Source organism: Halichoeres trimaculatus, unplaced genomic scaffold, assembly GCF_033239565.1.
Source record: "Halichoeres trimaculatus isolate MK-OKI-2021-1 unplaced genomic scaffold, fHalTri1.1 fHalTri1_scaffold_12, whole genome shotgun sequence".
Taxonomy (NCBI): Eukaryota; Metazoa; Chordata; class Actinopteri; order Labriformes; family Labridae; genus Halichoeres; species Halichoeres trimaculatus.
The window spans coordinates 31,544,008-31,604,617 of record NW_027437190.1 but is presented as its reverse complement, the minus strand read 5'-3'; the positions used below and the strand labels follow the sequence as shown (position 1 = coordinate 31,604,617).

The window sequence follows — 60,610 nt, the reverse complement described above, 5'->3', positions numbered from 1 at the left end:
AGGTAAAGTTAACTTGGATGTTTATTAATTTGAAACCGTTTTCAGCAGATATTCAGTGAAAGAGTTGGACAGAAGTTGAAGTGAGGCTGAGAGCAGAGAGAAAAGAAGCTTGAGATGAGCAGAAAGACTGTAGCAGCGCTGTCTTTGGGAAACAGAGCCGTGGTATGTGTGGCAGAGAACGGCTAAGGTCAACAACAGAGCCCTGCATTGATTCCACATATGTGCTGAGGTCAAAAACTATCATGGGACCTTTGCCCCTGGGCAGTTTCCAATCATCCTGTTTCTCATAATCTGTGGAAAACTTGTCTGCTTTTCACAGTTCAATGGCCACTCATCTCTGCAGCAATTACAGTGCCCTCTTTGCACCCTGACCGTTCAATGCCATGTACAAGTGATCTAATGTCATTCTGTTTTCCCACTGCTCTTAGCACACAGAGCCCAGTCCCTGCCTGTGTGCAGCGGCAGCAGCACGCCTGGCCTAAGCTGACCCCTGCTAATTCTGACAAGCACAGAGTTGTTTTTACTTCAGTAACAAAGGAGACTTTGATATGACGGCTCAGAAACCATCAGTGACTTTGGTTTGTTTAAGCCATGGACTGAATCCTGAAGCTGAAGCTCTCTCATGGCTTCCTCTGGTGATGCACAGAAGTGATCTGGCTGCTGGAGCTGCAGGATTAATGTCCCTCCTCCTCCATTAACTAAAGCACACGTTTCACTTAGTGATGAAAAGTCAAAGATCCCTCAGGTCGCTACAGTCTACCGCAGAACGGATCCTTGGATACATAAAGTATGAAGACTCTTGAGCCTGAGGTTACTAGGTTTGCTCTCATCTCCATTTCCTCCAATCCAATACAGACGTGTCTCTTACCAACGTAACCTCACTCTTCATTTAATTGATTGACTCTCAAGTTAGAACAGACCACTGCAGAATAACTGCTGCACATCATCTTGCTTCTCAATGCTAAACTTTGTTGGCCAACGCTGTGTCCGGTGCTGCTAACTTAGCGGCTTTGCTACTGCATTTAGCGAGTTTTCAGACCCCTTCAGCGACTTTTTTTCAAAAAAGCGACTGGCAACAAATCTCTCAACTTTTTTCAGGAGTTTCAAGTTTGCGAAATGAAAACGCATATCCATCTTAGTCTTCTAAAGAAGCAGCTGTTGCTGCTGTGGGTGAGTCTTCACTCACACAGCTCCCAGCTGCAGCCAGAGCAGACAACCGCATGCAAATGAATAGTGCACCCTTTGGGTCACTTTCTGGGGGTTTTGGGTCACAAAAAAAGGAAGAACATACAGAAAATGTTCATCTGTAGCTCTTAACATATTTATTGTGTTATATATTCACTTTTTGTCTCTCTCGATGTTCTTCCTCTTTCCTACAGCCTCCATGACAAATAGCAGAATAACCAAATTAGGTGATGATGTCATTTAGTGACTTTTAACAATTTCTAGGACAGCAAGTAGCTTCTTCCCTTACAGAGGAGTTTGCGGCACTGGTCATGCCATCTAAGGGACTTCCGACTGTTCTGTAAACTGATTTATGTCCCCCTTAGAAAAGTCGAACTTGACAACAGATATTGAGAAATAGTATTTGGAAACAACACATTTGTTGCTGATAATCCGATTGTAAAACATGGATTATGAGCAGGCAAATATATAAAAAAAAGACTATTTTAAGACCACTTAAAAAAGTCCTCGCAAGGCCTCTAATAAGGTAAGGTGTGTTTTCGATAGTTGCAAGGACATCAATCCTGCATCTCCACCAGCCAGATTGCCTCTACAACACTATGCATTTACTCCAAAATACGTCACTTATTAAAAATTCCAACTTCCATTATTTCACATTTTGGCTTCACCTTTTACAACCCAGAGAGGGAAGCGTGTCATCCATATTTATATAGAGTTCATTATGTTACCCTTTCTGTTGGAGCACTGTTTCTTTATCTTTCATGTCTTGTTTATACTTTTTCATAGCTTTGAAGGAAGCTGATTTTCCACTGTAAACTAAAACCTGTTTAGCCCCGTTTACATGACGTTTCATCTGAAAAGGTTAAAGTGCAGTTAAAAATATCAGCATTTACTTGGAAACGCTGAGGAATTGAAAACGCCAGGCCTGTAGTTGGCGCTATAACTGTCTTGTCAAGAAGCTGCTATTAGGAGATCTCCACTGAAGTAGAGTTGAGCCGATCATCTGGTGTACTGGTGACTACTAAGAGCAGAAGCGGATCAACAGATGCTCATTTTGTTAAAGACAGTCAACAGATTCAGCAGCACAAGCTCAACACGTTAGACCACGATGATCGTAACAACGGTACTGTTGTCCTGTTGTATGCACTCGCAGAAAGCGGAGTGGGACGTCAGAGTTTCCACTGAAAACGCCGGCAATGGTGTCGGCAGTGTTTCAGAAAAATCCCACTCTGGAGGCGGTTTTCAAAAGTTTGTGTTTAAGGTCGGCTGAAACGCAGTTTCCGTGTAAACTTTTGCATCTCACCCCAAAATCATTGTCGTGTATATGGCCCCTAAAGCCCCGTTTCCACCAAGTGTTGCAGTTTGGATCAGTACAGTTTGGTGCCGGTGGGATCAGTAAATCCTGATCCTGTTTGTGTTTCCACAGTCAACTGTGTCCCCTCTTGGAAGGCGGCATGTACCTGGATGCCGATAGCAGCATCATTTACATACTAGCATGACGGCATAGCAGCGTGACACAGTGTAACCCGCTAATAAATCCAACAAAGAAGAAAAACGTGACACAGTCAACAAAGAGCAATGATGGAAAACATCCAGCAGTTCATCTTCTTTTTGATTTCCATGTGTCTCTTTGTTAAAAAGCTTTGTTTCAGAGAAGAGTGTGTGCCACAAGAAGGTAAGTGACGATTTCACCAACTCCACCTTCTAGGGTCAGATCGGTTTAGTCTGGCCCCCCAACAGAGGTTACCCAAAAGTGGGGATCTGTCTCGAGATTAGTCAGTGGAAACACCACAAAATGCGTGTTGTACCAAGGCGAACCAAACTACAACAGGGCTTTATTCTATTCATACAGCTATAGTGACCTAGCCTAGCCTTGCTTTCTTATTTTCTGATTTAACTGATAGATTATCCAGATTTGACATCAATAGAGTGTAAATAAAGTAGTGTCAGTGTAGAGCAAACCGTACACATCCTGCATGTTTTTATTTTCAGTGTTAACAGTCAGTTGGCGTCTAATTATGATGGCCCCCTTCTGCACAACATTCAATTGATAAACCCCGGGGGGCTGTGAGGAGGACTTAGTGGGTCAAATGCAGCCTGCAGATAGAGAGAGATGCTGTACCATTGGCACACACACACACACACTCACACACACACTGTGCAGAGCATTCACAAAGTGGAAACAGACGGCTCTAAAAATAAACCCTCTGAAATATTTAACTTACTGACCCAGAAAACAGCCTCAGCGTAATGTGTTTGCACAAACAGAGGGCACCACCGCGGCACAGCCATGATATCATTAAGGCTGACGCTAACGCCCAACAAAATGCAAGATTCATACTCGGCTGTCTGCCCCAGGTTAATTTAGCAAAGTCACATGTAAAAGTAGACGTGTGTCAAAGCTGTTTAAGTCATTTACTTGATGCTGAGAAAATCATTGTCGGAGTGATTAAATCAGGTCATTTACCATCAAATGTTCTTAAAGCAGGACTCACACAGAGCAGCAGAGACCTCCACGGTGTTGGAGGGTAAAAGGAGAGATTCAAACATTAAAATGACTCCAGTACTTAAAGCTGAGGTGGATTTATTCAAACACTCTGAGTCCTGCATTTTCTGACAGCACCAGGACGGAGACGTTTCATATAGACTGAGTGTTTCAGAGGATATAGATCCATGGTATGCTGACATCCGGTTACACATTTCATCACACAGAGGATTCATCGCTTTAAGGCAGGAATCCTTACATAAGTCACCCTCCCTTTATACACTGTAAAAAAGGATCTTATCAAGTGTGTTTTTCTTATTTTAAGTAGAAAAAGTCTTTTTAGGCTCAATATGAGCCACATTTACATTACTAGTCCAGAAGAATGTCTTATTTCAAGTTATATAAAGACAAAAATGACAACAACAACTACAAAGTCCCATATTCTGCTCCTTTTCTGCAGTTTAATATGGATCATTGATGTCTTCATGAACATGTTTTGGTCCAAAAAGTCAATAAATCAAGCACAGCAGCATTGTTTCCAGGCTCTCATAGCCCCTCTGTTCAGAACGCTCTGATTCAGTGGGCGTGGCCTTCATATGTAAATGAGCCACCGCTGATACCGCCCCGCTCTTCAACGTCACTGAGAGCGGCGCCACGAGCTCCGAGTGCACAATGATTAGAAAACAGCGAAGATCGTTAACCGTAACATTACAGACTATAACAACAGGCTAACTGCAGCTAAAGTTAGCATCCTGAAGCTAACACAGAGACAGGGGGGGACACTGAGGAAAAGCTCTTCCATCTGCTCCACAGCACACAGCATTTAAAATACTCACATTTCCAGGGTCCCAGGTTTGTTGGTGGATGGTTGGTAATGCGCCTGGATTCAGGACCAGTCTATTGGCTAGCCCTCTGTTGGACTGTCCAAAGTTGGAAAAGCAGTCGGCCGTGAAGTGCGCAGCTCAGATTAAATGAGCTACGGCAGAGCAAGACGCTAACTGTGTCCTTGTCTCTCCTTAATCCACAGCTACGTTTAAAACTGGGTTTTCCAATACAAATTGTGTTTGATAACTATTGTAAAGTTGTAACATGAGGTTTTCTGACATTTTGGCATGTGTAGTGAGAAGTAGAGCGTTGTTGTATTAGCTTTGTGAGTGGGTAGACAGCACTGAGAAAAGTTATTTCTTTTTCAGTAACTTTTGCTGGAAGTGTGTTTGTGTTACTTATGTTCTATTTGGATGTTTTTGAGTCTTTTATAGTTTATATGGAATATGAGAAGGTTCTATAAAGTTATTAAGACGCTAACTGTGTCCTCATCTCTCCTTAACCCACAATGTTTTAACTATTATTTTGGGTTATACGGTGCATCCTTGCCTGTGCTAACCCCTTTGCTATAGGCCCAGATTCCCCTAGACCTGGTGCCGGTAACACATAGTTTTGGAAGTTCTCATCATAGCTATGGATTAGCTGGCTTAATGAAAGAAATAGTTGTCCCAGGATTGATCCCTGGGGAACCCCACAGTATTGTTTTCCCCCAAATGCAGTCCTGAGAGTGACCTGTCTTGGTTGTATTTCAACCTGTATCTCTGGAACTTGTTATTCCTGAGTTTTTCTGTCAGTTTCCCACACCATCTGGCAGCAAATATTTTAGATAAAAGCCCAAAGATAAACACAAAGGAACCATTTGCATATTGTAATCTGTGACTCATCAAAAAGCCAACAGAAGAATGTTGTTGAAATTATTCCTAAACCAATCTCAATCCAGTCAGATTTCTCCTTTTTAATCTCACTCATGCCGTCCTTGGATAAGTTCGTTAGAAACTCAAAATGAAGTGAGAGTCAAAGTTCCTCCGTGTTTGCAGACATGCCCTTCTTAGGCCGCTCAGGTTGAAGAGGACACCATGATTGGCATGGCCCCCTGTCCTGCATGCAGCTAAACAGCCATGTCCATATTCAGCGATGATATTGGCCTCTAACCCCCGGTCCGGATGCCATTACCATTTCGGAGTCACACCAAGCGTCGGGGCTGGTGCACAACACTATCAATATTAATGTTCTGTGGCTGAGGCGGCTTTGGAGGAACTTTCTCCCACATCAATATTGATGGTGTTGCCATACATTGGAGTCGGGGCCCTCTTTAAGGATTTATAAGAGGAGCGTTTGTGGGGGGTGCCGTTTTTTGGTCTGCACCTCAATGATGTGCATTTTCCTGCCGTTCAGAGCAATTTCCATGGGAGAGGGGCGACTCCAGCCCACACTTGATGAGATCTGAGTGGAGAGGGGTTGTGCAGGGACGGATCCAATTCCCCTGCAATGCTTTGCCGGAGATGATAGTTATGGAAAAAATGAACGTTTCATTTCAGGGGATCTGGGAATGCTAAATGAGGGTGTGTTGATTCTGGAGATGGGGGTATTGCTTTTGGGACATCTTCACAAATAGCCGGCTGTTGGGCCACACACGTAGACACAGATCCAATTCATTATAATATTAGCTTTGGAGATGCATTGCTCTATATATCAAGTGTCAGGAGGGCGTGCTGGGTAAAGAGTTGCAGGCTCGGCGCCTTTGTCACGCGTGCAGAAATAAATCAAACAGAGTGAAAAAACAAGCATTAACAAGAATTAATGAAAGTCAGAATGAACTCTGGCTTTGTCTCGATGTTTGCAAAACACACACTGGATGTTTAGATTTTAGCCACTTTGTCAGTTAACTAAATATTTCAGGATATAAACCCTTCTAATGTTAGAGGAATGACTGTTTTTTCAAGCTTTGAAAAAGAGAAACATGTCATCACATCAGGACTTTTATCATCTCCAAATAACAGGGCGTCTTGCTCACCCCGATCCACGTAATCACCTGCTCACCTCACATTATCTTTTCTCTTTTTGTGAGACAGTGAACATCATTACAGGTTATTCAACGTCATGTTTTTAGTCACCTGACATTTATAAATCTGGGTTTTTTCGTCTCCTTTGACCTCCTCTCTGATCTCGATCTCCAACACCTCTCAGTAGCTGCCGAACACGCCTGTATGGTCACCAGATGTGTGTTAGCTGTGTTCGTCAGTCATGTAGCTCTGACAGGTAGTGTTAAGGTGATTTTTCTTACAGGGATTTTTGTTTTTTTGTGTAAGACTAAAAAACAGGATGTATGATGTGCATGTCAACAGTTAGAGGATTACCTACAGAGGTTAAAGCAGAAAAATGTCAGTATACTTACAATGAAGTTTAAATATTTGATGTTTCACTGCAAAAAACTGAAATCTTCTCGAGCATTTTTGTCTTATTTTAAGTAAAAATGTTCTTATTGTGCTTGATATGAGCCATATTCAACCGATCAGTACAGAAAAATGTCTTGTTTTAAGTCATTCAAAGACAAAGATGAGGCCTGAATGGATTGTAAAAAGTGAAAAAATCTGCCAATAGAACAAGAAAAGAAATCTCAAAAATTTACTAGAAATTAGAACAATTTGGCAGATTTTTTTAAAAACTTGTTAGAAGCAATTCAGACCTCATTTTTGTCTTTAAATAACTTGAAGCAAGACATTTTTCTGGACCTGTCGAGTGAATGTAGCTCATATTAAGTCCGAAAAGCCATTTCTACTGAAAATAAGAAAAAAACACTTGATAACATTTCAGGTTTTTGTATTATTTTGAAATCAGTCTTGTTAAATACACACATCCTGACTGAATGTTTGTAACACAAGGCTTTTCCTTCCTCGTATCAATATTATGGACTCTGCACGTTCAGTCCAGTCTTGGACTTGCTGTTTTCCCCTATAAGTAATGTTTGTTGTGTATGTTTTTGTTTTGTTTTTTTGTTCCTTTCTGTTTCTTGTTCTATGTGTGTTATAAAATAAAAAGTGATATATAGATTAAAATAATCTAAGTGAGGTGAAGGGAAATCATTGAACAATTCAAACTCAACAATGTAAAAGATGAAAAAAGTATAGAAACAAACATAGGGTAATAGAAAGTCATACTATAGGTCATTATAAACGTTTTAAAGTTCATCAAAACCAAAATCAGTGAATGTAAAGAAAGCCAAGAGCTGAAATGTGTCTGTTTCTTCAAGCTGCTGCTTATTTTTAACTGCTTTAATATTTTTTGGAGTCAGCATCAACAGTTTTGGGATATTTTTTTTTAGTCCCAGCACGTCAGCTCAGAGAAACAACACAGAAGCTGGTTTTTGAACAGGAAGTTTGGTTATTTCTGTTATGAGTTTCTCTATAAGTTGTTTGTTATTAGAGTTATTGTACTTAAATATGTTTCTTTTTTTCACTTAAATGGGTGTAATGTTGTGATTTCAAAATATGATGTGGGCAGTGTCCCTAAAGGTGGCTAATCAGTCAAAGTTTTACTAAATGAAGGATCATGGGTCTGAGAGGCAGAAATGTAATGTCCACAAATGTGGATGCTGGGTCTGAAGAGGTAGAGAAATATGTACTGTACATGTTGCAAAAAGCGCTTAAACAAATTAAAGGCTCATTAAAACTCTTGTTTTTTAATTAATTAATTAATTTTTTTAATAAAGCAAACACACCTGAAGTTAATTTTGAGGGGACCTCAGGAGCCATTGATGTTAAACTTATGAAAAACACCTGAAATAATTTTATAATAAATTACTGTAATTTGCTAAGCAAGGGTTTGATGGTGACTAAACTTTATTTATTTTACCTTAAACTCCAAAAAAAAAAAAAAAAAATCAGAAAGGTTTTATTTTCATCAAAAAGTTGAAACGTTTTGACTTTCAAATAAATAAAAAAATAAATATATATATTACGAATAAATGAATAAATAAAATGGATATAAATAAAATTAATATAAATGCAATATAAATAAAATGGATATAAATAAAATTAATATAAATGTAATATAAATAAATAAATAACGATACGTAAAAAAAAAAAAATCAGACATTAAAAAAAAACCCATGAAAAGTCTCCTTTATAAATGGTCTGTGGCATTCCATGCTTCAATAGGTCAGAAAACAAAATAAATACAGGAGAGTCAGACGCTACCAAAATGGCCAAAGTCTTAAAATTAAACCAAAACAATTTACTTTCTAACAAAACTTTATCTTTTTACCTTTAGTTAACATCATTTGAATGATCAAAATCTAATAAATAAACATTATAAATAAGAGGTTTGAGGAAACTGGGAAATGGATCAAACTTCTTTCTTTCTTATACGTTCATACAGATGTGTCTCCTCAAAGCGACTCCATCAGGAGTGTGTTTAACATTTAGATAGATTCAAACAACAATAGTCTGATCACTTCCCAGCAGGTTATTGATCCCTCACTGACTGTCAGCGTCTCAGGACGACTGACTGAACATGTTTCAGATCAGAAAGTATCTTTGCTGAAGACACTCAGGGGTCACACACACACATCTGTCCAGCCTCCTCCCCCTCCTCCTCTCCCAATCCTCGGCTACATTTTGATGGTGAGCCGGTAAGTGGGACCTCTTTGGGGAGACAAAGAGTGACCTCAATTCAATCTGACATCCCACCTATCGATCTGAGCCGCCGTATCCCCCAGAGACGGACGTCTAGCTCGTCCTTGTAGCGCCGGCGTGCACGTTCGGCAACAAGACAAAACACGCCTTTTTATTAAACAAAACCTCTGCTCACGTCTCGCCTCCTCTGGTCTAAATTACAAACAGTGACCTGCTTTCACAGGCCCTCCTCCTCCTCCTCCCACACAGGGCACTGTTCATCTTCACCGGGGCCCTTTTGCTAAATTGAAAGAGTGTCATAACAAATAGAGGAGGTGTCTGGCTTAAACGCATGTGACTGCCGCAGATGTCATCTCTGTCAGAGCAGCATCCCGTGTATTTTTAACAGGGCAGACTGTGACACGGACCCAGGACAATTACTGTCAGAGCACACGGGGTGATGAATCTGCTGCCTTATTGTGTTTGTCATCTCGACCTCTGCCTGGGACCTGATTGGTACGGTGGCCTACCTGCAGACGCTTCAGATGGATGCTTTGTGTCTGTCCTGCATGTGTAAATGTGAACATCACGACACGTACGCTGAGGCCTCATGAAGCTCACTAAGTCAGGTGAAGGTTGATGGTTCCTAAGATTACTTGGCCAGATTTTCTCGTGGTGTGATGTGTGTTAGGAAGGATTCGCTTTAAAACCATTAATATTAAATACGTTAAATATTTACTATCAGATATTCTGTCATGGGGGAACAGCTGAGCTCACACTCGGTGGATTTTCATTGGGACTAAATGGAAGTGGAGTAAGATGGAAATGAAGACAACAAAAATATAAAAAACATTAGCTGGGACAGACTTTAAAAGTGGAACTTGAAACTTTAGGAAAAGCTAGGTCGCCAGCAACATTTAGCTTGATTTTCAGTTTTGAGAGTCTGGGTTCTCCTTGTTGTTGAAAGGAATCCATTGGGGCAGAGTTTCCTAAACTTTTCAACTTGAAAACCCCAAAATAGTGGTGCTGGAGACCAGTGACGCCCTGCTGGGAACACAGTCCAAAAACAGGCAAAAAATGGAGCAAAACAGCCCCAAATTGGCTGAACAATGGGATATCAAACTATCTTTAGTCGCGTGTGCCTCAAGCGTTTGCTGTTGTGGCTCCAAAACTCAAGAATGCGTTACCACAACATGTTTAACAAGACTCTTCTCTGTCTGATTTTAAATCTCTTCTAAAAACCATCTCTTTCCCCTGGCCTTTGACACACAAGCATTGTCCATTTTATTTATTTTTTAAAGTATTTATCTAATTGCTCTTTTTCTTGCCTTTAAATTGTATTTTATGTTTTTAAGTTTTTATTTATTTATTATTTTGGTATTTAACACGTAGTGTTCTTTTGTCTTGTGCAAGCTGCTTTATATTTTATTTTATTTTATTCATATATTTATTTGATTATTTATTTGATTGCCTTTTTTACCTTTTAATTATATTTTATGTTTTTAAGTTGTTTTTATTTTTTTTTGTATTTTACACATAGTGTTCTTTGGTCTTGTGTTAGCTGCTATATATTTTATTTTATTTATGTATTTATTTAATTATTTATTTGATTGCATTTTTTTTGCCTTTCAATTGTATTTTTTATTTTTAAGTCGTTTTTATTTATTTTTTTGGATTGTTTTTGTGTACACCTAGCGTTCTTTGGTCTTGTGGAAGCTGCTTTATATTTTATTTTAATTATTTATTTTCCTGTACAGCACTTTAGTCAAAAGTGTCTGTTTTGAAAGTGCTTAAAAAATTCACTTGGATTAGATTGGGTATTTAAATTAATCCACCTCCACTGCTACCACCATTACTTTGGTGCGGTCACCTGAGCCTTTAACACGGAAATGTGGAAACACATTATTATCTTTATTTATTCATTTATTTATTTTTTGCAATAATAAATTAAAAGACTGTTTTTGCTGCTTTTACCGACTATAATAGCAGTGCAAACTGATTTCCTCAAAATTTTGTGTGTAAAAAATTAAAATATGCAGTGTGCCAGTGGATAAAATGAATAAATAAAATGGAAAAAATAAATAAATAAATTTGCAAAAAATTCACAATATTTTGCTAGCCACAAAATGTTTCTCAAAATGCATGATGTTTTATTTTAGAGGCATTACAGTTCATTTGTTTTCCATATAGATTTTTTTTTTACTTTATCACCCTTCATCCACAATATTATAGCCCTCAGCTGTGATTGACTTGGTTTAGTACCTCCTAACCAATGGTCTCCTTTGAGCCTGATAGTGTGAATGTGTCTCTGTCAGGTCCTGATGTTACAGCTTAGAGAGTGACCCTGTAAACTGGAGACCTTCAGCTGAACGTGTCAGTGGAGATCCAGTTCACAACAGCTGTTCAAACACAGGGGAAGTCCTCCTAGTTTAGTTTTAAATAAATGTCAAAATCTCCTCATCAGATAAGTATTTAATGATAATTCTAAGACGTGAGAGAAGGAAAGTCACCGATCAACTGGCTCGTTTTTTTAAGCTGAAACATTGGTCGATCTCTTAGTTTGGTGTTTTGCTGTTCGATGCTTTTTCAGACTCGATATACTTTTGATTCCACAAGTGCTCTTCCCTTTTCAGGTGTCAACAAATCCATCTGCAGTGAAATAATTGGTAGTTGTGGTGCTACACATAAAGATGCCAGCCTGTCTACTCCTTTTAAAGCATCATATTTTGCTAAATGTCCTTCATGGTCATCTTACAGCCCCCTACTGGTCTGGCCATGTATTGCAACTACTTTTATTTTCTTAATATAGGGCACTGGTCTGATTTGGATGATCTACCTGGGTTTTTGGCCAGTGGTGGAAACACACACGAACAATAGTCCACAGGAGCTGGACCCCAAACAGACAAAGAACTGAAAACAGCTCCTGACTGTGCCGGTAATCGTGGATCTTCACTTAAAGCTTTAAACTACCTCATAATACAGCACAATAAAGACCTACAGCCATAATGGAAGTGTAATATGCAAATAATTCACCCACAAACACATAACCTGTAAGTCCAGCACCTGGTTTGGATATTTACTGGCTGTGATTCGTATCTTGAAGCAGAGTATTTTGCTTTTATGGTTTATGCTGAGCGCGGTGTTTGCAATAAATGGCAGGTGTGCAAAATTGAAGTGCAAAAGTAATTCAGCTCCTGCCATTCAAAAGAGCTATGTCAGTTTGATTTACCTGTACACATAAACATGCACACACACACACATCCACATGCACACACACACACACACACACACACACACACACACACACCTTTGGGCCACATGTGTTTTTTATATTCATATGGTGAGGGGGAGAAAAAAATGTGCGCCTCCAAAATGGAGGTTGAGGGGTCATGGTGTTTGGCCAGGAGTGACAGCTCCGAAATGAAGGCATAAGTCAATCGGCTACTCTTCACACACACACACACACACACACACACACACACACACACACACACACACACACACACGAATGCATGAGTTGGGACAGGAGGAGGGATGGCGGTGGGCGGTCAGGAGAGGGGATTGAGGAGTTGGGGGAGGTGGATGGAAGAGGGGGAGGTTAGGTGTAAGGGGCACAAGGTTACCATGTGGGGGATTTGAATGTGTGTGTGTGTGTGTTTGTGCAAGTGTGTGTGTGTGCGTGTAGGAAACTGTTAATCGTTAATTTCTTTGCCAAGTTTCTGAGTACCACTGAGAGTCGACGTATATTCACCATATTTAAACACACACACACTCGTACACACTCTTTGTGGCACACCTTGAACTCAAAGGTCAAAGACCATGTGTGTTTTTTCTCTTTCCCTCTGTCTCCACTCCACACACACACACACACACACACACACACACACACACTGAGTCATGCTGTTTGTTTGCTCTGTGTCACGCACCGAGCGGGCCTGTATCAACATTTGGGCTGCATCCCAGCGTGAGCTCAGGAAAACCCCCACTTTGTTTAAAATCATTGATTGGTCCGGGGGATCGATCGACACATGGGCCTCTCTGCCTCACTGAGTCAAAGTGCTCCGTGCAAAGAGAAATATCTGGGAGCGGCTTCTGAAATTGTTTATACTTAATGATTTGTGGGTGAAGTGTTTTATTGGCGTGAGTCGACTCGATATAAAAAAAAAATACTGAACTGTTGTGGATGGATGGGCAAATATACTCTAAAGATTGCATCACAAACTTCAACACCAACAGTTTGTTGGATTTACTCTGTGGCTGTTATTCTCTAAAGTCTGGGTCGGCATGGTCGGTTAAAACATTTACATTCTGTACAGTTCAACGCTCAATTAAGTCGAGTTACAGTTAAAGCTCAATGAAGTAAATTAACCAGACCTCTGTCCTTGCTTCCCTTGCTACAACATAACTCAAAAACTAACAAACAGATCTTGATGAAATGTTCAGGAAATGTCCGAAATGGGATAAGGAAGAAGTGATTGAATTTTGGAGGTGATCTGGATCACCGTCTGGATCCAGGACTTTTTTTAAAAAGGATTCTTTATCATTGTGAGATAGGGCCGTTTTTCACCATATGTGTATATAACTCCACCATAAATGGTCGGATTGCTTTGCAAAACAATACAAGACAAGGTCACCGTAATTTCTGACTGATGTTAAAGTACGATCCAGATCCTGGAAATATTCTGGATACTAAGATCCAGGATATGAAATATGAACTGGGTCATCATAATTTTCAACACTGTCAGGTAACAAATTATCGTACAAACCTGCAACTAACACCAAATTGTAGCAGACAGTCTGCTGAAAGGGAGTATAACATTAAAGTAGGACTAATCACAATATGCTTGGAGGAGGTCTGTGCTCTCTAAGTTTTTTTTTATTATTAATTTTTATATATTTCTTATCCTCTAAAATGGCACATGGCTGTAAATACTTTTTAGGCTTGACTTATTATATGATTCTATTTTGTTGATTTTGTTTTTGTAAAATCATCATAGTTTGCGCTGTTAACTTGCTGCTGTAATTCTATAATTTTCCCCACTATGGGATGAACTTATCTTATTTCCTGTTGAGGTTTTGTTCACTACCAAGCTTCCTTAGCTACACCTTCTGCCCGCCTATCTTCAACGGGGTGCTGCCCCCCATCTCTGGAGTTCTCTACTTCAAACCATCCAGGACGTTACCTGTTTCTCCACTTTCAAATCCCAGCTTAAAACTCATTTGTTTTGTCTAGCTTTTTCTGTTTGACCTTGCCATCCTTGTTTCTGTTTTTTTTTTTTTTTTTTTAATTGATCGTGTTTTCGTTTTTACACTTTGTTTTGTAAGGTGACCTTGAGTGTCATGAAGTCGCCCACAAAGGATGTATTATTATTATTATTATTATTATTATTATTATTATTAAAGACAAAGGAAGTCAGAAGCCGACTTGCTAAAAAACTGCAGTTCCATGAGCATCCACTAGAGGCTGGCTGCAGGAACGCTACAAACCCCATAAACACCCATTCAAAAAAGGAGATCTTTACAGTATTGATAAACACACTTACAACCTCATTCAGAAAATATTTTTGTTCTGAATATATTATTTCTTTATCAGCAAACACTGTATGAGGCTGACTTTTTTTTTTTTTACAACACATTATCTAAGTTACTATACTTACAAGTTTTGTCCATATAAGGCCATAAGGGAAAGAAGTCAATCTCTCTCTTCTTTCCTTTACAAAAACTAGATTTATACATAAGAACAATATCATTTACTGTTTTAAACAATATAACTACCACTCTCTACATACTTTACTTTAAACAATTATTCCACTTGAGCCTCTCAGAGTCAGAAGTTACACCAGAGTTAAATGTTAAATTGCTAGGCGCCGCTCTGTTGGTTGTGGCTGCCCGTTGCAGCAGTTCTCTGTTCTCCTTCTGTTTCTAGATTTTTACTCTTTTTCATCATCTTTGTATTTGGAGTGGATCATTACTTTGTATGGTTCATTTTTTGGTCGTGGACACCAAACTTTTTTTGTCTACAGTGATATTTTTACTACTTTTTCTCCTGTGTTTGTCTGGAGATCATACATGTAACCATGGCTGCATTGTTTACATGTGAAATCAGCTGTTAGCAGCCTGTAGCATGTCAATGCTAACTGGTGCTAGGCCGGATGTTTCCCCACAAGGTGAGGAGAAGGAGGTGAGGACGACGTGCTGGTTCCCAGGTGTGAGCTAAGAAGTGAGGACATCGACCTGTCCTTCCATCCATCGTTATTGGGAACGTAAGATCTATCTCCAGTAAGATGGACGAGCTAGCCATGTATCCACTGAAGTCATTTGTCCTTGTGCATAACATCATGTGTTAATTACACACAAACCCTCTCAGAAAGTTCCCTCATTTGGCCAAACACTTTTCTTCCTGCTGTTTTCATATTCTTATTTCGTGTGCAGTAACAGGCGGTGGAACACGTTCTGTGAACAACAAAATTTTATTTCATTTAATGGATAATCCATATTGCCAAACAAAAGAAGAGAGGATAAAAACAAACTTGTAGAAACTTTCTGTGAATTCATTATCAACAGACTTATTTCCAAGGTCCCAGATGGCTTTACCGATATCAAAACTTGATACAAACGAGCCATGACGGAAATGTGACACAGGTCGTCAAAAAAAAAAAAACTCACTTCCAAAAATGGGAAGCACAGAAAAGAAAAAAAACTTAAAATAACTCTAAGCTAAGTCACAGTCATAAGTCCAACTGGGATAATATTGTAACATAGACTGAGGTTTTATAGGTTAGTGATACTTTTCTCTACGGTATCGGTACAATATGCTCAAATGACATGAGTCGAGGGGGTTTTCCCTACGTGACACATCATCAGGAAGTGGAAAGGAACTCGCAGGAGGTCCAAACATTAAAGTGCTGATGAACTAAAAGTCTTTTGTTTGAGAGTTTCCTTAAACTGTGTTATAATGCTTCTAAAATCTGTCGTTTGCATAACTTTTTCTGTGCACAATAATACTTTTCACGTCATGTGAGTTCACTTCCAATCCCGAATGGACATAATACCTGTTATAACAGGTAACGAGAGATTATGGCACAGTCATAAGATAAATGCTCAGTGACAAAATCTTTGTTCTAAGGCAAGTACAGCTAAATTTGAAAAATGCGCCTTCGCAAATCCAAAATGTCTCCAATAATGACGATCGACACTATAAACAAAGAGGAGGATTGTTGTGTCACGTGTGTGAAAACAACGTGTTCAGAGTTAGAATGAGTCTCTCTGAGTCGGAGGACGAGCAGTCGGATGCGTAAAGGTAGCTGCGATCTACCAGTGCTGTGATTGTACAGGAGTGAAGAAGTGAAGGACTGACGAGTTCACAAGTGCCTCGGCTTTTATTTTGAAAGCTCTCCCCCTGAGACCCTAAACAATTATAAAGTCAAATTTAAGACAAACCAAACGTTAATTTTTCATCACCAGCACTCCCACAAAATCATCGTAACAATGTTTTTCTCAGCTTTGGCACAGGCTGCTGATAAGTGTGACTTTCACTGGGATTGGACTTTTATTTTTTCTGATGTCGGCGTGTCTGTCGTCTGTCTGTCGACCTTTTGAACCTGAGCTTTCCCCACTGAACCCTAATATGCTATAGATGCCTATGAATGGACGATATACTGTACATATGGACACAATCATGAGTTTTCTCTCCATATAAACAGTGCTAATACAAACACACACATTAAAAATTGTCCTCTGCAAAAGTCCAAGACATTTGGCATGTGTCTCTTTTTCTTAATGGCTTCTGGCTTTTCTTTTTAGAACTGGTGAATGTACAGCGGGCCTCGTGCTCCCGGCGGTGGAGTCCCTTTAGGGAAGCCCTTGCTCCTGGCGTAGCACCGAATGTTCTGTCTTTGCAGCTCCTGTTTTCATGAGGTTGAGACTGACACCTGAAGAGAGTCTAACAGACCTGCTGGTGAACTGTGCGATACTCCGTTCCACCAGGCGGCCCGTCTCGTGCCACGTCTCCAGTGTAGACCTGCACCATCGGCTGTGGGACGGCGACTCGCCACCAGGTGAGTGATTGGCTGGCTTGTGAAACCGGGACGGGTGGGGCAGTCAGTGGAATGGTGAGGGACAGGTTTCCTCTGGAGGAAAGTGAAGGATGGTGGGATAAATGGATGGATGGATGTTCAGCCTGGGTTTCATCTCGGAGCTTCTTCTTCCTCGTCTCTGCACCTCACGGCCCGTTTTCGTTGTAGTGGAGGGAAATCGGTCTCTCGCGCTGCACGGTGGGCATGTACGGCCAGTTGTAGCTGGAGCCGGAGAGGAGCATGTCGCGCAGCAGGGTCTCGATAGGTGTCTTTCCAACCAAGCGGACGAAGAACAGCTGCTCGATGACGGGAGAGGAGACGATGCGAAGGGACGGGAGGCGCAGGAGGAGGCGGCCGAAGCGGTTTGGCTGGCTGGGGTACTGGTTTCTGACGTACTCCTCCAGGGCACACTGGGACTTCTCCTGGATGCTCTCCACGTGGGCGACATCTGACAGCCCCATGGCGTCTAAAAGGGAGGAAGAAAACACAACGATTAGAGGTGAATCCTCAACATAACGTCTGAATTAGCAGATTGAGACAAACGAGGAGGATGACGTAGTGAATACAAACGTATCACACAGCAAAAACTAAAATCTTATCAAGTGTTTTTGTCTTATTTTCTATAGAAAATATGTTTTTAGACTCAATAAAAGGTGCTTTTACCTAATTACTCCTGGGGAATGTCTTGTTTCAAACTATTTAAAGACAAAAATGAGGTTTAAACTGCTGGTAACAAGAAACCAAATCTGCCAGTCTAATCTTGACATGTAAATATTTCTCTTACCCCATTGGCAGAGTTTTTTTATCTTGTCACCAGCAATTCAGACCTTATTTTTGTTTTTAAATAACTTGAAAAAAGACTTTTTCTGGACTGATCAGGTAAAAGGGCCTTTAATCATGTCTAAAATTACATTTTTTTACAAAAAAAACAAGAGGAAAACACTGGATACACTGCAAAAACTGGAATCTCATCAAGTGTTTGTCTTATTTTCGGTAGAAAATGTCTTTTTAGACTCAATATGAGCCTCATTCACCTGATCAGTCTAGAAAAAATGTCTTGTTTCATGTTTTTTAAAGACAAAAATGAGGTCTGAATTGCTTGTAACAAGTTAAAAAAAATCTGCCACTGAAAGAAGAGAAAAGTTACTAGTATTAAGATGTTATTCGGGGTTGTCACCAAGCAAATTTTCCAGCGATTTTTTCTTATTCCATTGACAGACAAGCATTTCAGACCTCATTTTAGTCTTTAAACAACTTAAAACTATCTGGGGTCCCTCATCCAGGTCTACACTCCTTCCGGCCCACTACGCTCTGCTTGTGAAAGACGCCTGGTGCCCCCAGACCAGCGCGGCTCCAAATCACTAGCCAGACTCTTCTCCTCTGTTGTTCCCAAATGGTGAGATAAATTACCTAACTCTATACGATCCGCAGAGTCCCTTTCTACTTTAAGAGATGTCTGAAGACTGCAAAAATCTGAAATCTTATCAAGTGTTTTTGTCTTATTTACAGTAAAGATTGTCTTATTACACTTGATATGAACCACATTCAACTTATCAGTCCAGAAAAATGTCTTGATTCAAGTTGCTTGAAACTAGAATAATGTCTTAATACAAGTAACTTTTCTCTTGTTCCATTGGCAGATTTTTTTTTACTTGTTTCAAGCAATTCACACCTAATTTTTGTCTTTAATTAACTCGAAACAAGACATTTTTCTAGACTGGTCAGGTGAATGTGGCTGATATTAAGTCTAAAAAGACATTTTCTACTGAGAATAAGACAAAAACACTTGATAAGATTTTAGTTTTTTGCAGTGAAGACTCATTTGTTCAGGGGTCACTTAGGCGCTTAATCTGAGCCTTCTCCTCTTTGTCCTCAGGGCTAGAATGAGTCAGAAGGTCTAATCTTTAAAAGAGATCTTTAAAAAGCTTGACCTGGCGATACCGATTTTTATTTCTTATTTTTTTATAACTGACAGCATATACTAGAGGTAGACCGATATATCGGCCGGCCGATATATGGGGCCGATATTTGGACATTTGTCTCTATCGGCCATCGGCTGTATTTTCTTTTAAAAAGCCGATTTCTAATCCGTTGTATAAAATGATGCAATTTTTGATCAGGCACAAAAAAGATGAGCACCTGAAACTTGTGGAATCACTTGGATACATTACATACTTTTGTTCAAATTATATTAATAAGTTTAAATTTCTTTTTTGGCATTTTAAGAAGAGTGTGAATGTTTACTACTGCTTGTTACATTGTGTGTTTACTCAGACAAAATATTTCATTGTTTTGAAAGCTGAATAAATGTTCAGAGGACTGGACACCACTTGTTGTAATAGATTTCTTTTAGTTGCTCAGAAATTGCTTAGTTTCACAAAAATGTGATAAATATATATTTATTTAACAATCGGCCTGAATATCAATTTGGAAAAATCGGCTATGCATATCTGCATCGGCTGCCCAAATTTGGAAAGCATCGGCATCGGCATCGGCCCCCAAAAAACCCATATCGGTCGACCTCTAGCATATACCTTAAATGTTCCAATCTTATTTTATTAAAAATCATAGAAAAATACCTGTAAAACAAAAAATCGTGATGTTTTAACTTAAACAGCCAATAAAGTGTCCTGAGTTTTAGGTCTCAGAGCAAAAAGCAACAATGGCTGGCTGTCAGACCTTCCTGGAGGTTTATAAGATCAGTTTCATATGTAAGGATGGGCTGATTGCTGATCCTTCAAAATTAAGTGGATGTCTAGTCTAAGTTCTTTCTTGTGTTATACATCACTTTGGACAAAAGCGTCTGCTAAATGAAACATGTACAACTGTGGAACTGAAACAAGACATTTTTCTGCACTGATAAGTTGAATGTGGCTCATATCAAGCATAATAAGACATTTTTACTTAAAATCAGACAAAAACACTTGATAAGATTTCAGTTTTTTTGTGGTGCAGAGCTGAGAAATGTTCCTCTAATTTGAGGAAATCGAGGTTGCCACTGTAGTGTATCTGCCTCTCCCCTGTGGACTGTGTTCAAAGCACACCACGGCGTTCCCTTTCCCAGCAGCTGGAGGTCTGCTCTCCCACCCCACCTCCTCCTCTTCCTCCCCTTCCTCCTCCTCCTCCACCCCACACCTTGGCAAGTCTGGCACAGAGAGCGTGTAACAGTGCGAGCGGTACTTTTCACACCCTCTGTGTGCAGCGGAGAGCACGGGGGATTTAGCAAAGGAGGTCAGAGATGTGTGAACTCAAAACAAAGAAACACTTTACTGTACTGTGCCACATACTGTACATTCAGGGGGAGGAGGACAGACTCTGCCCCCTGCGTGAACCCTCATTTAGCAGAAAGGTTTTGATGAGGGCAATTTCTCCTGCAGCACGTTCTTTCAGAGTGAAAGCGCCGGCCTGTAGGTTTTAACCTGTCACCTTGCCTTGTAGGTCTCCTTTGTCATCCCACACTTTGATCTGTCCCCTGAGTAAACCCCGCCGGCCGAGCCTCCGTCCTGCACCGCAAAAAATTAATTCACCTCATATTTTTAATCGAGCGCGCCGACCCCTCCTTCCTCTCATCATTCTAAGTGAATAATTGCTCCGGCTTCAGCTGCACTTCTCTCCACTCAGGGGGCAGATGGACTGCGTTTTTGTTGGGGCCGCCATTTTGGGTCCTGCGTGACAAGGCAGTCCGTGCCTGTTTGGGATTAGCAAAGCTGTCTCTGTGACTGAAACCACTTCGCGTGCCGAAGCGACAGCTCTGTGGGTGCCCTTCCACGCCAAGCGCCGTGTTCTTTTGTCTGATCCTCGGGCACACACCGGGTCAGTTCGGGTGAGGGATCAGGGTGGCAGGGCTGAGATGCCCGTCCTCTGATGCAGCGTGATAGGACAGGGGCGAGGAGGGAGGGCACTCAGAGGGAGGTTAAAGACGATTGGTGAGTGTCCCAGCGTGTTAGCTCATCCTACCAGGTCTGCAGGAGTCAGGTTTATTAATCTGCGAGTGTCCGTCTACATTAGATTCACAGCTCTAAATATCTGCACGTTTCACTAACTGTATTGTCTTCTGTCAGGGTGACGTGTGCAAAAGTGGTCTGGGTCCATGTGGGCACATCTGCCCACATACAGGCGAGTCACATGGGATGCTCAGGGCTACAGGGGTTATGTAGGTCACGGCCGAGGCTGTGGCGAATCCTGCATCTCACTTGAACCCCACCATACATAATTCAACTCCCGAGGTGGGGGCAGGGGTCCCGGGCCTGGGCAGGGCTCGGGGTTGTGTTTGGGGAGCGCAGGGAGGAGGGGTGGATGACTGGTTTCAATAATAGATGGGATCATGAAGGAGAGATGGCTGATGAAAGCCAGGAAGAGGGAGGGGAATGGATCTGGAGGGACGCTAGGTGCACGTAGAGCGAATCTGACAGGCCATGCGAGGGAGAAAAGAGGGAAACGCAATAAAAAACAAGGAGGAGAGACATCTCAGTGTTGGCTTCTTCACAATCCGTTTCCCCCTGGGTCACAAAGCATGATCTCTAAGTGAAGCATCCCACAAGTGACAGTATTTTGGCTGGCACTGGAGCCCAGTGACGGTTAGGATAAACCTCAACGGGGTCTGTATGGAAGCTGTACCAAAACAATGCTTCTCTCATGGGTTTTCCAAGACGTTAAAGAGTCTTATTTTGATTTGTTTTGTCTGCAGTCGGCGAGCAGAGCTTTGTTTAACGGGGTGAGGGTGTGCGCTCGAGTTGTCTGTGTTTCTGTGCAAGATTTGAAAACAGGAAGTCAAAAAATAGCATGAAAAGAGAATTTTCTTTGTCTTCAAGTTCACTCCAATATAACTGAAGTAAAAAGAAAAGTTGGAGAAACAGTCAAAGTTATGGCTGCCCCGGCTAAATGATATCTGTAAGAGACAGTGGAGTTCACGCAGAGCAAAGACCCTGACCGAGTGCAGCTTCAGCATTTACATATGGAGCCAATGAGGCGATATCTGCTGCAGCGTTAGAGGTCACGTCGCGGTCATGCTCGGCGGAGGTGAAAAGGTTGTTGGGTTGAGTACAGTTGAAGTCTGCTTCATTTGTCTGTGAGATCAAACCGGATTCCTACTCAGCAGAGGGAAAAAATGTTTCATGGTGTTAAGACCCTCTGAGAAACCCACTCTGTGGTTAAATCAGTCATGAAAAGGAATTTTCCTGTTGGTCTGAGGCTTTTTTTCTGTCACAGGAACGACTGAATGCTTACATGATCTCTGAGCTCTGAAACTCAATCGACAGCTGTTGATTTTAAATTGTTTTCACTGCTTTTATACCACATGTCACGGACACAGAAGTTGATATTTGAGATGAGTCATGAATAATAAATCACTTTATACTACACTTTATACAATCGTCTCACCAGCTCCTGTTTTTTCTGGGATGAAATTAGTTGACAGTGTTTGTTGTGCATTTAAAAGCTGTTTATATTTTGCCTTTAAATGACAAAAAAGTTCATAATAATGTACTTTCTGGTGGTAGGACACAATTAAAAAGTTATCCAATTAATTGGAGGTTTGTAATTAATTAATCGCAATTAATCGCAATTAATCACATTGTAATCGCACATTAATGGCATGGCAATATGTAACGGCAGAAACAACATTTTTAACTCAAACGAATCATGTTAATTTTCATTTTTAGGACCCTTTTTCAACATTCTAAGAAACATTACTGAGTTTTGAGCAAGCAATGTTCACAATGCTCAAGTAAAAATCTAAGTTTTAGAGGACTTTTTGTTAATTCCAGAGTGGGTTGGTGACACTCAGTGCTCATACTTGGACGCCAGACGTGTATTTTTTGTGAAATTATTATGCATGTTATTTGTTCTTTTTCAAACCTTCTGTTTCTCAATGCAAGCTTTCACACCAGCAACATTATTTAACGTTATTTTTTTTAACAAAGGCCAATTTTCCAAAGTTTCGCTTGCTATGAGTTCACATGTGACGAATCAAAACGCTTGTTGTCGACACGTCACATACCAAAAACATTTAAAACATTGAACCACTTGATTGCGTTTGTGTCCCAGCATCCTGTTATGTACAACAAATGACAGAATTGTAATTTCAATTTTTTAAAATTTTCAAATTAAGATTTTTTTTTCAAAAGATTAAAAAAATATGTATATGTATTTTTTCAATTTCATTTGTTTGAATTACTACATTTTTTAGCAAATTCTTTGAATTCAATTCTTTTAATTTGCAAATTTTTGAATTTTTTTACATTTTTTTTTTAATTTAGCAAATTTTTGAAATTACAATTTTAAATCTGTTGTTAGCAAATTTATGAAATTTTGGCTAATTTTTTAAAATTTAAAAATTCTTGGAATTACTTGCAATGTTTTATTTTATTTTTTTCCGAGTTTTTTTTTTTTTTTTTTTTTTTTTTTTTTTTCAAAAAAATTGCAGTTTTGGGGGGAATTTATGATGTAATAAATATTCCTTTTTTTCCTTTATTTGCAAATTTATTTAGAATAAAAAACTAAGACATATGTACAACTTTATTATCACAAAAACTCTGTTTAGACAATTATTCACAAGATTTTTACTATGTTTAGAATTTTACACTTTTTTTTGTCTCTGTTTGGGGATCCAGTACATTTTGTGGCCCTTGCATGACCGTTATCCCGGTGAGATGAGGCAAAATGGCCCTTAAGGAAGTAAAGATTGTTAGACCCCTGCTCTAATCCTTCAGATTGAGAGATGGTTGTGCAGTATATAATATTTTTTATCTAAATATTTCTCCTAATTATTAAAAACACCTCTTCAATTGTGTTTCCTGTCTTGATAAAATAGTTTACGTATTTGTTGAAGAGCTGTAAAGATCCACAGTCTCCGTTTGACTTAACCTCGTCCATGTGTTGATCACCAGGATAACCCTCCTATTGGCCATCTCCCCGATGAAGGTTAATCTGTTTACATTTGCTTTGATACCCTGAGATTAAGTCCTCCTGTACACACAAATAAACCAATTACCCCAATGTTCCTGTGCCAGAGGAAGTCAGATCAGCTGCCTGCTAATTCCTGCTTCTACCTGAGCTGCTGTGAAGTTACTCACAGCAGAGAGGTTATGTTTATGTTGACATCAGATTCTTCCTATAATCCCCTTTAAGTCTAAACTCTCAGAAAAGACGAGACTGAGCAGGAGACGCATCATTTATGAGGGTTTGAGCTATTTTCTCTCCACCGCCGCACAATCAGCCCGAGTTAATCCCAACAAATAACTAATATTTGGCCTTTGAGAGGAGATTTGTACAGGATTTATTCAACTCACTGTACCAAAATGTTATTGTAAGACGGGTCAATCTGTGAGATGAGGTCTTTCTGAAGGAACAGGGACATTTTTTACCAGAATTCAGAGCTCTTAGCTTAATAGTTAGCTGGCTCGTGTTAAAAGAGTAAAAAGTGGGGGCGGTGATTAGGCTTCCAGCTAAACAATAAGCAATTATGAAATGGATTTCACCGTCTTGGGTCATGAACTCTTAATCCGTTTTGAAACTTTCCTTTCCAGACCCACAAACTGACATTTCACGCCACTTTTCCTCCGACTCCTCGTGATTTATTTTTGCTCCATTTAAACTCACCAGAAGTAAAGAGCACGATGGACTTGAGGCAGGAGTATTCAGCCGTGTCGACCTGCAGGGCTTTCAGCTTCTCCACCTGCTCCTGGAAGACCCGGATGTGGTCCATGAAGGCCACCACGCGCTCCGCCGACATGGGGGACGCGTGCAGGCCGGCTGCTGCCAGCAGGGGCGCCACGTGGAGGGGCATGGAGCACTGAGCGGCGTTCAGGACGAAGAGCTCGCTCCAGGACATGCGCAAGAGTGCCACCTAGGAAACAGAAGGATAGATCCTTAAATGAGGAAGTTTTAATCCTCAAAATGCAGATTCTATTCCTTAATCTGTGATCTTTTCATTTTTATTGTTTTAATCATTCATTTTAAAACCCTACTCTGAAAAACTATAGAGGGGAAAATAAGTATTGAACACGTCAACTTTTTTCTCATCAAATTTCTCCCAGACATTGGTATTAACTCAAACAATCCACACATGAAAAGAAATCACAACGTTCAGGTCCATAAATAATGATTATGTGGAATTAAGTACGATAACACAGGAAAAAAGTATTGAACACGCTAACTGAGAATCATCTAATACTTAGTGGAGAAGCCTTTGTTTGCAATGACAGCTTCCAGAAGCTTCTTGTATGTTTGAACTAATGGCCCACACTGCTCAGGTGTGATTTTGGCCCATTCCCCTGCACAGATTGTCTTTAAATCTGGAATATTCTTTGGTTCCCTCTGTTGAACCCTTTTCTTTACTTCTTTCCACTAATGTTCAGTTGGATTGAAGTCAGGTGATTGACTAGGCCATTCTAACAGATTGATTTTCTTTTTTTGAAACCATTTGAGAGTCAACTTTGCCGTGTGCTTTGGATCGTTGTCCTGCTGGAAGGTCCAGCCACGTCTCATCTTCATCATCCTGGTGGATGGCAGCAGATTCAGATCAAGAATTTCCCCATACATGGCTCCATTCATTGCTCCGTCAGTTATATGAAGTTTGCCAACACCATGAGATGAGAAACAACCCCATGCCATGATGCTTCCACCTCCAAACTTCACTGTTGGTGTAGTGTTTTTTGGCTGATGTGCAGTGCCATTTCTCCTCCAAACATGGTCTTCCTGACAGCCCAAAAGTTCAGTTTTGGTCTCATCTGACCAGACAACATTCACCCAGTATTCTACAGGCTTGTCAAGATGCTGTTTAGCAAACTTTAAACCAGCTTCAACATGCCTTTTCTTGAGGAATGGAGTCTTGTGGGCTGAGCGTCCATAGAGGCCATGGCTGTAGAGTGCATTGCCTATTGTTTTCTCTGTAACAATTGTACCTGCTGCCTCCAAGTCTTTATGGAGCACTTTCAGGGTGGTGCTTGGCTCGTTGAGTACTCTTCTGACTATCTTTCTGACTCCCTGGTCAGAAATCTTCAAGGAGCTCCTGTGCGTGGCCTGTTGATGATAAGGTGGTGCTTCTTCCACTTGTGAAAAATGGCCCCAACGGTGCTGACTGGAATATTCAGGTGCTTTGATATAAGTCTGTAACCAGTTCCATTCTGATGCTGAGCAACAATCAGGTTGTGAATGTCTTCAGAGAGCTCTTTGCCTTTACCCATCATGAGGTGTGTGGTATTTAACTGCTTGGTGAAAAAACAACCTTTTTTATAGGACCATCAATTTGCTCTAGCCCAGCTGATGTTGGTTTGCACTAATTGGAAGTTCAAGTAATAATAATTACTGACAGATTTCAGGTGGTATGGTGCGTTTCCTTGCCAAAGTATACAGCCTTTCCATGGTGTGCTCAATACTTTTTTCCGGTGTTAAGTGCTAAGATTTAGCTGTAGTGAGCTGAAAATCAGGTTAAAAGTTAAATATAAAGTTTAATATGTTTGTTAAATGCTCTGTAAGTGTCCGTAGAGGAAGCTCACAGCCCTCCTGAGACACAGAGGGCAGACTGAGTCTACATGTTGACATGACCTTAATGATATATTAATGATACAGCACGGCTATAGCATGACATATTTGCGATCCCTGTGTCTGTCCAAGGTGCATGTGAATATTTATAGGCCGGGCGATTACTCCGTGCCAAGTCTTTACAGCTGATATAAATCCACACGTGTGGGATTGATGTCAAGTCGTTTCATATTAAATGTCAGGAGCGCATGTTTGTGCCTTCAGAGAGGAAACACTCCACTGCTTTCTTTCAGCGTGGCAGTGATTACAAGAATAGGTAAGTGGTAGAAGTGTGGGAGGCGTTGTTAATGATTTAAAGGTTCAGTTCTCGTGTCTTAGGGAAAGCAGAGGCTGGGGTGTCACAACAAAGACTTCATGAATGTTAGTGTTGGCTGGAGTTCGGCAGTCCAATGTAAACAGAATAAAGATTAATGGGTTTCATGATACCAGATCTGTACGTTAAAACTGATGTTTTACAAAGATACTGAGTCTTTTGCCCATAAAGTTGGAAAACAAAATTTCCAGCCTCATAAAAATTTATCCTTTATAGATAAAGTGCTTTCCTTTCAAATAATGACTGGTTGACTCCCAAAACACATCGTACGGAAAGTTACACCTCTATTAACATTTACAAATCACCAGGGATGCACCAACACTGATCCCAGTATCTTTCAGTCCACAGGATTGACTTCAGTAATTCCAAATACTCATTCTTTGCCTGTTACTCAAAACATTACCAGTCTTATCCCACAGAAGAGCATGCAGGTTGTTATTTAACACTGGTATCAGTATCAGTTGATACCCAAATTCCAGATATCAGTATCCTAACCAGAAAAGTTGGAACGGTGCATCCCTCCAAATCACTATTGTTTCATGAGGAGAGGTGAAACATGTTTAATTTCAACTTTATGGGAAATCTGGTTTTAGGATCTGGAGACCAAAAGTTAATGCCACTCAAAGAGAAAATTAGTTTCACTTTTTCATTTTCTTTTTGGAATGGAATAGATTGATATTTGCGCACATTAAATATGATGATTATCTTATCTTATCTTATCTTATCTTAAGGATAAAAATACGTGGAAAAGGCCAGCCTGGCTCTTTATGATGAAGCCAACTGCAAAAAACTAAAATCTTATCAAGTGTTTTTGTCTTGTTTTCAGTAGAAAATGTCTTTTTAGACTTAATATGAGCCACATTCACCTGACCAGTCCAGAAAAATGTCTTGTTTCAAGTTGTTTAAAGACAAAATGAGGTCTGAATTGCTCATAACAAGTAAAAAAAACTCTGACAATGGAACAAGAGAAAAATTACTTGTATTGAGACATTTTGCAAGTTTCAAGCATTTTTTCTCGTGCCATTGGCAGATTTTTTGGTCTTGTAACAAGCAAATCAGACCTCATTTTTGTCTTTAAACAACCTGAAACAAGACATTTTTGGACTAGTAAGTTGAAACACTGCATAAGATGTCATTTTTTTCAGCGCATGACTGTAACAGCAAAAAATCTGCCACTGCCAATGAAAAAATAAAAAATAATAGAAAAAAAATCAGCACTACAAATCAATTTTTTTGCAACCTTTATACTTCTTCGTTAGGGATGGGTACCAAGTTAGGTACTTTTATAGGTACTGACCGAATTCTGTCAAAAGTACCAGGTACCAATTCATGTAAAATCAAAAGGTACCATGTTTAGGTACCTAAATGCATCCTTGTGACTATGAGGGAGTGAAAGAAAAGGTGATTTTCAATGCTGGACATGAACACAGCATTGTAAGTTTAATATATATTGAAGAAAAAATAAATAAATTAAAGACATTTGAGATTTAATTATTCTTAAATTATATTAAATTGATATTTTTTTACCACATGAACACAAAAAAGTACTGGAAAATGGTACCGTCAAGTACCAATACTGATAGTCAGGTTCCGGGCCTTTGTACTGTATTTTTTCAAATGTGAAAGGTACCCATCCCTATTCTAATGCATGTATCATACAACTAGAATGAACTTAAGAGATGCTCATTGGCAGAGTTTGCACCTTTGATCAGAGCTGGGTTAGCTTCCTTAAGGATCCAAGCTCCAAAAAGCTGGTTGTAGAAACCTAACGGGACCCCATTATCACCCATGTTAGCTCCCGTTATATGTGTGTATTTATTCTTTTTTTTTCTTTAAATGCACGGGAGGTTAAATGTTTTATAAATCATTTGTTTTGAAGATTTTAAGACCATAAATTTAACATTTGTGGCCATGACTTGAAGACAAGTGCAGAGATTGTAGCTGCTAGCTAGGATGCTAAAGACAAGCATCTACTCCACTTCTTTGCATCTTGCTAGCTTGACCAAAAGTTAGGTTTAGCCAACCATGCTGCTGTGTTAACTACTATTTTCAGTGTCATGAACCAGTGGTTTATGTCTTTTTGTTTTTTACAGGCTTTGGTTTCCATTTATGTCCACTTGTCGTGCTAAGTTAAGCTAACTCGCTGCTGTCTGTAGCTTCAGACTGAGTTTAATTAACACTCACCAGCTGCAAAAAAAATATCTGGAGGACTGAAGTTTTTATGTTAAAGTAAATTATCCACTTTCTTTTCAAGCTGGATTTTTTTTAACATTATCCAAAGCGTCTGACTCACCTGATCCATGAGCTGCAGGTCGGGGAAGAAGGGGATATTCTTCGCCCACTCCACAGCACTGAACAGCAGCCTCGCCGCCAGCTCACAGATGTTCTCGATGCCCATCAGGTTATTTCCCTGCATGCACTGGGCCCCGTAACGTGACGTGGGGTAGGGCTCTGCCCGCAGCAGCAGGGAGATGAAGCCGGACAGGTACGGCTGGCCGTTGTACGGATCCGTGCCGTTGGTCAGGTACTGCCCGGGGCTGCTCTGAGAGTTCGATGTGCGTCCTCGCTGGACAGCTGAAAAAAAATCAACAACAAAAAAAAAATAAGAAACATGCATGGTTATGTAACTTCTGTTCAGTGCTGTCTTTGCGTGTTTCTTAATCTCAGCCCAGCCAATACTTTCCAGCAGGAGGTAAACACTACTGTCAGGCTGTTGTGATACTTTAAGGATTTAGGAGGATTTGGAAACAACTGAACCTGGTCTGCATCCAAAAGCAGCATGAACAGGGAACAAGTGAATCCTAAAAGCCTGCTGCTGCCTCTATAAAAAAAAAAAAAAAAAGGTAGGGAGAGGAGAGGAGACGCGGATGGAGAAGAAAGAGTGAAATTGGGCATGTGAAATGATGGAGGGGAGGGGGAGCGTTTGCAAAATGGGGTCAAAGGGGGCGAAAAGTGTGGAGACGGGAACATTTCTCTGACTCTTAAATATGTCAGCGCTCGTCCTTTCGGGGGAGCTGGTGGAAAGTGGCCGGGCCAAGGCCGTCCTGCGCCGCTGTTGTGCATCAATGAGTAATGACAAGCAGCAGCTGGTAAAGATATAACACCTCTTCACACCTACATATGTTATGCACACAGCGCACATGAATACATACAGTTACATCTCACCCCTCCCTCCTTCCTTCCCCTCCCTGCCTGCCTGCCTGCCTGCCTGTGCTGGCAAATGGCTCAGCCTGAGGCGAAAAGGGCACGCAGAGGCCACGCTCACACACACACACACACACACACACACACAAATGCCCGACCCCCCCCTGTGGAGCGATGATGATGCGGCGAGTGCTCAAAGGCCCATTTGGAAAACACCTGTTCAGTCATCCCCACTGTCTGACTAATAACTCCATCTACTGTTACACACAGAGAGAGTGGGAGAAGTGTGTGTGTGTGCATGAGAGGCAATGAAAATGCAAAAGGGGCCACGTGTGCAGAGAAAAATGAGGTAAAAGGGTGAAATGGCGAGATAAGCACGGGAAGGAGAGAGTGAGAGGTGATAAGTTGAATGAAAGGGGCGCAGAGGTGCAGAGTTCAACTTGTTTGAATGCGGCCGGAGATGAAGCTGCAGATACCGAGCGGTGGTTTACATAAAGAGACAGGTGGAGGGGGGAGGGTCTGGAAAAAATGCTTTTCAACTCGGCATCACCTGTCACCTCACACGCAGCAGCTGTGTCAATTGAACGCAGCGTGGCACGTCTGAAAAACGAGAGGTCAAATCACTCAAGAGCGTTATAAAAATGCCTTTAATTCTAGCCTGGAAAAAAAAAAAAAAAAGGTGTTGACCTCAAACCTCTAGATTTTCTCCGTGAACTTGTGTCAACCCGCAGAAAAGAATGTGCTCTCCTTCAGCAAACAACGCCGGCTATGAAGAGGTGTTACATGACAAAAAGACGACGTTGCACAACGGGACATTCCTCGTCACCCCTGAAGCACTTGTCTTGCTTCGTGAAGGACGGCTGTCAGATTAAGTGCACGTGTGTGGCTCTGCAGGATTTTATAGAATCTAGGAAATAGATTTCGGAGCAGCCGGGTGGAGATATTCTTGGAGAAGCGGAGCGCTGTGCTTACCTGGTCAGACATGTTTTCTGTCCAGATTTTGATCATTGAATACGTCACCAGGAGCTTGAGTGCTACTCAAAATCCAAGATGGCCTCTCCCAACATCAACAGTAAAAAAATCATGTTTAACATATTGGTAGCAGTGTGGAAGGTCTATTAGAGGACAACACAAAGTGAGTTGTCATTGCCTGGAATTGGCTAATAATGCTAACAACAACAGGAGCTAATGGCTAATGATTTTTTCCTGAGCTTTTTCTGAAAAAATGAACTCAGATAAAACATCTGATATCTGAGGAAAATAGAAGGAAACATGATGACTCAAAGCATAAGAGCAGGGTCGCATCTGAGCGACTTTTACAGCACCAGTGTTCATGAGGCATGTCTCCTTTTTATTCACATGCTGTGTCCCTCACATCACCACAAAGTCTTAACAGCTCTGTTACTGAAGTGCTCTCCCTGAATCCCTAAATGAGTTTTCTGCACTCTGGGCATCAAACTTGTTGCAGAGTAACTTGAAATTAAAGGAGCTGGTGTCACTAAAAGTTAAACCTCAAATGAAAGCACTTGAAGCAGATTTTCTACAGAGTCATTTTTAGTTTACCTGGTCACACATCTGTCTCTTAGCTGATCTTTTATTAATAAGTTTGATTCTTGTGAGTTGTAGTTTTGTTCTCTGTGTCTGTAACTTGTTTTTCTTTTGCTGCAGACTGTCACAGCCAGGTCTCCCTTCAAAAAGAGATTTTTAATCTCAACAGGACCAACCTGGTTATTTTTTATTTTTATTTTAAAAAGGACTGTTTCTTTACAATTAGTACTTTATCATGAGTTTTCTAACCTGTTTAACCCTTTAACTACCTCTTCTTTTAAGTTTTTAACTTCCACACTTTAAATGCAGGAGATATGAAGTCCATTCAGTGTTAACCCTTTAACGTTCAATTCAAGAAAAAAATATTATTAAATAATCAATAAATAGAAAGATAAATGGAAAAAAAAATAGATAAATAAGTGGAAAAAATAAATGAATAGATAGATAAATAATTGAATAAAAATAAATAGATAAAAATAAATAAATAAATGGATAAAAATAAATCAATAGATAAATGGATAGAAATAAATTAATAGATTAATAAATTGATAAAATAAATAAATAAATAAATAAACTTATTAATTAATTTATGAAATAAATAAATAAAGTAATTAATTAATTAATTAAAAATAGATAAATGGATAAAAATGAAAAAAAAAAATATAAAAAAAAAATATGAAAATAAGCACTGAGATCAGAATCCACAAAATACAGACAAAATATTTCAAGCTGTAGAGATAAACCAGTCAGGTTTTACTCAGTATAACATATTTCCAAGAAGATTAAGAGACTCAAATAATGCTCTACATAGTGTTTGAGCAGGGCGTTAAAGGGTTAAATATATAGACAATTAATAAATTCTGATGCAGAAGTTTTTGTTGCTGTTGTTACAAATCATGTATTAGCACAACTGAGGTGGTTAAATATTAATGTTAATATGTGATATGTAATAAAAAATATGACTTTGTGTGATTACTGGATGAAGAAGATTGCCAGCATGCCAGCTCCCCCAAAAGTGAAGCCAGAATATTTGGAACTTGTCCTAAAAACTATCACAAAAATAGCTTCTTTTATTATCATATCAAGCTGAATTATTTCCGAGTGTCGTTCCCTTTCCTTAAGTTTAGTTTTTGTTGTTTATTTGATTTGGAAAAATTAGGTATGACACCGTTACTGACAGGTCTGTTGATAAATGTGGCTCCTGAATCACGTGAGGGAGGGAGCGTGAGAAATACGGCCATGTCCTTTTGAAACAAGGTATTAAACCTGTTTGTTTTGGTTTCACTTTTGCACAACAGGAGGAGGAGGAAACTCTCCATCCACTATTAAATACAGCTTTGTTCAACATCACATGACTCCCACCAGTGTTCACATCAGACTACAGCTGGAGGATTTCTGTCTGTATCTGGGTCCTGTGTTTTTCCTCAGGAGGACAGTCTGCTCTGGATAAAAGTCAGAGCACTGTCTTAACCTGAAACTGTCACTCTGCCTTCACTTTTTAACATCTTTCGCTTCAAAAAATCCACTCCAGACGGGTTGGCCACTGCTCCTTCTGAGTCACGCAATGTTTGTTTTCCTTGTTTCTCCTGTGAATTCATCCAATTAAGCAAAAGTCATTGTCCCTCTCGCGTGTCCAAGTGTCTAAGGCGTTAATTCACAGCTATTAATCCGCTCTCATATTGATCAGGGCTTAATCCCGCAGATGGTGGCGAATCTACTTGATCCACTTGACTTTTCAAAAGCCTCATTGTGGGGGTCACTCATGGCTGAGAGGCACAGCACTCGAGCGCTTCAGACGCAGACACATCACTGTCTGTTTTTCCTCGCCTACAGCTGGATGACGAGACAGACGAGCGGAGCGGAGGGGGGGAGAAAAAGGAACGGGGTGATTGTGGAAAGGTCTGAAGGAATAAATAAAGAGAAGGACAGACATTTGTAGAGACAGAGAGACGTCCTATCGTGACACGGAGGAGGGCAGCGGGGGAGTGGGAGCGACAGAAATGACATTAGAGAGAAACAGATGCCTGAGGATAAGAAAAGGGAAACCAGGGTCAGAGAGAATAAACGGGGGATGGGATATAAAGTCCAATTTGGGTGTCTGCCATAAGCTGATTCCTGCTTTTTAATTGCACTGTAGCCAAGCTAAATGTGATTGACTTTGCGTGCCATCAGAGTGAAAGCCCAGCTCAGAAACTCCAAGTGACTCTTCTTGGGAAGCAAATTTATTCTCATACAAGGTTTGGAGCGAAACTACAAGTCCCAAAACCCCCAAACAAAAACAGCACGGCGGCTCAAAAGGAGGGCAGGCGAAGGAGGAAAGTGCATGCAAACAGAAGGCACCATGGGACATTTCAGCTGCGACTTTCAACATGCCACTTCAGCAAATGGCAGCTGGCGGAGTGCACAGTTCGCTGCCTGGCTGCCCTGGATTAGCCCGTGGGTCAGACTGTTAGAGGAATTACAGCAGCTAAATACAATTAAGGCCTATCAACATTTGGACTTAAAGGTCACCGTGCCGGGGCAACACAGAGGCATTAAAGATTTGGCTCAGTCCAACAGTTGCGTTTAATAAGTAGCTTTTCCATTTCTAAAGCCTCCATTGGCGAGCAGAAAATAAACATGTTACCCTGCATAACCCCCAGTGTGTGTGCGTGTGCATCTGTGTGTGTGTGTAAAAACATATTCTGCACAAGGAAAAAAAAAAACAGTTTTAAAGCCAGAAAGGATTCAGAGGTGAAAGCAGGGATGTAACCCGAAACCCTTCATTGTGTGTACGTGTGTGTGAGTGTGAATCTACGTGGGTGTGATCCAGATCAGAGGGCAGCGTGTGATGTGACACCGAGGTCCCAGTGGCTCTCCTGGTTTTATTTTGGCCCTGAACTTTGACCTGCAGGTCAGCGCGGTGCAGCAGGGAGAGGAAGGGGGGAGGGAAGGAGATAGGAGCTAATGTGTAAACCACGCAGGAGAGGAAAAGAGTAAGAACGTGAAGCCAGAGAGAAAAAGTGAGGCTACTATTCACACCAAACATCTGGTGACAGTTATGTCGCTAATTCATGTTTTTCTGGTTTGGATTGACTCAAAAATCCTCAACACAAGCTTCAAAAATGAGCCTGAATTCCTAAAAAGTTTAAATCTAACTCACTTTTAATGAGTGTTGTCATGATTTTACTGTTTTAAAATGAAATTTGTGAAGAGTTCATGACACTGCAGCCTGTGGTTAAACTGTTTCATTGAGTTCAATGAGCAGATTTTGTCTCACTGACTGAATTTTTCTGCAAAACCCATGCAAAAAATATCTATCTTTGGTTTGAAAAGATTGAAAAAAAGTACTAAAATTCTCACACGTAACACTTTTAAAACTCTTTAGTGAAGCTAGTTTAGCTCTTATGGTGCTAAATAATCGAAATAAGTAACCTTTGCTGCAATGCTGCAAATCAAATCTTACAGTAATTTTTCTAAAGCTTTAATCCGTATATTTTTACTTAATAATAAAATTTAATCATGTGTTGTATAGAGCAAATTCTTGTCAAATTTCTTTGAAAACGCTGTACAGCATATGGCTAGCTCTCGTTAGCATCTACCAAGTAAACAAAGTGAAGCATAGCATCCTAAGAGTCCGGTATTTCTGAGAAACAAATTTGTCGTACAGAAGGAAAGATAGTCAGAGCTGCATTTACAGCTTGTTTCTGCTGCCCCCTAGTGGTTCAAAAATGAGCAGGATCAGGCCTGATAACTGAGAAAGAATTACAGTAACATTCACTACAAAAAAATTAGATCTAAAATTGTGTATTAGACTTAGAATATGAGCCACATTTACCAGACAAGTCCAGAAAAAAACAAAAAAATGCTAATGCTAACTTGATATGTGCACAGAATTAGAGTTCGTAGGGTGTAACTGAGTAAGTCTCCTTTGCTGAAGAAAGCAGTTTTTATTTATTAAGTTAATCAACTAGGATGAAAAAAGATTTTTGAGGTGCACTAAAGCTGTGTTCACACATGCATAAAACCTCTAAATCTACCTCAATTTTTCTGGGTAAGCAGCATGTGTGAACAGAATCAGCTGCAATTTTCACTAAACTTCTTCCTGCAAGCTTTAAAGGAAAATTTTCTCAAGGAGTCAAGGTGAAGTCAATGTTCAGAGGTAATCAGAAACTTAACCATGAAAAAGTGGGCAGGGATGATATTGTTAACACAATAAGTGTGGCTTGAGGCATTTCAAACCCATATGTGGCAGTGTTTTTCAGACAATCAGAATGAGCCCCTGTCTTTCAGCTATGACATTTAAGAACCAAAAACTCTGTTTCCATGGGTCTACACAAATCAATGAAGCCGGAGTTTTCCATTATCTTCACTTTGGCCAAAGTCTTCAGAAAACATTGTTTTTAGGGATGTAAAACTGCAGTTTTGTGTGGGTGACAGGTGTTTAAAAATATATGTGGTTTCCTAAATACTGGCTACATGTGGACATGGCCTTAGAGCTCATGGAGTATGACTGAGTAAGTCACTGACGAAAGCAGCTTTTATTCTTTAAGTTAACTGATTAGGATGAAAAAAATTGTGAGGTGCACTAACTTGTGTGTTCACACATGCAGAAAACCTCTAAAACTTCCTAAATTTTTCTGGATAAGCAGAATGTGTGAACAGAATCAGCTGAAATTTTTCAGCAGAAAGGAAAACCATGAAGAGGGAGTTTTCCAAAATCTTCACTATGGCCGGACTTTTCAGAAAGCATAATTTGTAGTGACGTAAAACTGTGCGTATAAAAATATGTGCGGTTTCCCAGCTACAGCCGTCTGTTTACACTGAGCGTTGATAGGACAGTACTGAAAAAACTGAAATCTTATCAAGTGTTTTTGTCTTATTTTCAGTAGAAAATTTCTTTTCAGGCTTAATTTGAGCCACATTTACCTGACTAGTCCAGGCAAATGTCTTGTTTCAAGTTATTTAAAGACAAAAACGAGGTCTGAATTGTTTGTAACAGGTTAAAGGTAATCTGCAATTGGAACAAGAGAAGAGTTACTTGTATTAAGACATGATTCTAGTTACAAGCTATTTTTTTGGCAGATTTTTTTTACTTGTTACAAGTACAAGTTTTCCACCGATACCTAATCCAGCTTTGAGGGGCTGGATCGGGGCCGATACTTAATTCCCCGATACCAGGATCAGCTGTATCCCTATGAAAAAGACATGACTCAAGTTGTAAGCAATTTTTTCTTTTTCTATTGGCATATTACAATCAATTCAGACCCCATTTTTGTCTTTAAATAACTTGAAACAAGGCATTTTCTGGACTGGTCAGGTGAATTAATCTAATTAATTACAAGATTTGTGATTAATTAGTTGAATTAATCGCATTTTAATCTCATATTTCCTTAAGGTCCCCAAATAAAGAATCTGAATTCTAGGACATTTAAAAAATGTAGTGATGATTAATCAAATGAAAACACAAAGGAGAGAAGATTTGTAAATCCACTCATTAACTACTGTGGGTGAGAGCGGTGTGCTCTTTGGATGAGAGCTCAGCATGGATATGAGGAGAAGATGTGAGATGACGGTGGCTCAAATAAAGTATAATAAGAATATTTTTACTTAAAATGAGACAAAAACACTTGATAAGATTTCAGTTTTTGTTGGCCGTCATGCTGTGGCTTTGCGGTGAGCTTCTGACATCACATCCTGACTTCTTTGCTTGTGCAGTAATGGCTTAAATGAATGTGAGCAGTTCCCCCCAGACTAAAAGAAAACCTAATCTTTTACAGAGATACTGAGATGATGAATGTTGGAGGTAAAAAAATGTGCTGTTCACCCTCACGGCTACAGACACATTAGTAAGACTAAACCTCGTGCGCTCTAAAAAAGGACCCTTTCCCCAGTTGTGTGTCGAACATGAAGGAGCAGAGGTATGCAGCCAGCGTGACAGACACAACAGAACCAGAGTGCAGAAGAACCGGAGGCAGCGCAGGAGCGGGCGGGAGCGCTGTGACACAGACCGAGAGAGACAGAGACATGGAGGGCAGAGGAGCTTTGCGTGAGGAACTTTGCAGGCTCTGCTGTGTGGAGCCGTGTTGCCTCAGTCTCTCTCAGACTTTGATGAGGCAGTTCCTGCATTAATTAGTAAACTAAATTCAGCCGGCACTCAGCAACTCTGATTCACGCTATCCTTATTTACACTTACACAGCCCCTCCTCCCTTCCTCTCTTCTTCCCTTTGCGTTTATTTCCTACACAGCGGGGCACATCAGGACAGAGTGCGTCTTTTCTGTGAGTTCAGACATTTATGTGTCAGGCTGTGTTCAGACTTTCCTCGTGCAGCGTTTGTTATTCATAGTATCATACAGTAAAAAATAGAGACGCCTTGATTAATGTGAGCTGATTGCAAACTGTTTTAACTGCCTTCAGCTACCAAATATTGTGACACCAGGATGGGAAAAAACACTTAGAGGGCCGGTTCACCCTGAATTCCCACTCTCCCTTGTTATGTGTAGGCATGCAGAAAGACTCCTGCTGCATCCAGTGCATTGAAGTGGATGCATCAGGCTTTTCTGTGCAGAAATAATACATTTGGAGCATTTCTATGACACAATTTTAATATTTAAATCTCTTTACTCGGTATTCTGCTTTTACCACATGATTTAATCTCAAATACTTCAGTCAACTAAATGCGTTCTGCAGAAAGAGATGACATAATATGGATAAAAAAGGATGACCTACTAATATATGTGGAGTATTTTGGTCTCACGAACTGACTGTCTGCATCACTCAGGGAAAAATCAGGATAAATCCAAATCAGGCAGTTCATAACCTTGGGGAAAAAAAGTGAACTATTCCTTTAAAGATTGAGGTAAAAGACTACTCCTGACACAAAAACAAACTCCAAAAGAGATATAACTTTTGGAAAAAGTCTAAATCCAAGCATAAAATAAACAAATTAGTGTCCGTATGAAAAAAAAAACAACTAAGAGCAAAGAGGTCAGTTAAAGCTCCTGTGTAGATCTTTTGGTTGTGTTTGGCGCCCCCTGTGGAGCTATGCTGAATTTGTTTTGTGTATTTAAAAGCAAGGCAGACAGTCTAGTCTTCCTTTTTTCCACAGTCAAACATGATTATTGTGGGAAGAAAATGTACTTTTACGGACACCTACCCTGCGGCAGCAGATATGGCCGCTGGAAATGACAGTGTATGAAAAAATCAGTGCTGTCAGGCGATTAAAAAAAAAAATCTAATTAATTACAGGATTTGTAATTAATTAATCGAATTAATCGCATTTTAATCTCATATCTGCTTAAGGTCCCCAAATAAAGAATATGAATTCTAGGACATTACAGAATTGTAGTGCATGACTAATCAAATTAAAACAGGAAGAAAAGAAGATTTGTAAATCCAGATTCTTTTTAACTGTCGATATTAAAATGTCCATGTTCCCTGCCATTGATGTTGTAGAACTGTTTACTGCATCTAAAGAAGTAAATTATGTTTTTCAGCAGGGGGAGGTGGCGTCTGGCGAAGCTTGTCAATCAAAATCCTGCTCGTTAACTACTGTGAGTGAGAGCGGTGTGCTCTTTGGACGAGAGCTCAGCATGGATATGAGGAGAAGATGTGAGATGACAGAGACATAGAGAGACGCTGCAAGTCAGAAAAGTTCAGGCAGCTCTTGCTCCAACTGAGGATGCGTCGCGGGAGTTCAGAGAGAAAGAGCGGCGCCATTGTGAGAAAAGACGACGGAGATCATGGAGAGGATCAAAGGATGGAGCGCCCGAGATGAACACGATTAAAAAAAAAGTACTTTTTGTCTCTTTGTTGGATCAAAAACAGGAAGAGAGACATGAAAGAAGAGAGTCCACGCTTCTTAGGTAGATTTGGTGTTTACATGGTCAGAGAAAACAAGATTATTTGGGTTAATTTTTATAATACATTAATTGACGATATAATTAATCAATCAAATTAAAAAGTCGACAGCCCTAAAATAAATCAAAGTTGTTGCTGATGGTTTTGTTTGCTTCTGTAGGTCCCAAAGAGTAAATTTAGGTCTGTTTGGTGACCATAAAAAATACTGCATAGGAGCTTTAAAAACATGACTCTAGGTTAAATGGTTTGTCCACAGGAGGGCGCCAAATTTGAGAACAACCTGAAAAATGGACACAGGAGCTTTAAGACAGAAGCTAACAGAGAGTTTCTTCTAGTCCACCGTGGTCGTCTCTGCTGCTTAAGTCCCGCTCTGAGGGCGCCGATAAGATCACGAACTGTCTGCCTGAAATATAAATGCGCTCATATTCCCCACAGCGCTCTGTCAGAGAGCAGGCGTGCAGCAGAGCGACCGAGGAGCCTTGTTGAGAGGTTAAATGCTCCTGACTGAGAATTTGCCTTTTTTCTCTCCTCAGTGTGTGTGTGTGTGTGAGAGAGTGTGTGTGTGTGTTATTACATGTGACCTGAGTGACACGCAAAAACAGGTTGAGCTGCCTGAGTGACGAGCGAAACAGTCAGAGTCAGTTAGTGTGTCAGTGACTGATGTATGTGACGCTTTAGGATGAAGAGAGAAAAAGGTCATTTCATCGTGTGTCAGGAATTTAAAAACAGACACATTCATGAACACACACACACACACACACACACACACACACACACACACACACACAGTGACATGCAGTTATGTCATTTTAAAGTTAGCCATCATGTAATCCGGCGTATCACTTTAATGGACGGCGAGCAGGATTGAGCGATACGTCAATGGGAGCCATTTTCCTCTGAGAGGCCTCTGATAATGACCGAGCCGTGAGTGCGCTGACAGGGGTTAAGTATTTGAATTTGTCAATGGCTAAATTACTGGGATAAGTGAAGGTTTTCAGAGGCAGAGGAGGACAGAAAGCCCTGTTTTGCTGTTAAACTGCCGACTGCTGGGTATGGATTAGTCGATACACGCTGTCTGTTAGATTTCAGAGCAGCAGGGGAGTGTTCGCTCGCTGGCTCGCTGCAGAGGCCCCAGGCTAACCCACACATTTGGACTTTGACTCCAGCCGGTCTGTTATTAATGTTTCAGTTTTGGTTGACCTATATTTTTTGCTGCTGTTGGTGTTTTTGAGGGTTGGAGGAGGTGCTAGAACACAAGTGCTGAATGTTTCATATTCCTGAGCTATAAGCGGATGTTAGGGCTGACATAACACCTCACCAACCACAGCGCCTCACCTTCTCTTAAAGCTCCTGTGAGGAGATTTTAATCTGTTTATATAATGCAGTAAAATTAAAACTGTAGATATTTATAAACCACAAAAGAAAATTAAATCATTTTTAGCCAGTTCTTAACAGTAGGGCTGGGACGACATGCTTTTCTCGGGATTCGATTCTATTACGATTTTTGGGGTGCCTTTGTTTTCAGAGAGAGGGAAAGAAAAGTGGTCATTTTTTTCCCAATCCAGTTTATAAACAAAGACTCAAATGAAGAATTTGAATTTAAAAAGAAAAAAAAATTGACAAAGAATCTCGATTTTGATATTGCAAAACCAAAAAATCCCAATGTATAGAATTTGATTTATTCTCCCACCCCGACTAAATAATTATCTTCAATGTCTGAAGTTGCTGGTGCAGGATAAGTGTCAGATAAAGTTTTAAATTGATGAAACAACTGTTTTTTATTTATCTACCACAGCAAAGATTCTTCACAAGTGTATAATTGACTGACAAAAAAAGAGAAGGATGAGACTAAAACATGTACAAGAGTAAGTGGTGTTACTTTGTCCACAGGGGGCGACAAAACCCAAACACTGAGGGTTATTTCCAGGACTTTAACCCTCTAATGCCAAACCTATCATATTTAATACTTGAGTTACAAAAAATCTCTCTCTCATCAGCATGATAGTTTCCTCAAAAACGTGAAAAAAGTATTCTGCCTCCTTGAGGACGACCATTCACTGCAGGCAGCTGAAAACATCTGCTCTTGTGAAATCATTCACACACTTTTCATTCAGAAAATCATGACCTATTTTCAAGGAGTTGCAGTAAGAATAAAATCAAAATTGTTTTGTATTTTCTGCATTGAAAGAACATATATTTACTAAAAATTGTACTTAAAAGTTGCCAAAACTGCCTTTTGTGTCAAATGTGACACAAAAATCTTTCATAAACAAATTGATACAGCAATATTTTTGTGGATTTTGTTAAAATGGTCGATCTGAGCTCCAAAAATCTAGAATTTTCCGTGTACTTTTTGATGGTTCAGGCTTTTCAGGGTTAAGTCCATGTTGCCAAATGTTGTCATGTACAAACTCTAAGGACTTTATCCCTTTAACTTGCAGCTCAACTGTTTTGTACAATATTTTTTTTAAATCACTAAGACCTTGTTCAAACGTAACTGGGTATTTTAAAAAACAAATATCTCTTCTCGTTTATTTGAAAAAAATACTTTTGCCCACACCTACTCAGACAAATCTGCCAATTTTTTTTCTTTGTTTGTTTGTTTTTTTGTTTCACGTCTTAGAACTTCAACAGTAAAAAAAAGAATAAAAAAAAACAACTTTTTTTCGTGGATAGAATATTAAATGGTTAAAAATTCTAATTCTAAAAAAAGATTATATGTTCCTTGCATTGTAAAAGTGAAAGTTAAAGGGTCAAAATGAGAGGTGGTTAAAGAGTTATTAGGATGTAAATATTATAATAATGCATTAACCCAAAAAGTGTGATAATCTTAAAGGTACAGTGTACAATATTCAACAGACTCGGTAGAAATGTTTTTTTAAATAAGTGTTTAATCATCTGAATGTAAAAATATAACATATAAGTGAACAAAGAATTAGTCCTTTATATCCTCACAAGCAGAGGGTCTCATCCATGGAGGCGGCCATCTTGCACCCCCATGTTCCTGCTATTAGCGATGTCCCAATCTGACACACTGATCAGTATCGGCGCATGATATGACTATTTTTTGGAGGATTGGACAGTGTCTGATTTTGTTAAGTGATTGGAACTGATACAGTTTTTACACGTTTTCAGCACTGTCACGCTTTACGGCTGCTGTAAATCAAACATCGTCGCAAACATGTCCGCTGTGTGGAACTACTTCTCTTTGGAAAGCAATAATGGTAAAACAGCGTCTTGCAACATTTGTAAAGTGAGTGTTCTTCAAGGAGGTACCAACAGAGCTCACTTTGATACAACAAATATGATCACTGGTATTGGATCAGATCGATATCGGCAAAACACATCATGAAAAAATCAGAATCGGATAGGAAGTCAAAGAATCTGAATCGAGACATACACAAACTACTAACATACAGTTTTTTGTATTTTTTAGAGCAGATGCTGAAATAAAACACAGCAGAAAACAATGGTTGTTGACAAACTGAGGATCATATTTGTCGTGCATTTGTAGCTTCTTGTCCTCAAAGGACTCTTCACTGACTAGAGAGGTGAGCAACGAAGCACGGATTAAACTTTGACAGCGAGCTGTTGTTAAATATTTGCATTTATTTACACTGTACCTTTAAGGACAGATGAAGATCACAATTTCTGAGTTAAATTGCTGCAGAATCTGTCTCTGTAGAGCTCATCTGGTCTAAAACATGGCTGTACACTTGGGCCGAAATTGCTATTCTTCAATATTTACGATTTTTCAATTTTTGCGATTTTAAGTTTGCTTTTTTAACACCAGACCATGAGAAGAAGTTAAATGATGATGATAGTGCCCACAGACTTTATCAGGAGCCATATTTTCCCACAAAATGCACATCATATGAGACAGAGAGAAACATTTAGCCCCCTGCTGGAGACAAGTGGTTACTTTTTTTCCCCAAGTTTGTAAACAAAGACTGAAATAAAGAACTTAAGAATCATGTTTTTGATATAACCAAACAAAAAATCCTAAAATATAGCGTATATTGATTTTTAATGTCCACCATGAGTCTGGTTCTGCTTCAGTTTTATCCTCCAAACTGTTCTAAAATGTAGAGGTAGACCGATATATTGGCCGGCCGATATATCGGGCCGATATTTGGACATTTGTCTCTATCGGCCATCGCCCGTATTTTCTTTTAAAAAGCCGATTTTTGACCCGTTGTATAAAATGACGCAATTTTTGATCAGGCACAAAAAAGATGAGCACCTCAAACTTGTGGAACCACTTGGATACATTACATACTTTTGTTCAAATTATATTAATAAGTTTAATTTTCTTTTTTGACATTTTAAGAAGAGTGTGAATGTTTACTACTGCTTGTTACATTGTGTGTTTACTCAGACAAAATATTTCATTGTTTTGAAAGCTGAATAAATGTTCAGAGGACTGGACACGACTTGTTGTGATAGATTTCTTTTAGTTGCTCAGAAATTGCTGCGTTTCACAAAAATGTGATAAATATATATTTAACAATAGGCCTGAATATCAAATTGGAAAAATCGGCTATGCATATCGGCATCGGCTGCCCAAATTTGGAAAGCATCGGCATCGGCATCGGCATTGGCCCCCAAAAAACCCATATCGGTCGACCTCTACTAAAATGCTCATTGATTTATGGACCATCTAATACTGAATTATAGAAAAGAGGAGAGGGTCTAGACCTGCTCTTTTTTGAGGTGTCCTGAGATAACTTATGTCACAGTTCAGCGAGCAAAACTTGGCTCATGAGTTGATTCAAAATGACTAAAATATGAAAATATTCCTGCATAAATCCTGCAGTGTGTCTTTAATTTGATTTTTTTTAGAGGAAATATAAATTTTATGTTTTCATTTGAGTGTTTTTCTTCTAAAACAGTTTGGAGAGCGTCACTGTAACTTAGATCAGGGAGATCCAGTTTGTAACACGATCTAATGTGGTGAAAGTGTGTATCCAGAGCAGCGTACATGTGTGTGTGTGTGTGGGTTGAAGGTGTCTGATTCAGGAAAAAGGCCAAACACTCAGCATGGTGTTGTGTTTGCGTGCCTCCATCAGCGCAGTAAACCTCCTCACGTGTATTTGTGTCCTCGGTGAAGTCAGTATCTCGTCCTCGTGGGCTGCTTCAAAATTAAAACATTCACTCCAGTTCAAAGGATCTGTCAGGCTGATTCTCTTTGCCTCCCTGCTTCCTATTCAGCCCCAGAAACACGGCTCAGTCAGAGAAACAAGCCGAGGTGGTGTGTGTGTGTGTGTCTGTGCATGTGTGTGTGTGAGACAATGACACAAACCCTGCCAAGGTTTTTAGAAAGGTCTATCTCCCACTGAGGCCAGCACAGAAATGTTTGCTGTCACGGTGCGCTGAAAGGTGCTCGGGATAAAAGTCTCCAACAAATGATATGATGTCGTACGCAGCAGTCTGCAGAAAGAGGTCAAACGTCCCCTTTGGGAGGAGGAGAGGAGGGGGAAAAAAAGAAGAAGCCACACTCACTTGAAAGCAGAAGAGGCTCTGAATGTGACGCGGTCAGATCATGAAAGTTTTAGCACAGCTTCTCCGGCAGATAAATATTAATTCAGCCTAAACAGGAAAGTCACGCAGCAGTGTTAGTGATATTAAACGATGGAGTGAAAACAAAAGTTTCATGGAGCCAGAGAGGGCATCATCTCTCCACCAACCTTCTCCTCGGATGTTATCTCAACTCTGTTAAAAATTAAAGTGCAGCATTTCGACCTATGTGCTGTGACGCTGTATATTTTAGAGGAAACATCTGAATGATTAATAATCTACCAACCTCTTCCAGCTCCACACAAATCATGACTCGGCCAATTCTCAGCTTTTTTTAGAGGAATCTCTTTCGATTATCTTCAAAGTGTGTGATGCATATTTAAGCTGGATTATCACAGCTGGAAATAAACACAGCATCAGCTCAACATCTACACCTGAACATGGCAGATGCATGACTAATGTATGACTTCCTGAGTGCAGCTTCACACTTCACCATCTTTACGTTCAGCAGAGTTTTGCAAAATGCTTCATGAATATTTACGTTTGATTTCTTTGTTTTGATTTCATCCTGACTTTTTACACACACCTGTTTTCATTTTTGTTTTTGTTTTTCTTTTCAGAGTAGACAAATGATGGTTTGCAAACAGAAGTCAGCCGACAAAGAGGATTTCAGGACGACGTTTAATCCCGCTGACCTCAAATGCACCAGCAGGATGAGCTCGCCACTGTACGTTGACCTGCTCCACTTTTGAGCCTTTTTGCACACAATCATGAGCCAGCGCTGCAAAAAACGACTATTTTTTTTACATCAACATGCAGAAAAAAGTCAATTTCATACTTCATATCTGGACTTTTTGCAAATCTCTCATGCTCTTGTTTGCAAAATGTTTTTGAAGGAAATTTTTCTGCAAAACAGGCGGATTGCTTTGCTTATTTTCTAAAAACTCAGAGTGTTGTCTGGAGTTTGCACTGCAGCAAAATGTTATCTCATCTAAAAAGCAGGGAAATTCATTTGCATGGGGTCTTAAGGACTCATGTGCATGAACCATGTGCTGCCTTCAAGGCTGTGAGGTCAACGCTGCAAGAAATGTGTTTTTAAACAAAATATACACTAAAGTGGAGTTAAAAATGCATAAAAAAGGAGTGAAAGAGTGTGTTCATGTGATCAGAACCTTGATATGTGACACATGTTGAGTTTTTTGGAACTGATTGCTCAAAATGTGAAGTTTTTCAGTGATTCAGTGCAGTGTTTTGCAGTAAACACGCTGCGGCTCGTCAGGCGATTTCCACGGGTTCATTCAGCCACAGCTCGTGTGGTGTGGTGTGGTGTGGCTGGGGGGTGTTTCACATGAGGTAAGACTGTGTGTACACTGCACACACACACACACACACACTTACACACACTGTAAGATAGGAGAAGAAGTGCACTACAGGAGTGACTCTTGAGAGATGATCTCCTCTCAGCTGTGAGGAGGAGGAGGAGGACGGGTGTTTACATCCAGCCTCAGAGAACAAAGGTTGGCGAGGTCGCTGTGCAGCACAGGCACTTGTGTCCTTCAACAACCTCTGCTGGAGTGTCCTTGAGCAAGATTGCTCACTCTCTGAGAGGAGAAACAGGAGGCCTGGAGTGACATCTCCATCTCCATCCCAGAGTTCAAAACTTTAACCCTCACTTTACTGCTGCATCTCCAAACTTAAAGATAAATAAAATCATGATCTGAGGAGATGTTTCTATCAAACTGCTTCCTTTTGATTAAACTGAGGAGCTTTCTAGATGATTTATTCAAAGCTGGACTTGATCCAAAGTGCGTAAACAAAAAACAAACCCCTGCCAACGCAGATGTTCACAGAAAGAACTTTTGGCTCCGTTCGCTTCACATTCTCAAATATGCGCCCTCGCATCCCTCCTGAATGGGACGTCGCCGCTGAATGATAATTAATAAGGGAAGCGCTCCTCTCCACCAACACGTTTGCTCTGCTCCTCTTTGGCATTAACTGACCCGTTGTTAATCCAACACAATACAACAAATGTAGCGGCATCCTCTTATAGCGGCTCGGGGTGTCGGTGGGCAAACAGCGTAATTAAAACAGAGGGACAAAGGAGGGATTTCACAGAACACAGCGCACCGCAGTGAATGCGCTAGATTTGGTAAATGAATGCGGAATAAGCATTGAGGAGCCGCAGGTGGTGACTGATTATTTACCCATAACAACAGCGCCTGTAGAATAAACATTTAGATCAACAGGCGTGAAAACACGGCGCGTATTTTACGCACAAATCCCACACTTGCACTTTTAATTACGCATGTGCAGAGGAAGAGAAACTGCATGAATTCTGCCAGTTTGTTTTATTTTTAAATGTGGGTGGATCAGATTTTCTTTTGCACAAAAATAAGTTCTGTTGTGCTTTTCTTTTTTTTTCTTAAACCAGAAAACATAATGTGAAAAACAGCGCTGGATCTTGTTAAACTTTACAGCTCAGTTCCAGCTTTAATTGCCTGTTAAGATTGATATTCCAAACCGTTACGCGCGACGCACAGAATCGTAAACAAACGCCTCTCACGTTGACATCCATCACACACACACTCATACACACACACACACACAGGCACACCTTGCGTCTTACCCTCTCTCCTCATGCCGACCTTCAGGCACTTCTTGAGCCGGCAGTACTGGCACTGGTTCCGGTGGTGCTGGTCGATGGGACAGTCCCGGTTCCCCCGGCAGGTGTACGACAGGTTCCGCCTCACAGAGCGCTTGAAGAAGCTTTTGCATCCCTCGCAGGTGAACTGCCCGTAATGCTTCCCGCTGGATTTGTCCCCGCACACCATGCAGTCCACGTTGGGGATCTTGTCCCCGGAAAGCGCATCGTTCCCCGGGGTGGAACCGTTGGGGGTTCCCGGTGCCCCGCCGGGCTCCTGTCCGCAAATCTGGAGCTGAGAGCCCGGATCTGCAGAAATGTTCTCTGGCCACTGGTTTACTACCATTGCCATGCTATCCCCAAACACTTTGGTCTTTGTTTAAACCACAGAAGGAGGGAGTGAGTGATAGAGATCCGTCTTGACGTGTTGGGAGGAAGAACACAAGGAAGGGCGAAAAGGCGCTTCCCGCTTCCCTTAAATCAGTCTGATCTCTCTGATGTGAAGTATTTAAACTCTTTTCTCTATGTTAGCGAGTTCTGCTGGGTGAACATCTATCAAAGTTTACAGCAAACGCGAGGTATCAACATGATCGATGCATAAGAGCGCAGCCTACAACTCCCGGTGCTCCTCTGTGCGCAGAAATCCATAAACACGTTGATCTCCGGAGTGAAACCTCTCAAACAAGTCCGAAAAGTCCGATTTTAGGATGTAGGAATAAAATGATATCTCACTTTCACGTCCCTGCCAAAGTCAAAGGAGGTGAGATCACGCTGAATGAAGCAGAATCTCGCCGGTGAGTGCTGCGTGTCTCGAGTCTCTTCAGATGAACCCTTCCTCCTCAGCGCGCTGGGTTTGATACTGACCACAGGTCGTGGTGCTCAGCGGAGGATCCGTGTAGTCCCAGACAGCTCCTGGAGTGAGAGTGCAGCGCCTTCCTCTTGTTCCTGCGCGCGAAAAGCTTTTGGATTAACGTCAACGTGCGGTTTTTGTTGAGCCAACACACATGTGGAGTATCCCCAGCGAAGCAGAGCTGGAACACGCTTTGCTGATCGAGAGCCTCGCTGTGCTCGCTGCTCCCTCCGTCTGTCCGTCCGTCCCTCCTCTCGGAGCCAAAGCTGCGATTTGGGGGAAAGTGTCACTCGCGGTTCTGCTTCGTCTGGCTGCCCCCCTGGCGGCGCTCCATGTAAGGGCATAACTGCCAAATAAGGTCATAGCCCCGCCCCTCGGCGGGAGAGGTGAAAGGAGAGGTGCTGGCTGTGATTGGGCCCCCGAAGTCCGGTAAAAAGTAAGAAGGATTCTGATTGGACGAAGGTCTATTAGGGATGAGTTTGAGTGACAGGAGCGGTTGTTGTGATTCAGGCGCTTTGAGAGGAGCTTTAACGGAGTCATGATGAACTTTTGATGTGGATAATGAGCGCGTGCACAGACAGAAGAAACTTGGAGTTAATTAAAAAAAAAAACTTTTCAAAGTTTCACAATCTGTAAATTTATTTGGAGACTTTTCTCTCTATTGAAGAAAAAAACACATTAACCACTTTTATCCCTTTGAGATGATTAAATATCATAATTTTTATGGTTCATTTAAAGAGAAAGGAAAAATTCAGAGTCACTCTCGAAAGAAAAAAATAGCAGTGTTGATATTTTTACTTTTACAGCTTCAGAGAGCTGAAGGAGAAAAGTTCATGCGCTAAAAATTAAAGATGGATCTCATCACGAACTGGATTTATTAACTTATTTAACTGGAATTATAATAAGACATTATTTATAAAGAGCCTAAAATCCTGAAACTCTTTTTTTTCATGAGAAAAATGTTTTTATATCTGTAAATGAGGTGTAAGCAGCCTGTTTTCTGTCTTAAACAAAGTTTGGAGTGAAGATTGTCAGACCACCGTATTTCTTTTGCGCGTTGATGACACGAAATAAACATTCGTGTTTTTTCTACAAATATAATGTCTCACAGTTTGTTGTTCTGCCCTCTGATCGTGGACTGGAGGTCACAGTTTACCAGCAGGTTTATCTGCGCGCTGCACTGCTGCGCCATCAATCTTCGGTCAGCTGTCCACAGCATTAATCCCACTGATGTGGGCTGAGAAATTCAACACACATCCTCACGTTTCCTGGGAAAATGAAAATGACTTTAAAGGAAAAACTTTCAGATTTTTTTTTTTTAAGTTAAATAAAGTTAAATAAAGTTCACACCTCATGTTGTCAAACAAACAATCCCATGAGGTCGTCAACAACAACAACAAAAGGTGCCAAACTTCTCACCAGGCCATACAAACTAGCTAAGCGGTTCAGCAGAAGAGAAAGTGTTGGTTTAGTGCTTTTGTTGTGTTGTACAGTTTGAGGAAGCGACAAAAGGTCGATCCCCTCTGAAGAGGCGTCAGAGCGAGGAGCAGCAGGGTCGTGAGTCTCTCCCATGACCACTTCAGGGTTCTTATGTCATGTGAAGGCTCCAGATTATGGATCAGTAGAGCCTAAAGCTGCTCCATCCATCAGTCTATCTTGATTAAGCGCGTAAACAAGAACAATCCAACGTGTTGCGCATTTACGCACAGAAAATAATATTTTCGTATATTTTTCACGTTCAAATTCCTCCTACACCTTCATAATAATGGTTTAAAACAATAAATAAAAATAAATAAAAAGTTAATAATTAAATAAAGTAGTAAATCTAGAAATATTAAATTAGGACCGTGACGTTTCCAAACAGGTGACCACTAATTTGATTATTTCCGCGTTATTTCCACGCCCACAGCGCAGCGACATCAGCTCAACTCTGAAAACCAGACGCTTACACGAACCTAAACACTCCCTCTGAAAATAAATAAATCAGAAATTTCCCATGTTTCGCTCCTCCTCAGAGAAAATAAAGCGCTAAAAACGACCGGAGCGCACTCCTGGCTCCTGGGAGAAGCGCCGGAGGCCACGAGCTTGGCCCCGCGCGCGGCTTAATTGCTGTCACATGTAACCTTACCTGTCTCCCAATTAGCCCTGTGACTCGCTATTAGCAGATTCCACGAGCTGCAGGCCTGTGACCGAGGGCACCTCAGGGTTTGGGGTCTAATGATTAGAGAGTAACTCTATCCAGGCCGGGCTTATGATGAATATGAGGAGGACTGAGGGAGAAACTTCATTAAAGGAGGATCAGCTGCAGGCTTGGTTTGAGCATGTTAAATCCAAAATGAAGATGATGTACAGTTTGACACTTTTTTTTTTTCTGTCACTGAATTTTCTTCCTGATGTGAGAAAACAATCAATCACATATAAATGCTCAGTGCTGCTTTTCCTCACAGTGACATGGAGAGCATCACTGTGTCCTGTTGGGTGTTTTCAGCTGCAGAGGCTCCAACAGCTGGACATTGAACTAAAGCTGCTTCTCTAGAGTTTCCCTCTTTTTCCTCCAAATTTCTATAAAAAAATCTAAGACAAAACTGGAAGGGATTGTCTTAAAAAACAAGTTGTGGAGGAAGTTGTGAAGAGGATTCCTCCTGTCAAAGGTTATCACAGGTTTTCCAAATCCTGATTATCTGAAAAGTAAAAAGAGGTGAAAGGTAAATGTGGCAGATGATTGAGCTCACTTTTCACTTCTGTGTTTTTCTTTTGTTCACAGTTTAACATTTTTATTGTCTAGGTATTTGGAAGTGATACTGACTGTGGTAAGATTTTGAGCGTAAATAAATCATTAACTCCGCATCTGTGCTGTTCTAACATTGCTCACACCTAGGGATGGGTACCGAATTAGGTACTTTTATAGGTACCAACCGAATTCTGCCAAAAGTACCAGGTAACAATTTATGAAAAATCGAATGGCATCATGTTTAGGCACCTGAACGCATCCTTGTGAATGTGGAGGAGTGGAAGAGTAGGTGATTTTCTATGCTAGACATGAACACAGCATGACAAGGTTATACTTTGAGCAGTGAATATGCTAAATTGAAAAAAATAAGATTTAAAAAAATTGACATTTTTTACTACATAAAGACAAAAAGTATCAATCAATCAATCAATCAATCAGCTTCATTTAAAGAGCACTTTAAATACAGAGTTTGAGCCAAAGTGCTGAACAGCGAGGAAAAACCAACAAGAGCCAAGAGCAGATATAAAACACAAAATGATAAGATAAAAACCAAGACAAATGAACAGGGTAAGACACTATTGTGTCAGGGCAGCACAAACACATTACACACAGACTTCCATAGCCAGTATTAGATGGAGCCATGGCTATGAACATAAACAACCACAGACAGCAGCCGACAGCACACACTCATAAACAGACAAACACAGGTGCATACATCCAAGTTCTACCACAGGAAGACATCTTAATTCTGAGAGGAAATAAACTCATGAGAATGCAAGAGAATAAAAGTGAGTTTTAAGATGCACTGTAAAAAAAAAATGTTGTTTTCACAGGAAAACGCTGGCAGCTGTGGTTACCAGAGAATTCCTGTAAAGTAGAGAAAATTACCAATACAAAATGTAAATTAACTTACAGTGAATGAATGTATGTCAAATCACATTCAAAACCTGTAAATTCCACCAAAAACATGTGTTAATGTTGCATAATGTTGCATGTCCAGGGAGCACTGAAAATTTGTACCATTGAGTACTGGTACCGATTGCCAGGTACCAGACATCTGTACCGTATCGTTTCAAATGTGAAAGGTACCCATCCCTGCTCACACCTTTAGCAGAAGTCTCCTAATCCTCCCAGTTATTTCCCAAAGAGATATTAAAGATGCAGCAAGAGGAAATATGGACAAGGATTCTTAAAAAGTCTGATGATGACGATTTCACAGATTTGCAGCTTCCCCTTTCCTCTCACTCCTGTATATTGAACACGAATGACTCTTCCTTTAATTCTGCTTCATAAACACATTAACTGTTGGTGAATTTCATATCCAGTAATATACTGAGCTGAGTAAGGATGGGTACCAAATTAGGTACTTTTATAGGTACCAACCCAATTCCGTCTGCAGTACAGAGTACCAATTCACTGAAAACCAAAAGATACCTAACGGCATCCTTGTGACTGTGAGGGAGTGGAAGAGCAGGCAGTTTTCCATGCAGGGCATGAACACAACATTCTAAGTTTATATTGAACTGAACTCTTATCAAGTGTTTGTGTCTCATTTTCAGTAGAAAATGTCTTTTTAGACTTAATATGAGACACACTCACCTGTCCAGTCCAGAAAAATGTCTTATTTCAAGTTATGTTAAGAGAAAATAAGGTCTGAATTGCTTGTAACAAGTTCAAAACAAATCTGCCAATGAAACAAGAGAAAAGTAACCTGTATTAAGCCATTATTCTAGCTTTAAGCAAATTTCCCAGCAAACTTTCTTGTTCAGACCTCATTTTTATTTTTTAACAACTTGAAACAAGACATTTCCCTGGACTGACCAGTTTAATGTGGCTTATATTGAGTGTAACAAGACAATTTTACTTAAAATAACACGAAAATACTTGATAAGATTTCTGTTATTTTGCAGTGAATAGATGTGTTAAATTGAAAAAAAAAAGAGTTATTAAACAAAATAATATTTATTACCACATAAACACACCCAAAAGTACCAAAAACTGGTACCATTGAGTGCGGATACTGATTGCCAGGTACTGGGCATCTGTACTGTATCATTTCAAATGTGAAAGGTACCCATCCCTAGAGCTGAGCTAAACTGATGTCTTTGTGTGTGTCTGTGTGTAAGTACCAACTTGTTTGCAAAACAGACAAACCTAAATTTGTAAAATTCATGTCTTTTTGTTCTTATGTGGGGCACCAATTGCATGTTCAGCTCTTTTTGTACTCTATGCATGCTTTAAAAAGGATTTGTGAAAAAAAAATTGTAGAAAAATGCAGATTACACTGCAAAAAAACTGAAATCTTATCAAGTTTTTGTCTTATTTTCAGTAGAAAATGTCTTATTAGACTTAATATGAGCCACAATCACCTGACCAGTCCGGAAAAATGTCTTATTTCAAGTTGTTTAAAGACAAAAATGAGGTCTGAATTGTTTGTAACAAGTAAAAAAAAATCTGCCAATGGAACAAGAGAAAAGTTACTTGTATTAAGAGATTTTTCTGGTGTTAAGCAAATTTGAGTAAATTTTTCTGGTTTAATTGGCAGATTTTTTTGAACTTGTTATAGACAATCTTTAAACAACTTCAAACAAGACATTTTTCTGAACTGAACAATTTTACTTAAAATAAGACAAAAACACTTGATAAGATTTCCATTTTTTGCAGTGTAATAATGAGGGGAAGCAATATTTGTCTCTCAAACTACTTGAAAAGGTGAGCATTAAACAATAAGGAGCAACAATGCTTTAAATATCCATTATTAGAGCAGCATCCTAAGAAGGGACACTTTTAGAAAAGAGTTGCATCATGTTAGCTTCACATCTTTAGATCAGGGTTGACTCAGGTATCAAATGACATGTGAGAATATACTATATTTTACAGTTTTATATATTAATATTTTTGGCTGAATCAAGATCAGACTGTGCTTTTCAGGCTGTGGCAAAACCTACAAAACCTCCTCTGAGTCGATCAATAAAAACTAAAACTGTGCGCTTAATTCTTTTGATTTATTCTGTGATATATAATAATGAAGGAATATGATTTAAGATGTATTTTTTTGTGTCAGGTTTTAAAGATTCACTTCAAATCGTTTGGCAGTTTGTAACCACCGCTCTAATTACCTAAATCTGCAGCTCGTGTTTGACGGACGTCTGGACCAACTGTCCGGGGTCTCGGCTCTGACACACGAGGGTGTCAGTACGGGGGCAAGAGGTGGTAAACATGACCGCACCGGATGGCCTAGGAAACACAGAGGCCGCCGCTTTTCTTGTTAATTTATGGACTGCCTGACAACACCGAGGGCCCACAATGCAATGCTCCACTTCAGCCGCTGCTAAATATGATCCCATTGAGGAAAGGAGCCATCAAGAGAGCAGGTAGACGTGTAACCTGAGCGAGCTCCTGAAATAGAAATTCAAAGCTGAGGATGACGTGTTTGTTGGGGAGGCCTCGTGGACAGATAGTGTCAGGATGCTGGTGTGTTCGCTGGAGGTCAAACTGCGGAGGAAAGGCTCGCTGATGGACGGACAAGGAGGAAGAACGCCGTCGTTTACTTAAAAAGGCGAACAGGAGCAAAGCGTTGATAATTAGCTCTGTGTTAATCAGCGAGGGTGTGTATTCACAGCCGAGAAGCAAAGCCGAGAGTTTTTAAAAGTCGCTGCTGTTTCCTTTAGCCGATTGGGGTTGATTAAGAGGTTAACTGCGCAGAGGCATGGCGTCTTTAAGGGAGATTTATCTGTTCCTGCTCTGACCCCTCGGGGGAAGCTTCCCTCACCCCCAGTGTCCCCAGGATTTATTTAGTTATTTGTTTATCTGTTTCAGTGGGGTCACCCTTTTCTCTGCACTACATCTCAGCCCTGTTTGTGCATCTCAAACCCATTTTTCATCCCGTTTCTGGTGGGATCGTGCACGGCGCTGGTTCCATTTGCTGAGTAAGCGAAGAGGACACGAGCTGAGGCCCCGCTGAGTCTCGTGACCTTTGACACTTGGCAGCCATACGCTCCCAAAATTGGTTATTTTCATTTAACACGTATTTTGCTATCTGTTCAACTTTGGCCCCCATTTGGAGGAATTATAGTGTTTTCCTAATTGCTTCCTGACAGTTTTAATTCAGCTCGGCTTTAATTTATGGTCTTTATTTCCTATTTTTGTATTAATTCATCCGAGCGCTTGCGTATTTTGCTCAAAAGGTGGTGAACCATAGTTTATAATCCTGACAGATGAAACTGTATTTTATCATTTCGCACAGGAAATTGTTTTTAAAGGCATCATCAGTACACATCAGCTGCATCCCAGCAGCTTATGTTTATTTTCCTATTTAGATTCATCAGAGTGTCAGAAGCTAGAAACTTTCACAAACACTTAAACGTCGAACTTCCGTTTTTAGACGTCCTCTCAAAAACCTTCTTCAACAACGTAAACTTCTCAAGTGATTGCTAGAACTCACTATCTCTCAAAATGTCACACACTCGCTCACTCAGCCGCACATACTCTCACACCTCTTGTGTAAGGACGGGGGGTGTCACTGTGAGGAGGCAGTGGGCCTTTTGCTGGGGTGGGTGGGTGGGTGTAGGGGGGAGGCAGAGGTGGAGGGGTGGGGGCTATACAGGGAATGCTATGTGGCTTGCATGACCTGACATGTCTCTGAAGCTGGAGGGGGGCTCGACCTTTGACCCCAGGGCTCCAAAACTAGGAAGATGAAAAAAGGGGATAGGGTGGGAGGGTTTCGCCTCTAAACAAGGGCTTCTGTTTCGACCACTCCAGGAATGTCAGCTCCATAAAAAGATGCCTACAGAGAGGAGGACAGAAAGAGAGAAGGGAAGAAAGAGCAGAGATCTATCTATCTATCTATCTATCTATCTATCTATCTATCTATCTATCTATCTATCTATCTATCTATCTATCTATCTATCGTATGGTTTCAGCTAGCATAAGTAAGCTAATGTGGCTCTGTCCAGTTGTAACAAAGTTTAACATCCAACATCTTTCAAGCCAAGTCATGACTACTAACAAAGAAAAGCAAAAAGAAAAAGCCCTCAAGAAATTAAAAATTATTCAATTTTTCGAAGTCTCACTTATGGTTGCTAGTTCTTGTTAGCTTTGCTAGCTGTCAATCGATTACAAGCTTTGCTATTTACAAAGTGACAACTATTTCACTCGCACAAAATTAAGTTTAAAATTTAAAGAGAAAAACTCTTAAGCTCTACATTCCTTCAAAACCTCATTCATCTATTTTTACTTAGCATTGCTAGCTCATCTGTTGGGCTAAAGTCACTTCCTGTTGTTGGGTAAAGTGAAAACAGTCAAGAAAAAAGGACATTTGTTCAAATATTTTTAACTGTTCAATCTAAAGAAGTGAAATTTATTTCTTTATTAATTTTAAGTTGCAAGCGTTGCTATTTTTGGATGTCAATGGGCTAGCTAACTGATCTATCATGTGGTTGTAGCCAGCTTAGCTAGCTAATCTTGCTCGGCCTGATTATAACAAAATTTGCCATAACCAAATAATAGATTATTTCCCTTCTTTATTAAAAAAAACATGGGGATTTGCTATTTTTTAAAGCCTTATATAACATTGTTAGCTTTAGTTAGCTAAGATAGCTTGTCCAGTGCTTTAAAACTTCAACTGGTCGTGTTGGGCAATGTGAAAACAGTCTTAAAAAACAAAACAAAACAACATTTATTTAACAGTTTTTTTCCTGCTCAGATAGTGGAAATGATACTGAAAAATACTGGCTAAAGTTGCTAGCTAGGCTATTTTGAGTGCTTGAGGCTAGTTATCTAAAGCTTTGTCTTAATGTTTTTTTTTGTTTGTGTGTTGTTTTTTTTATAACCTTTATCTAACCAGGTTGGTCCCATGGAGCTTGAAAACCTCTTTATCAAAGGAGACCTGGCCAAGACAGGCAGCAGCAAAAACACAAAGTTACAGACAGAAAACACAAAAAGAGACAAAGCACAGTCAATAAAACGCAAGATAATGTATAAAACAACTATTTCATTGGCACAAAATTAGTTTAAAATATATATTTAAAAAAAACTTAAGCTTTGCCTTTCTTCAGAATACCATTCAGTTATTTTACTTAGCGTTGATAGCTCGTCTATTGTGCTAAAGTCAGCTCACGTTGTTAGGTAATGTGAAAACAGTCAAGAAAAAAAAAAAGGTGGGGCTTCACTATTTCTCAAAGCCTCATAAAACAGCGTTAGCTTTTGTTAGCTTGAATAGCTTGTCCAGTGCTATAAAACTACAACTGCTGGTATTGGCTAATGTGAAAACAGTCTACAATCAAAAGTTGAAACCATTAATTAAACTATTTTTTTCCTGCTCAGTTAGTAGAAATGATACTGGAAAAAGTGTTTTAACTGAAGTTGCTAGCTAGGCTATTTTGAGTGCTAGTAGGCTAGTTATCTAAAGCATTGAAGCCTGGGTTGTTATTACAGTTGCTGCATTTTCAGTGAAATTTAACTATCTATCTATTGCTAGCTTAGCAAGCTAACCTTGCTCAGTTTTTACCCAACTGTAACAAATTTGCCATCGATTGTTTAAGGTTTTATTTACCAGTGCTAGCTTTGTTAGCTTGGCTATTTTGTCCGAGGCTGTTGGTGAGTAATGTGAAGACTCACTGAGGTCAACAAAAGACTTTTTTTTAAATTATGTTCAGTCTGAAGAAAAATTGTATTTATTGAATACTAGTTGCTAGCTAAGCCTTATTTGACAGTTGGATGTTTCTGTCTGTCTATTGCTAGCTTAGCAAGCTATTCCTACTTTGTCTTAATGTTTCTTTGTTTGCTGTTTTTTTTTTTATTTTATTTTATTTAAACAGGTTGGTCTTGTTGAGATTAAAAACCTCTTTTTTAAGGGACACCTGGCTAAGACAGACAGCAGCAAAAACACAAAGTTACAGACAGGAAACACAAAAAGAGACAAAGCACAGTCACTAAAACGCAAGATAATTGATTAAAATCATGTTTCCAGAAACAACTGTTCAAACCATTGAGCTAAAACACATGTAACAGAGCTTGCCATCAAACACCACCAGAGAAAAACATCTTGGATTTGAAATGATCTATTGACGCTAATTTAAGGTCTCTGTAAACTAGCTTCAGTTAGCTTAGCTTCACGCTAAACAGACAGTTGAAATTCAAAATATCTAAATGCAGCAGTAACATTAATCTTAACAGTTTCTTTGTGAGTCACATTCACTTAAACTGCACACTTTCCGTCTTTCTGTCTGACGGCGTCCATCTGAATCCTGATTCATTTCTCTTTCCAGCAGCAGAGACGTGCTGTCATTCTGGCTTTTTTTGCCCTGACTATGAACTGTCAGGCGTTCAGCCTGTGACCAACACACTTAACCAGGCTACTCTCAAGACACACACTCATTTTCCATCCTTCCTCCACCTTCTTAATGCAACTTTTACTGCCCCCTTTTTTTCTTTTACTCCAAACTGCGGTCATGCGATCAGGCAATAAATTAACCTCCTGAACCCCGGCTGAAGGCAGAGCCCTTGTGACTCTCCGGTCGAGGCGAGCCGCTGTGTTGACGCTGCGCCACAGGGGTTGAGTCAGGAGATAACCTTGTTTTTCCCAATGTCTTCCTGGTCGTGGAGCAAAGTCTGGACGACTGCCCAACGTGACTGCACGCCGGGTATCTCAGAGGACTTGTGTCTCCGGAGAGATGTCATCTTTGTGTGTGTGCTCAGGTTGTGATAAGGAGGCCGGGGGGAAATTAGGACAACAAGGGAGTTCAGAGCACGGAGGGAGATAGTGGAGAGAGGTTTTTGTTCTTTTTCAAGTGGCTTCTGAGAGGGCTGGGTGATATACTGATCTGTCTCAAGTTGGATGAGTTTGTAACTTCCAGGGTTTGGATCCCTGAATTTTTCTGAGTGGTCTTTGCACTGTAAAAAACTGAACTCTTATCAAGTGTTTTTGTCTTATTTTAAGTAAAAACTGTCTTGTTATACTTGATGTGAGCCACATTCAACTAATCAGTCCAAAAACGTCTTGTTTCAAGTTGTTTAATGACTAAAATGAGGTCTGGATTGTTTGTGACACGTAAAAAAAAAATCTGCCAATGACAGAGGAAAAATTTGCTTGAAAATTTGCTTAAACGAGAATAATGTCTTAATACAAGTAACTTTTCTCTTGTTTCATTGCCAATTTTTTTAAAACTCATTTTTGTCTTTAAATAACTTAAAACAATAAATTTTTCTGGACTAGTTAGGCGGATGTGGCTCATATTCAATCAATCGATTAATGTTTATTTTTGAAGCCCCTTTGCTCTAACCTAAAAAGGCCCCCAAAGTGCTTTACGGCAGTGTCAGAGAATAAATAAAAACACATTGGATAAAACACTTTGGATAAAAGCAACATAGAATAGTACTGTAAGAACAATACATAAAAGAAAAAGAAAAAATGAAAAAAAAATGAAAAAAAAAGAAAAAGAAAAAAAGGAAAAAGAAAAAAGAAAAGAAAAAAAAGAAAAAAGGAAAAAAAGAAGATAAAAGAAAAAAGTCTAGTAAGTCTAAAAAGACGTTTACTGAAAATAAGACAAAAACACTCAATAAAATTTCAACTTTTGCATTGTGAAAACTACTTAGTCTATTAATCAAATGACAAGGTCAATTGAAACAACTTTACGCTGCAAAAAAAACAAAATCTGATCAAGTGATTTTATCTTACATTCAGTAGAAAATGTCTTTTAGACTCAATATGAGCCACATTCACCTGACCAGTCAAGGAAATGTCTTGTTTCGAGTCGTTTTAAGGCAAAATGAGGTCTGAATTGTTGTAACCAGTTAAAAAAAAAAAACTGGCAATGGAGCAAGAGAAACTTGCTAGAAAGAAGATGTTTCTTTCTTTTTCCTTTTTTTTTTTACTTGTCACATAAATTTAGACCTAACTTTTGTCTTTAAATGACTTGAAACAAGACATTTTTCTGGACTGGTCAAGTATAGAATAGAAGAATATCAAGTATTATAAGATAAAGACACTTTCAATTTTTTTGCAGTGTACGGTGTTTCACATTCTGGTTCTTTCTTTTCAAGTTTTTTTTTTTTGATTATCAGGCAAATATTGACAGGTTAACAGGTTAATCTTTAAATGTATCATTAATATTGCCTATTTAACTCCATTCCCATCCCACCCTTAAAAAAACAGAGGAGGAAAAAAAAGAAAAGGAAGAAAGAAAGAAAGAAAGAAAGAAGACACACACAAACACACACGGACATGCTCACACAGAAAAAAAAAAGGAGGCGAGAAAGAGAACAGGAAAAGTGTGTCTATACTGTATATATACACACTG

General features: G+C 39.9%; 1 protein-coding gene across 1 annotated transcript; it reads right to left on the bottom strand.

Moving 5' to 3' along the window:
- Window positions 1-15,691: 15,691 nt before the first annotated feature.
- nr2f5 (nuclear receptor subfamily 2, group F, member 5) lies at window positions 15,692-48,870 on the bottom strand. The gene is made up of 4 exons (XM_074684375.1): window positions 47,716-48,870; window positions 29,333-29,613; window positions 24,783-25,029; window positions 15,692-17,649 (listed from the first exon to the last, which is right to left on the bottom strand). Exons 1-4 carry the CDS (start codon window positions 48,080-48,082, stop codon window positions 17,330-17,332), a joined length of 1,215 nt encoding a protein of 404 aa, XP_074540476.1. The 5' UTR covers window positions 48,083-48,870; the 3' UTR covers window positions 15,692-17,329.
- Window positions 48,871-60,610: the final 11,740 nt, after the last annotated feature.

Excerpts from the sequence above, each read along its gene's own strand:
- nr2f5 (XM_074684375.1), bottom strand. The coding sequence starts at position 48,082 with ATGGCAATGGTAGTAAACCAGTGGCCAGAGAACATTTCTGCAGATCCG. Across the intron at positions 29,614-47,715 it reads GGTCGGCATGAGGAGAGAGG|CTGTCCAGCGAGGACGCACA; the intron begins GTAAGACGCAAG and ends ATTTTTTTTCAG. Across the intron at positions 17,650-24,782 it reads CATCGTGCTCTTTACTTCTG|ACGCCATGGGGCTGTCAGAT; the intron begins GTGAGTTTAAAT and ends CCTCCCTTTTAG.